We start from the raw sequence: 72,089 nt of genomic DNA on the forward strand, positions 1-72,089 counted from the left end.
ATAAGAATGATGCTTATTCTTGTCTGAAAATGTGTGAAATTATGGTTTAGTTCACTGTTGCATTTAAACCACTTCTAGTCCAATATGACAAGTGGCTTCTCATTGGAATCTGGCATAACTATTTAGAGAAGAAATTGGACTTGCTGCTAGTAGATATTATTATCACTGTATTAAAACTGGGTGCTTGAACTAAGAATGGCTTTGAAATGCAAGTTTGCCCTTCTTATGTAAATCAGGCCTGGGAGTGCTCATCTGTTTTTCCTCAGCACATACAAAGCTTCTCTACAAGGTCCAAGGAGCATTCATAGTCACCAGCTGTCTTGGCAACAAGAATTCCTGTAGAAGCCAATATAATGTATTCCGGCTTTGTCTGGAATTATTTTTTTAAATTTTTTTTTGCTTTTTGTTTTTTAAGTAGGAAAACAAAGCTAAACATAGAGGTAGACAATTAAGCTAATAGGACATGTAATTTGCTATGAAATATCCTTGAATATAATGAAATAATGTTTGATCTATATCCACTTTTATTAGAAACATATGATGAGATTTAAATTTTTACTATATAATAATGTTTGGTTAATATTTTTCTGCTACAGTAAGATTGAAATAGTAAAAAAGAAACTATATAACATATTCTTACACACAAGAATATATGGAGAGAGCATTGATAAAAATAAGGCTTAGAAATATACAAAATAAAACCAAATAATACTAACATACATAAAAACTTATTTTTCTGTCATGTGATGTAGCATGAACATGGCAGTCCACGTATAGTATGTCAATTTTGTCATCATTTTTGGCACCTTAATTTTTTACTTTAATCTGTCAAAGATGCCTGTAGCAACTTTGATCTTTACAACCCTGATTTTAGCAGCTGGAAAAGGAAAGATCTGATACCACACAAATCAGACCTCTTTAAAAACTTCCAAGAAGCCCCATCTATTGGCTACCACTGAGAGTTGTAGACTCTCACTTTCATTCTCACTTCCTGCTCCTTCACTAGCCTTTCTATTGTTTTCTTATGAATTACTACCATATATAATTCAGTTTTTCTGTTGTTAGTGAGAATGGGTATAGACAAATAACAATCTCAGCTACACATATTTACTTAATCAATATTCTAAATATTATAAGCATTCTGCTAAAAATTAGTGAATTAGCTGTTTGAAATTAAGAAAAATATAAGTGTATGAAGGCTTCATATTGACTCTATTAGGACTGACTTTGGGTGTTCATCATACGTCTTGTGGAGGGAACTGTTATTAACTGTTTTTTTCCCTACCAAGATGGTCACATTTTGTCATGACTACATTTAGAGACTTTTACCTGAGTCCTGTGACAGTTGTGTCCTATAAAGTGATTTTCTTAGTTTGTAGTTTTAAAATTATTCCTTATTTAAGTTAGCATTTATATTAACAGGTTTTACTCTGGAGTTTTTGTACACATGTCTTTATACTTTGATCTTCCTCATCTTTCCCATCTCCCTCCCATACTCCCTTCTCCCACTCCCCTCCCCTCTCTGGAGCTGTTCATCCCCCAAACAGTTCCCATGCTTTCATGTCACACGTATTCCATTACTCTCTTTTTTACTCCATCCCTAACGCCTTTCAGATACCTTTAAATTGATTGTCTCTTCACTGTAGTGATTATTTTATATTGCTTTGTAGGGACTTTTTAATTTCATGTGATCTCATTGCTTTTTTTTTTTTAATTTGGGGGATTATTTTCAGTGCTTTTGCAGTCTTTTTCAGAATGTTTTCTTCTAGAAGTTTCAAGGATTCAGGTCTTTGATTCATTTTCTTCCCATTGAATTTTTGTGCAAGATAAGAGATAAGGGATCAAATTTTAATCTTATCAGGACATCATCACTATCTTTTTTTTTTTTTTTTTAATTTTTTTGCTTAGATTTTATTTATTTATTTATTTATTTAGTTAGTTAGTTAGTTAATTTTGTTTTTTTTTTTTTTTTTTTTTTTCTGTTTGGATAAGACTGCACAGGGCCCTGTAAGCCACAATACAGATTATGAATTTTATCTTTTTTTTTTTTTTTGGTTTTTTTATTATTATTATTATTATTATTTTACAACACCATTCAGTTCAACATAATAGCCACAGAATCCCCTGTTCTCCCCCTCTCGCCCACCCCTCCCCCCAGCCCACCCCCCATTCCCACCTCCTCCAGATCAAGGTCTCCCCCGAGGACCGGGGTTGACCTGGTAGACTCAGTCCAGGCAGGTCCATTCCCCCCTCCCAGACCGAGCCAAGTGTCCCTGCATAAGTCCCAGGATTCAAACAGCCAACTCATGCAACGAGCCCAGGACCTGGCACCAATGCACAGCTGCCTCCCAAACAGATCAAGCCAACTGACTGTCTCACCCGTTCAGGTGGCCTGATCCAGTTGGGGGCCCCTCAGCCTTTGGTTCATAGATCCTGTGCTTCCATTCATTTGGTTATTTATCCCGGTGCTTTATCCAACCTTGGCTTCAACAATTCTCGCTCATATAAATCCTCTTCATACTCACTAATTAGACTCCCAGTGCTCCACCAGGGGCCCAGCCGTGGATGTCTGCCTTCAGATTCCTCAGTCCTTGGATGGGGTTTATGGCATCACTATTTGGGTGTCTGGCCATTCCATCACCAGAGTAGGTCAGTTCCTGCCGTCTCGCGACCATTGCCAGCAGTCTTTTGAGGGGGTATCTTTGTGGATCTCCGTGGGCCTCCCTAGCTCTCTGCTTCCTCCCCTTCTCACCTTCCCATGTGGTCTTCATTTACCATGGTCTCCTATTCCTTGTTCTCCCTCTCTTTTCTTGATCCAGCTAGGATCTCCCACTCTTTCCCTCGACTGTCGCCCTTCATTGTTCCCACTCATGACCAGGCTATTCATGTAGATCTTGTCCATTTCTCCGTGTCTTTTTTGGGGTCCCGTTTTCCAGGTAGCCTCACTGGTGATGTGAGTAGCAGTCTAGTCATCCTTGTTCCACATCTAGCATCTTCCTATGAGTGAGTACATACCATATTTGTCTTTCTGAGTCTGGGTTACCTCACTCAGGATGATTTTTTCTAGATCCATCCATTTGCCTGCAAACCGTGTGATGTCGTTGTTTTTCTCTGCTGAGTAGTATTCCATTGTGTATATGTGCCACAATTTATTTATCCATTCTTCAGTTGAAGGGCATCTAGGTTGTTTCCAGGTTTTGGCTATTACAAACAATGCTGATATGAACATAGCTGAGCAAGTGCTCTTGTGGTATGATTGAGCATTTCTTGGGTATATGCCCAGGAGTGGTATAGCTGGATCTTGGGGGAGATTGATTCCCAATTTTCTAAGAAAGCGCCATATTGATTTCCAAAGTGGTTGTACAAGCTTGCATTCCCACCAGCAGTGGAGGAGAGTTCCCCTAGTTCCACATCCTCTCCAGCATAAAGTGTCTTCAGTGTTTTTGATCTTAGCCACTCTGACAGGCGTAAGGTGGTATCTCAGAGTTGTCTTGATTTGCATTTCCCTGATGATTAGGGAAGTTGAGCAATTCCTTAAATGTCTTTCAGCCATTTGGGATTCCTCTGTTGAGAATTCTCTGTTTAGTTCTAAAGCCCATTTCTCAATTGGACTGTTGGTCCTTTTGATGTCTAATTTCTTGAGTTCCTTATATATTCTGGATATCAGTCCTCTGTCAGATGTGGGGTTGGTGAAGATCTTTTCCCATTCTGTAGGCTGTCGCTTTGCCTTGTTGACCGTATCCTTTGCTCTACAAAAGCTTCTCAGTTTCAAGAGGTCCCATTGATTGATTGTTTGTCTCAGTGTCTGCGCTACTGGTGTTATATTTAGGAAGTGATCTCCTATGCCAAGGCGTTCAAGACTATTTCCTACTTTTTCTTCTAGCAGGTTCAGAGTAGCTGGATTTATGTTGAGGTCTTTGATCCACTTGGACTTAAGTTTTGTGCACGGTGACAGATATGGATCTATTTGCAGCCTTCTACACGCTGATATCCAGTTATGCCAGCACCATTTGTTGAAGATGCTTTCTTTTTTCCATTGTACACTTTTGGCTTCTTTGTCAAAAATTATATGTCCATAGGTGTGTGGGTTAATGTCAGGGTCTTCAATTCGATTCCATTGGTCCACATGTCGGTTTTTATGCCAATACCAGGCTGTTTTTATTACTGTAGCTCTATAGTAGAGCTTGAAGTCGGGGATTGTGATGCCTCCAGAAGTTGTTTTATTGTACAGGTTTCTTTTAGCTATCCTGGGTTTTTTGTTTTTCCATATGAAGTTGAGTATTGTTCTTTCCAGATCTGTGAAGAATTGTGTTGGTATTTTGATGGGGATTGCATTGAATCTGTAAATTGCTTTTGGTAAGATTGCCATTTTTACTATGTTAACCCTGCCTATCCATGAGCATGGAAGATCTTTCCATTTTCTGAGATCTTCTTCAATTTCTTTTTTCAGGGACTTAAAGTTCTTGTCATATAGGTCCTTCACTTGCTTGGTTAGTGTTACCCCAAGGTATTTTATGTCATTTTTGGCTATTGTGAAGGGTGATGTATCTCTAATTGCCTTCTCAGCTTCTTTGTCCATTGTATATAGGAGGGCTACTGATTTTTTTGAGTTGATTTTGTATCCTGCTATGTTGCTGAAGGTGTTTATAAGCTTTATCAATTCCTGGGTGGAATCTTTGGGGTCACTCAAGTATACTATCATGTCGTCTGCAAATAGGGAAAGCTTGACTTCTTCCTTTCCAATTTGAATCCCCTTAATCTCCTTATGTTGTCTTATTGCTCTGGCTAGAACTTCAAGTACTATATTTTATAAGTATGGGGAGAGTGGACAGCCTTGTCTCGTTCCTGATTTTAGTGGAATTGCTTTGAGTTTCTCTCCATTTAATTTGATGTTGGCTGTTGGTTTGCTATATATTGCCTTTATTATGTTTAGGTATGTTCCCTGTATTCCTGATCGCTCCAAGACTTTTATCATGAAGGGGTGTTGGATTTTGTCAAATGCCTTTTCTGCATCTAGTGAGATGATCATGTGGTTTTTTTCTTTGAGTTTGTTTATATGGTGTATTACATTAATGGACTTTCGTATGTTGAACCACCCTTGCATCCCTGGGATGAAGCCTACTTGATCATGGTGGATAATCGTTCTGATGTGTTCTTGGAGTCTGTTTGCCAGTATTTTATTGAGTATTTTTGCATCAATGTTCATGAGGGAGATCGGTCTGTAGTTCTCTTTCTTTGTTGCATCCTTGTTTGGTTTAGGAATCAGGGTAATTGTAGCCTCATAGAAGGAGTTTGGTAATGTTCCTTCTGTTTCTATTATGTGGAACAATTTAGAGAGTATTGGTATTAACTCTTCTTTGAAGATCTGGTAGAATTCTGCGCTGAAACCATCTGGTCCTGGGCTTTTTTTGGTTGGGAGACCTTTAATGACTGTTTCTATTTCCTTAGGGGTTATTGGACTATTTAAATAGTTTATCTGGTCTTGATTAAACTTAGGTATGTGGTATCTATCCAGAAAAATGTCCATTTCTTTTAGGTTTTCCAGTTTTGTGGAGTAGAGGTTTTTGAAATATGACCTTATAATTCTCTGGATTTCCTCAATGTCTGTTGTTATGTCCCCCTTTTCATTTCTGATTTTGTTGATTTGGATTCTCTCTCTCTGTCTTTTGGTTAGTTTGGATAAGGGCTTGTCTATCTTGTTGATTTTCTCAAAGAACCAACTCTTTGTTTCATTAATTTTTTGTATTATTCTCTTAGTTTCTAATTTATTAATTTCACCTCTCACTTTGATAATTTCCTGGCGTCTATTCTTCCTGGGAGACTTTGCTTCTTCTTGTTCTAGAGCTTTCAGATGTGCTGTTAATTCACTAGTGTGCGATTTCTCCAACTTCTTTATGTGGGCATTTAGTGCTATGAATTTCCCTCTTAGCACTGCTTTCATAGTGTCCCATAAGTTTGGGTATGTGGTGTCTTCATTTTCATTGATCTCTAGGAAGTCTTTAATTTCTTTCTTTATTTCTTCCTTAACCCATTGGTGATTCAGTTGAGCATTATTCAGTTTCCATGAGGTTGTAGGTTTTCTGTAGTTTTTGTTGTTGTTGAAATCTAGCTTTAAACCATGGTGATCTGATAGAACACAGGAGGTTATTCTGATTGTTTTGTATCTGTTGAGATTTGCTTTGTGGCCAAGTATGTGGTCGATTTTAGAGAAAGTTCCATGGGGTGCTGAGAAGAAAGTATATTCTTTCTTGTTAGGATGGAATGTTCTGTAGATATCTATTAGGTCCAATTGGGTCATGACATCAGTTAAGTCCTTTATTTCTCTGTTAAGTTTCGATTTGGGAGATCTGTCCAGTGGTGAAAGTGGGGTGTTGAGATCTCCCACTATTAATGTGTGGGGTTTTATATGTGGTTTAAGCTTTAGTAATGTTTCTTTTACATATGTGGGTGCTCTTATGTTTGGGGCATATATGTTCAGAATTGAAACTTCATCTTGGTCGATCTTTCCTGTGACGAGGATGTAATGTCCTTCTTGATCTCTTTTGATTGATTTTAGTTTGAAGTCTATTTTGTTGGATATCAGGATGGCTACCCCTGCTTGTTTCTTAAGACCATTTGATTGAAAAGTCTTTTCCCAGCCTTTTATTCTTAGGTAGTGTCTATCTTTGAATTTGAGATGTGTTTCTTGTATGCAGCAGAAGGATGGGTCCTGCTTTCGTATCCATTCTGTAAGTCTATGTCTTTTTATAGGTGAATTAAGTCCGTTGATATTAAGGGATATTAATGACCAGTGATTCTTCATCTCTGTTATTTTTGGTGGTAGTGTGTGTGTACTTCTCTTCTTTGGGGTTTACTGTTGTGGCTTTATCTATTGCCTGTGTTTTCAAGTGTGTATCTGACTTCCCTCGGTTGGAATTTTCCTTCTAGTGCTTTCTGTAGGGCTGGGTTTGTGGATAGGTATTGTTTAAATCTGGTTTTGTCTTCGAATGTCTTGTTCCTTCCGTCTATGATGATTGAAAGTTTTGCTGGGTATATTAGTCTGGGCTGACATCCATGGTCTCTTAGTGTCTGGATTACATCTGTCCAGGTCCTTCTGGCTTTCAAAGTCTCCATTGAGAAATCGGGTGTTATTCTGATGGGTTTACCTTTATAGGTCACTTGGCCTTTTTCCTTGGCTGCTCTTAATATTCTTTCTTTATTCTGTACATTTAGTTGTTTAATTATTATGTGTCGAGGGGACTTTTTTTGGGGGTCTAGTCTGTTTGGTGTTCTATAGGCTTCTTGTATCTTCATAGGCATTTCCTTCTTTAAGTTGGGAAAGTTTTCTTCTATAATTTTGTTGAATATATTTTCTGTGCCTTTGAGTTGGTATTCTTCACCTTCTTCTATCCCTATAATTCATAAGTTTGGTCTTTTTATGGTGTCCCAGATTTCTTGGACATTTTGGTTCATGACTTTGTTGGCTTTAGTGTTTCCTTCGACTGATGGAACTATTTCTTCTACTGTATCTTCAATGCCAGAAATCCTCTCTTCCATCTCTTGCATTCTGTTGGTTATACTTGCATCCGAAGTTCCTGATCTTTTACTCAGGTTTTCTATTTCCAGCATTCCCTCTGTTTGTGTCTTTTTCATTTTTTCAATTTCCCTTTTCAGATCTTGGACTGTTTCCTTTGTTTGTTTCATTGCTTTTTCATGATTTTCTTTCAGTGCTTTATTGTTTTCTTCCAGGATTTTAATGTTTTCTTCCAGGACTTTATTGTTTTCTTGGAGGGCTTTATTGTTTTCTTCTAATTTGTTTGCCCTTTCCTCTAGTTGTTTACAGCGTTCTTCCAATTTTCTTGTCTTTTCCTCTACACACGCCTCTACCTTCTTCATGAAGTTACTCATAAGGCTACTTTCTTCTGCTTCTTCCAATTTTTGGTGTTCAGGTCTAGATGTTGGAGGCGAGCTAGGTTCTGGTGATGCTGTATTGCTCTTCATTTTGCTGTATGTACTTCTGCTTTGACGTCTGCCCATCTCCTTGTGATTCCTTCTTGGTCTTATCAGTGGACTTGTTTCACAAAGATCTGACAGACTCAGGAGGACTCTCTCTCTTGTCCAAAAGGGAGTTCTCTTGTCCAACTCTTTGGTCCAGAAGGGAAGTCAGGGGCAAGCTCTGGTCCAGAATGGCAGTCGGGGACAGGCTGGGAGCTGGGGGCCGGTCTCTAAGTCTCAGGAAGTGGGTGGGGTCTTGGGCAGATGGGCGTGGGGGCAGGGCGCGGAGACTGCAGGGGCTGCCGGGGGCTTGGAAATGGGGATCCCTCCCGGTGGGGCTAGAAGGGGAGCTGCCCGGTGGTCCGAACCCGGCGCCAAGCTGGGGAGGTCCTCCCGGGGTGGCTGGTGGCCAGGGATGCGGTCCGGGTTGGACCCGGGTACTCACCTCTGGTCCAGAAGGGAAGTCTTCGGGGGCAGGCTGGGAGCTGGGGGCCGGTCTCTAAGTCTCAGGAAGTGGGTGGGGTCTTGGGCAGATGAGCGTGGGGGCAGGGCGCGGAGACTGCAGGGGCTGCCGGGGGCTTGGAAATGGGGATCCCTCCCGGTGGGGCTAGAAGGGGAGCTGCCCGGTGGCCAGAACCTGGTGCCAAGTTGGGCAGGCCTCTCAGGAGTGGTTGGTGGCCAGGGATGCGGTCCGGGTTGGACCCAGGCACTCACCTCTGGTCCAGAAGGGAAGTCGTCCATCATCACTATCTTTACTTGTTAGCATGAAATACCTAGGAAAAGCAAACCTCACTTGAGCAATTACCTCCATATATTGGCCTGTGGATATGTCTGTGGGACAGTTCATTTTTGATTTTTTTTTTTGTTGTTTTTTGGTTTCTAAGTGATATGGGAAAGCCCAGCCCACCACAGGTGGTACGTTCCTGGGCAGGTAGGTCTAAGATGTATAAGGAAACTGAGCAAGCCAAGGGAAGCAAGCCAGTAAATATTGTTTCGCTCTGGTTTCTGCTTGACTTTTTTTTTTTTTTTTTTCCGAGATGGGTTTGTCTGTGTAGTTTTGGTGCCTGTCCTGGATCTCGCTCTGTAGACCAGGCTGGCCTCGACTCACAGAGATCTGCCTGGCTCTGCCTCCCGAGTGCTGGGATTAAAGGCCTGCACCACCACTGCCCAGCCTTGGCCAATATTTTAAAGCACTAACCAGTATTTTAAAACACTAATATAAAACAAATTAGGGTAGATGTCTAGTCTTTCCAAAACAATTTGTTGATCCTTTGTCAATTTATGTTTTTTACACCTTTGTGAAAAATTAACTGATCATAGTTGTGTGGGCTTATTTATGTGTTTTCTGTTCAATGCATCTACTGTTTTTATGCAGGTACGATGATATTTTTCTTATTGTAGTTCTGTCATATAGTTTGGAAATCAGGTATTGTGATGTATTGCATTCTTCTTATTGCTTTGGCTGTTTGGGATGTTTTGTGTTTCCATATGAATTTTAGGGTTTTATTTTCTTGTCCTGTGAAGAATGTCACTGAGATTTTTATGGGAAATGTTGCTTTTTGTGATACAGTCATCTTCACAATGTTGATTCTGCCAATCCATTACCCTTGGGAGTTTTTCTATCTCCCTGTATCTTCTTGGGTGCCTGAAAGTTTTTATTGCAAAGTTCTTTCATTTCTTTAGTAATGTTTATTCCTATTTAAGTTATTTATAATTTTGAAGGTATTGTGATTGGGGGTTTTGGCCTGAATTTCTTTTTTGTCTTATTTGTTATTGGTACACAGAAAACTAACCAGTTTCTGTATGTTGATGTTGCTTGCTGCTACTTAGTTGAAAATATTTATTAGAACTAAAAGTTTTCAAGTGAAGTTAGTAGGGTCTTTTAAGTATAAGACTGTCATCTGCAAATAAGGAGACTTAGACGTCTTCCTTTCCTGTCCTGATCTCTATCATTTTTTTTGACAACTAATTCTGTTAGGTTTGGCTTGTTCTCTTTTTTTATAGGACACTGAGTTGCATAATGAGGTTGTATAAGAGCTTTCTGGTTTTTTTTATGTAAGTTCTCATAGCTATAAAATTTCCTCTTAGTGTTAGCTTAGCTATATTCTAGAGGTTTTGTGCTTTAATTTTCATAGGATTCTGGAAATTTATTTTGTTTTTATTTTCCTAGTTTCTTCAATAATTTACTAGTCATTCAAAAGTATACAGTTCAATCTCCAACTAGATGTGTAGTTTCTATAGGTTCTTTTGCTATTGATTTCAAGTTTTATTATCTCATGACCACATAATATCCAAGAAATAATTTAGATCTTTTTGTATTAGTTAAGGCTTGTGACTTACAAACTGGTTCATTTGAGGAAAGATTGCATGGGGAAAAAATGTGTATGTTATTTCTGTTGGGTGTTCTGTAGGTCCATTTGATCTATGATATATTTCCACTTTGAAATATTTTTCTGTGTGTCTCTCTGTCTCTGTCTCTGTTTCCCTCTGCTATGCCCTCTCCCTTTTATGACTCCCAGGATGACTTCAAAATCATTATGCACCCATAAATCCTCTTGTTTACACCTCCCAAGTGTTAGTATTCCAGGCATATGCCACCATGTCAGTAGTCAATCAGCTTCAAAATTTTGTGATGTTGTTGTTTAAATGTCAAGGATCTTTCAGACCTTTTGTCATTAGCAGTTGTCTCATGAAATTAAGAATAGCAACATTTTGTAATTGGTATATCTTCTTGATAACCTTTCATTTATTTATAAAGAGAGACTCTATCTTCTAACTTGTTTTGATTTGAAGTCTGTTTTATCAGATACTAGAAAATAGGTACGCCAATTTGTCTTTTTTTGAAACATAGAATCATATGTTTTGTAAAAAGTTACACAGAAGTGTGCTCTACCTAGTTTATGTTTATTCTGAGTTTGTCAGTTATTTAATATATACATAAAAATTCATGTCTGCATAAACACACATATTTGCTGTCTTGGACTTGACAATCAGTGCCATAGAGCCTTCCATATACTTTGTTGGTTAAATTTTCTCTTAAGCATTTCCTTGTGCAAAGATTGATACTGAAAGAATTTGGAAAACAAATTTAAATGATTTTGTCATTTCAGATAGTAAATATGTAAAGATTTCTGCAAGACTCAGGGCAAATGCATAAAGATATCTTTCAGCCTGGGCTACGAGAAAGCCCTGTCTTAAAATATCCAAGGAAGAAGGGGAAGGAAGATGGAGAGCAGGAGGAGGAGGAAAGGGAAGATAGGGAGAATGAGGAGGAGGAGCAGCATGACAGCATGGGCGTAGGGAGGTCATGCTTCAGTGTTTATTGTAGCATATCATCCCCAGGCACTGGCCGCTACCATATCAAGTGTAGACTGGCACAAGTCATTGACCACAATACTATCAACTTCTTTTTATTGGTAATTTCTTTGAATTTATTATTAACAAGCATTTAAATGGCACTTCTCACCCCCAGTCCCCATCAATCCCCATCTCTGCTGAGGATGATAAAAGACTTTGCAGTTGAGTTAGTATTTGTTTCTTCCCAAATGTGCATCAGTGTAGATGTAGATTGTACAAGAACCTACATGTATCTGAGCTCTTAAGTACTGCCTGTACTTGCGTAAGCCACGTGAGCAGTACCCAGGAATGTGGCAACCAACAAAAATGAACATGAATAATAATTATTGTCCTAATAACAGCCAATTCTTATTGAGTGCTTACTGTGTGCCAGGCCTGCACATTTTAAAATTGTTGTAAGAACAGGAAAGCACCCAGCACCGAGGTACCATTGTTGCTTAGTTCTTATAACTGCTGTGGTACGAGCAGTCTTTTTTTTTTTAATTAAGAAAAACTTTTCATTCATTTTACACACCAATCAAAGATCCCCCTCTTTCCTCTTCCTGCCTCCCCAGCCTCCCCCTCCCAAATCCCCCACTCCCACCACACACACACACACACAAAAGGCAAGGCCTCCCATGAGGAGGCACATCCAGTAGAGGCAAGTCCAAGCCCTTCCCCCTGCCTCAAGACTGCACAAGGTGTCCCATCGTAGGTAGTAGACTCCAACAAGCCTGTTCATGCACCAGGGATGGATTCTGATCCTACCACCAGGGGGCCCCCCAAGCAGATCAAGCTACACAATCATGTCACCATGCAGAGGGTCTAGTCCAGTCCCATGCAAGCTTCACAGTCATTGATCCAACTTACATGAGTTCCCATTAGTTTGTCTTCGTTGTCTCTGCAAGTTTCCCCATCATGATAGTGATACACTTGCTCATAGAATCCCTCTTCTCTCTTTGAGTGGACTCCTTGAGCTCTGCCTGGTGTTTGGCTGTGGATCTCTTCATCTGCTTCCATCAGTCATTGGAGAAAAGCTCTGTGATGACAGCTATGGTATTCACCAGTCTGATCACTGGGGCAAGCCAGTTCAGTTCAGGCACCCTCTGTACTATTTCTAGTAGTCCAAGCTGGGGTCATTCTTGGGGATTCCTGGCAACTTCCCTAGCACTGGGTTTCTCTCTATCCCCATGATATCTCCCTCTCTCATGGTATCTTTTTGTTTCCCACTCCATCCCTGTTCCAGCTTGACCATCCCATCCCTTTATGTTTTCATCCCCTATCCCCTACCCTCCATTACCCACTCCTCATCTACAGTTTATTCATTGTGGATCTCACCTATTTCTCCTTCCCAGGGCAATCCATCCATCCCTCTTTGGGTCTTCCTTATTAGCTAGCTTCTCTAGATTTGTGGGTTGTTGTCTGATGATCCTTTGCTTTACATCTAGTATCCACTTATGAGTGGAAACATAACATCTTTGTCCTCCTGAGTCTGGGTTACCTCTCTCAGGATGATACTTTCTAGTTCCATTCATTTACTTGCAAATTTCATGATGTTATTGTTTTTCTCTGTTGAGTAGCACTCCATTGTGTATATGTACCACATTTTCTTTATCCATTCTTCAGTTGAGGGGCATCTAGGTTGTTTCCAGTTTCTGGCTATTATGAATAATGCTGCTATGAACATAGCTGAGCATGTGTCCTTGTGCTATGATTGAGCATTCCTTGGGTATATGCCCAAGAGTGGTATAGCTGGGTCTCGAGGTAGACTGATTCCCAATTTTCTGAGAAACTGCCATACTGTTTTCCAAAGTGGCTGTACAAGTTTGCACTCCCACCACAGTGGAGGAGTGTTCCCCTTGCTCCACATCCTCACCAATATAAGCTGTCTGCACTGCTTTTGATCTTAGCCATTCTGACAGGTGTAAGATGGTATCTCAGAGTCATTTTGATTTGCATTTCCCTGATGACTAAGGATGTTGAGCAATTCCTTAAATGTCTTTCGACCACTTGAATTCTTCCTTTGAGAATTCTCTGTTAACTCTTTAGCCCATTTTTAATTGGATTGTTCATTATTTTGATGTCTAGTTTCTTGAGTTCTTTATATATTTTGGAGATCTGCCCTCTGTCAGATGTGGGGCTGGTAAAAATATTTTCCCATTCTGTAGGCTGTATTTTTGTCTTATTTACTGTGTCCTTTGCCTTATAGAAGCTTCTCAGTTTCAGGAGGTTTCATTTATTAATTGTTGCTCTGAGTGTCTGTGCTACTGGTGTTATATTTAGGAAATGGTCTCCTGTGCCAATGCGTTCAAAACTATTTCCTACTTTCTCTTCTATCAGGTTCAGTGTAACTGGTTTTATATTGAGGTCTTTGATCCACTTGTACTTGAGTTTTGTCTGTGGTGATAGATGTAGATCTATTTGCAATCTTCTATATGTTGATATCAAGTTATGCCAGCACCATTTGTTGAAGATGCTTTCTTTTTTTTCCACCAATTTGTCTTAATGGTCATGAATTCTTTTAATCTGTTTGTCTTTTTAAAAAGTCTTATTTTGGCATCAACATTAAGAGAGAGGTTTGCTATATATTGTATTCTTGGTTACGAGCTACTTACTTCTAGGACTTGAGATATAGTTCTGTGCTTTTCTGAATTTTAAGGGTGCTGATGGGGTATTTAATGTTAGATTTTGTAGGTTAGTTGGAAAGTTTCCTTACAGCTTTATTATATTTTTGGCATTTGACTATGGTAAATTTTGTAAAGTTTCTTCTCTGCTCATATCTATTTGGGTTTCTAAATCCTTTTTATTTCTATTTATTTATTATTTATTCTTTGTGTCTTTTACATCATGACTCCCAATCCTGCCCATCTCCCTCCCCCCCAAAAAAAATAAAACAAAATTTGAGAGAATAAATGGGGTGGGGAAGAAGGAAAAAAATGGAAGGAGAAAATATGCCTGGACTGTGTCACACCTTTTTTTTTTTTTAATTTGGATATCTATTTCTTTTCTCTAGATTTAGAAAATTTTGTGCTAAAACTCATCTAATAAATTCATAATGCTTTTAGTTTTATCTCAGTTCCTCCTATCCCACAGAATTCTTTGATCTTGGCTCTTGATTGTACAAAAGAATTCTTGAACATTGTGGTTATAGACATTTATTTTAATTTTGCTTAATGATGTTTAAGTATACTATTTCCTTGACTGTATCCTGTATATGTCATATGCTTTCTTCTCCTTGGTTGTCTTTTGGAAATATTTTTTGGTTTTGTTTTTTTGAGACAGGGTTTCTCTGTGTAGTTTTGGTGCCTGTCTTGGATCTTGCTCTGTAGACCAGGCTGGCCTCAAACTCATAGAGATCCACTTGGCTCTGCTTCCTGTGTGCTGGGATTAAAGGCGTACTCTGCCACTGCCCAGCTTGGAAATGTTTTTTTATTGTTTTTTTCTTTTCTTCCAGGTTCATTGAAATTTTCATTTTTGAATTTTCTACTTGTGTTTTTTCAAAATCTTTATATTCTTGCTGAATTTTGTCCTTTCCATTTGTTTAGATTTTTCTCCTAATTAGTATTACTGATTGTATCATTCATTTTGAAAATTTTTTTCTTGTTTGGCTTACTTTTCTCTATATAGCCTGAATTGAAATCATTTGCTTGTGTCTATCCTCATTGAAATCACTGATAATGTTTATTAATGAACTTTGAAATTTTCATTCAGTTTTTAGGTATATGAGTATCTTGGATGTCAGTAGTTGAAGAAATATGTTCTTTTGTTACAGACACATTACCTCATTTTTCATAGTTTATGTGTTTCCTAATATGATAGGCTTTGACTCTGTTTTCCAATTTTATTTGGTATGTCTGCTTTTGAGGTTTCAATTCCTAGTACCACTCATCATGGAAACAACAGACTGTTTTAACTGGAATAACATAATACTGCAGAAAATATATAAGCACTCTTAAAGTTAGTTAAAGCTTACTAATATTTCCAATGGCCACAAACTGGAAAATGGAAAAACTTATATAAAATAATAGTGAAGTTGAAAACTTTCAGATAAATGTGGTAAATGGTAAAATAATTAAATAAATGAAGGATATAGAGATAGAGTAATAACACAAGAGAAGTAAGGTTAAATAAATAAAAAGGAAAAGGAAGAGTGGAGAAGAGTGTTGGAAGGGAACAAGAAAAGAACAATAAATTAGGAAGAAGAAAACATTACTCAAAATGAGAAACTTAAAAAAATTATGTATATATCAGAAGGAAAATAAAAATAAAAACTAGCATAAAATATTAATAAAAATATACTAGACAAAAGGGGCCAACACAAGGAGAGGAGAGGAAAATATAAAAGAAAAAAAGGAAAAAGAACCACAGAATTATGACAATGTATATAAACAAAATTAGATGAAATATTCTTCTTAAAATATGAAAGAGTAAAAACACTGCCGGAAATATATAATAAAAAGAAAAAAAAAGTACCCCACAGGTGAAAACAGATCAAGTGGTAAAGTAGCTTCTGTCTATATGCAGGGCAGACTTGAACTTGGGGGATTTATCTTTCCTACTGTTTATACTCTTGCTAATTCTCGAGTAGAAAATGTGTCTGATTTCTGCTAGGCTGTCTTCACTTTGGAAGCTTTCTTTCTTTGTTATATAAGGAGCCTTTGCTGGCCACACTCAGTCTTTCAGTCTATGAGCTGGGCAGATTTATATACCTTGAGATGGCCAATGTTCTAGTTTGTCTCCAAATTGTGTTAGGCATGTGAAAAGCAACCATACAACTGAGATTTGTACCAATGTAGGACCTGTCTTCATTAGTCACACTGCTGGAGGGATTCTTGGTATCCAGGAGACCTCTGGAACTTCAGTGACATCAGGTTCTATAGCTTTGACTAGCTGATTGGGCTTCTAGATATTGACATACTTACTGAGTTCAGCATGAATGTTATTCAACTGCAAGGTTATTCTCAGTTCTATGACATTTACTCCTAGCAGTGGGGAAGTGAAGTTACTTCTCCTGTTGCTGGAGAGCTTTTCCCGCAGTCCCACAATCCAAGTATAAATAATCACTCAGATGCTTATATTATTTATAAACTGTATGGCCATGGCAGGCTTCTTGCTAACTGTTCTTATATCTTAAATTAACCCATTTCTATAAATCTGTACCTTGCCACATGGCTCGTGGCTTACCGGCGTCTTTACACATTGCTTGTCCTGGCCGTGGATGCAGTGTCCCCCCCCCCCCTTCTTCCTGTTTCCCCAATTCTCCTCTCTCCTTGTCCCACCTATACTTCCTGTCTGGTCACTGGCCAAGAGTGTTTTATTTATATAGAGCGATATCCACAGCATCTCCGAGGCACTTCATTTGCTGAGCCAAATTTCCTGAAGTCTGAATTACTTTGGCCTTTTGCCTTTTGCTTTTTGGTCCTCCATAACTGCTTCACAAGGCTGTCTCTTGTCCTAGGCCTATGACAGATTAAATTCAAATTTCCTGCTTCTCCCCCTCAGTTCCTATGACTCTAAGATAGCTCAGTTTTAAGCAATAGTTTCTCTTTAAATATAGTGCCCAGCCATATACCCAAAGGATGCTTAATCATACCACAAGGACACTTCCTCAACTATGTTCCTAGCAGCATTATTTGTAATAGCCAGAACCAGGAAACAACCTAGATGCCTCTCAACTGTGGAATGGATAAGGAAAATGTGGTACATTTACCCAATGGATTATTACTCAGTTGTTAAAAATGCGACATCATGAAATTTGTAGGCAAATGGATAGAACTAGAAAAAAATCATCCTGAGTGAGGTAACTCAGAAGGAGAAAGACAAACATGGTATGTAGTTATCCATAAATGGATATTAGCTGTAACATAAAGAATAACAATGCTCCAATTCACAGACCCAAAGTGATTAGGTAATAAGGAGGATTTATGGTAGAGGCAGGTGATCCCCAGATCTTCCTGGGGAGGGGAAAAGATTTCATGAGTGGACTAAGCACAAATGGGATGGGAACATGAGCAATCAGGTCGCAGGGTGGAGGGGGAGAGCCATGAAAGAGACTACTGGAAAGGGGGAGGGGGATCAGGTAAAAATTAGGCTCAAGGGAATCTCCAAGGACGACCCCAGCTAAGACTCCAGCAATAGCAAATACATAGTCTTAACTGGTCATCTCCTGTGGCCAGGCGAGATTTCAAGTGGAGGGAGTGGGAAACCAACTCAGCCATATAACCTTCTACCCACAGTCCATCCTGCATATGGGGTGTTCTGGGATTGGTGCCTAGCCCAATTGTCATCAGAAAGGCTTCATCCAGCAACTGGTGGAAACAGATGAAGACCCACCACCAAACATTAGGTGGAGTTCAAGAAATTGCAGAAGAGGAAGAGAAAGGATTGTAGGAGCCAGAGGGATCACACACATCAGAAGAAAAACCACAGAATCAACTAACCTGGGCTCATAGAGGCTCACAGAGACTGAACCAACAACCAGAGAGCCCGCATGGACTGAACTAAGCTCTCTGCACGTGTTACAGTTGTGCTGCTTGTGGAACTCCTAACAGCAGGAACAGGGGCTGTCTCTGAATCTTTTACTGACTTTCGGGACTCTACTTCTCATGCTGGGTTGCCTTGCTCAGCCTTAACACATGGGGAGGTGCTTAGTCTTACTGCAACTTGATATGTCATGTTTTGTTGATACTCGTGGGAGACCTGCCCTTTCCTAAACAGAAATGGAGAAGTGGATTGGGTGATGGAAAGAAACAGAGGATGTGTGTGTGGTGAGGAGGGGACTGGGAGGAGAGTGGGGAGGGGAAACTGCAGCTAGCACGTAAAATAAATAGATAAATTTAAAAAAAGAAGATGATGCTCAGTCTATCTTTTTTCTTTTTAAGAAATCTTCTTGCTTTTGCTTAGCATAGAGAATATTAGGTTTCATTAAGGAATTTTCAAATACACTCTAGTTTTTTTGATTTTCCTTTTCCCCTCTTCTGTGTTCCACTATCCATCCCTTTGTGTCCTGTTTCCAATAGCTCCCCCATTTTTATATTGCATATATGCAGTGGCCCTTTCTTTCTCAGCATCCTTAATGCTTTTCTTTGTGTATTCTTATGCCCTTTTTTCCACTTTCATGACATGTACTCCATAAGTATAACAAAGTACTAAATATGCATATTGTATATGAACATTAAAACTAAGATTTGCATATGAAAACAGTATGTGATATATCTTTTTGTTGAGTCTTGCTTACCTAGCTTACTTATAATAAAGTAGTTTCCATACCATCCATTTTCTTGTAAATGCCTGATTTTCATTTTTCCCTACAACTGAATAAAATTCCACTGTGTGTATATTGCATGTATTCTTTTTAACGGTATTTTTATCCTTTGAGAATTTCATGCAATATATTTTGAATATATTCATCCCACCCTTCTTCCCCTCCTCCCATAATCATCCTCTTCATTCTTCCCCCTTTACCACCCAAGTTTGAGATTTCCTTTTTTCTCTCTTTCCCCATTGAATTCACTTTGTATTGTCCAGCTAGTCACTGGTGTGTGGTTAACCTACAAGGAGTTACATCATTAAAGAAAGCTGAGTCTCTTTCTCCTACCAGCTATCGAATTTCAATAGCTCCTCACCTTGTAGTGAGATTTAGTGCCAACTCTGCTTCCCCAATCCTCAGAATTTGCTTTAGCTTGGGTTTGTGGAGGTCTTGTGAATACATTTCCAGTCACTGTGAGTTCACATGCAGCTGCCCTGTTATGTCCAGAAAACAGTTTCCTTTTTGTTATCTACTACCTCTGGCTCTTTTTTTATATTTTAATCTTTTCATACACCATATCTTGATCATATTCTTTCCCCTTCTCCAGCTTCTTCCTGATCCTTCCCATTTCCCTACTCACCCAACTTCATGTTCTTTCTCTCTCAAAACAAGCAAATAAAACAAAAAAAATCAAAACAACATACCAATAGGGAAATAAAAGGAGTCCATTTGTGTTGGCCAAGTACTACTGGCCTGCCCTGGAATATAGGTGATATACCCAGTGACACACCATTGGAGAAAACGAATTCTACCTTTTCCAGCAGGAATTAGTTCTTGGTTCAGGGTGGAGCTTTGTGTCCACCTTTCTCAGTGATGTGCTTTGTCCAGTTTGAACCTGTGCAAGTCTTGTATATGCTGTCACACTCAGTGAGTTCATGTGTACCAACTTTGTGAATTTTATCTGGAAGAATCTGTTTCCTTGATGTCACCCACTACTTCTTGCTCTTACAATCTTTTTGTGACATCTTCTATGAGGATATCTGAACCTCGAGGGGAGGAGGAGTCTGTCCCATTTATGATGGAACATGTTTCAGTGTCTTGTTCTCTACATGTGAACCAATCCTGGATCTCTGTGTTAATTGCCATCTACTGAAAGGCAATTAACTTCTCTAATGGGGTTGAGAGATGACCTAATATTTGGATATAGCAATAAGTCATTATATACTCATCTGCTGATAAGTAATAGGCATTTAGCTAATTCCATTTCTTTGCTATTGTAAATACTGAAGCTATACAAATGGAAGTGCAAATCTCTCTTCTTTTTTTTACTGGCTTACACAGGGGCATTTTTTAAATTCACTATCTCCTTCTGCTTTCTCAGAGTCTACATTGATTCCTGTCCTTTTGTGACCCAACTAGAGATTGTGGTCATCTAAGTGTGAACATGGACTTTGAGTGCAAAGTCAGGTTGCTGAGTGTCCCTCTTTAATGATTCACTATTTATACATATTCAGAAATTCATAAGGGCAGGACCAAGGATAAAAAATGGCTATAAATTAAAATTCTGCAAATGTCTGAGTTTAGACATGCTCAGGGAAATTATTGGCTAGACTTATGACTTCTGTTTTTTTTTTTATTTTTCATGGAGGGGGATCATGCCTCAGAAGGTTTTATCAGGTTATTAGATTGTTGTTTGGATTTCACAAGAAGAATATAAAACTATTGGGTTAATAGTCTACTAAACATTAAAAATAAAATTAATTTTTTAAGACCCACAAAAAGCTATCTTCTGACTTTCTGAATTGATTTTTAGAATACTGGCTTTAAACACCACTACATAAATCAGGAGAAAGAACATAGAATAAACATTGTTTGCATCTTTGTGGATGCTCCTGTCATTGGCAATTAGAACTCATCTCTTACAAGAGTACATGGTTGCAAGCTGGTAAGCAGTAGAAAAAGAAGGAATCAATAAAAAATTCATTTTCTCAAAGCTCACCTTCAAAATATATGTGGCATAATTTGTATCCATTTCTTCAAAGGATTCTGGAGCATACTTAATATGTTCTCCTGGAATATGAGATGCTGTTTCTGAATGACAGATTCTTTCCAAGAATCAAATGGAATGAGGCTACATGGTACATATCTGGCTTTAACAAATTGTGAAACACACATTGTCTTTAGTAACAGAGATGAGTAAGTCATTCATCCCATTGAGTTACGTGATTCCTTCCTTGCTAGCTTTTGTGATGGTGTGGTAGCTTTTGGACAGTAAGGCAAAAAACAAAACAAAAGACAACAAAATCCCATAGTGTTTCAGGGAGGATATTGTCATTAAAATTCGCCGGGCGGTGGTGGCGCACGCCTTTAATCCCAGCACTCGGGAGGCAGAGCCAGGCGGATCTCTGTGAGTTCGAGGCCAGCCTGGGCTACCAAGTGAGCTCCAGGAAAGGCGCAAAGCTACACAGAGAAACCCTGTCTCGAAAAACCAAAAAAAAAAAACAAAAAAAAAAAACTGGATGTTATGCCATCATGGATATGCGTGTAGATAACATTTTCACTTCTGAGTTCAACTCAACTCTGTTGCGATAACTCCCAGAGATGCAGACATTTTTGATGCTGAAGATTGTTCTAGTCATCGACTATGTAAATGTTGTGCCCTATATTTATGTAATGTACAACTCATAAAACTCCATGTAGTGATTCCTTTGACAATATTCTACAAGTCTCCTGAAATGCAAAATAACTATGGGAATTAGAGCTCTCTAAATTGCTGTAATTCTAATTATTAGCCATGTTTTTCTCACATGAAATGTTGTGAGAAGAATTAATGTCCAGAGATGGTAATTATTTTCATTTTTTAGTTTTGTTGAATTTTTATATACAGAATAGTAGGAATAGGAAATGAAACACTGAAAAGAATGATCTATAAAGATTTAAAGTATTTTCTTTTTCTCCATGTAGTTTATCTAGTATTTCTAATGATTTTTGCAGACAAGGTTGCAAATGCCAAATCATTTGAAGTATTAGCTGGGAGAAACAGGTGAGATTCACTGAAAAGTAGGTTAATATCATATTAATATGGTCTCTGAAGCCAGGCATAATGTTGTGCCTTTAATCCAAACATTCAGGAGGCAGATGTAAGTGGATCTCTGTGAGGTCATTGCCAGCCTGGTCTTACAAAGACATTTTCAGGCCAGCTAGGGGTACATAGCAAGACCTTGTTAAAAAATTAGAATTGTTTCTGAATTGACATATGTTGAAAAAGATGCTGAGGGACAAAAAAGTTACCAAAAACAATGTGAATGTATGATTTTCGTTAATATTTTAATGGTATGCATTTGTCATCAGCAATATTTCAGTGATTTCATTCAATATAAAAACATAATAATTTTTATAAGTCATTAGTACCTAGTACAATATATTTTCAGCATAAACACTGAAATTTTTATTTTTAAATAAGAAATGAGAACTTATACACCCACATACCAGGATTCTGTTGAGCATGTTATATTGCTAAAGGAATAGTGCAATTATCCTTCTTTCATATTATTTTACCCTGGCATCTTGATATATTTCTGATATTATGGTTTTGTAAATTTACGAAAAATATAATTCAACTTGATAATATTATGGGCAATAACACTCTTTCATTTGCCCATCTATCATTTTCAATAAATCTATAGAATAGAATTTGAAGTGTGAATTTTAATTCACAATACTCATTATATTACTAATTGTTCTAGAAATTCAGGTCTTGGTTATCATGTTTTATTTTACAATGGCTCCATTGAGATTTTTTCTTAAGGCACAAGAAACCCATTTATTCATTAGATTATATGTCTTAGAGTCAAAAATTCTCTTTGTTCTATATACAGTGCGGGAAAAGATCTGCAGAGATACCTTCTTGCTCAGTGCATTTTGGGCATCCAGAAGAGGGAAAGGTCAAGTGGAACAAACATGCTGCTCATGGTTTAGTAGGCTGAGGGACATGTGCAAGTTATCCAGGGATTTCCTTTCATCTTCTTTTCCTAAGCTCTTTCTCACCGTTTTACTGAAACTGAAGTAATTGTTCATTACTATTTGCCATATTCTATATAGATCTCTGCTGAGATCACCACACATAGAATAGAAAAGGCTCTACCAAAACTAGTCAGGCAGACTCCCACTGTGGAGGCCGAGGTGTCATTTCCTGTGACTAAAAGGTCACTGCTCTTCTTATTTATTCTGGCCCAGCAGGCTGCTCTGCAGGTCACCTGGCAAATGCAGTTTTCCCTCTTAGATCCAGTCTCAGTATACTCATAAATGACACTCTAAAAATGGTGTGTCACACATAATTGCCTGTGTCAGTTGCCAATTGATTTTGTGGGTGACTAGTCAGCTTCTTTGATTGGGGTGTAGAGTAAATGCTATCAAGGTTACTGCCTGATTTCTCCTCTGTGGTTATATATTGGATAGTGATCAAGCTTGGGTTGTCAGATTCAAGGACAAGAATGTGATACAGTATGGCAGGAAAATACAATTATCTATGTTTTTTTTTTTTTTTTTGTTAAACCAAGTGCGCAGAACATTGCAATAGAGAATCTTCAAAGAGAGAGCTGAAATCCAATACAATATATATTTCCAGCACTTGGCTGATTTTGTTTTAGGAATAACCAAAGGAAGCATGATGAAAGTCAGTAGGACGGCCTTCTAGAGGTTCCAGGCTATGAGTATGATTGGCAAAACAATGATAGGAGAAGATATCCAGTTATAATAAATAGGATACCAATATGAAAACTTGATATCTAAAGTGAATCAAAACTTCCAGACCTTATCCTGGTATTATAGTTGAACTTGTGCTGCTTTAATACTTTTTATACCTAAGACTTTGGAAAGGCCTCAATAGCTTTCATGTGATCATTAGTGAGTGATGGAACTTTTGGGGAATTAGATAGATCCTATAAGACCTGGAACAATAGAGTTGCAAATAAGTGTTTTTAAGGCATAGAGAAAGGCAAGATGGATACACATGTAGCCTTCAGGGATTTACAAAGGTGAATTCACTATAGATCATTTAAAGTTCTTGATTAAACCAAGAGTGCTGGAACTTACCCTAGAATTTCTTGTTTAGTTGTCTGACACTGGGCAGTTTGTACTTCTAATACAATCACAAATGATGTAGATTACCCGCATGTTCCATTACTCACATGTTGTGAATTGCTGTAGTAGATTGATACCATTTCCTCATTAGTGGAACAAGAGAAGAGTTGCTACTAGATTCTACTGAAAAGCAGATTCACTCATGTGTTTTTATCTCTTTCTAACTAAATGGCCCATAGAATAATAGTAAATGAATAAACCTAAAATACAGAAGATATTTTCAAATTTCTCAAAGAAATATTCATAGGCCATCAATAAAAGAGAAGGTAGAAAGTAGAAAGTATAGAAGGTAGAAGAAACTTTTATTTCAAATTTCACAGATGAATGTTTTAACAGGTACATGCATTACCTTTTGAAAATTAAAAATAAATAAAAGCCCAAATTCCTTGACCCTTGAAAGGTGCTGTAGCTTTAACATAACATGTGTGATGAACACATTTTTATTATCAATGTTTCCATTAAGGGATTTTTGGCTGAAATATCTGCCCTTCTAGAATGATAATCTTAAGATTTATGTTACAGAATTAGTTTTTCATATCAGCAACAACAGACGTTTTCCCAGGTATATTAACCCCAGATGCTCAGAAGTAGAGAAAATTATGAGTCAAGAGAGGTACTTTCTTTTTATCCCCTACTAAATGGGCTAAGGATTTAGTGTAATTTTGAGAACTCAAAAAATAGAAATATAGATGTTAAAATATTCCAATATTGAGTGCTAGCACTTAAAGGTCACTTGTAAGTCAATTAACTTGATTTAAAAAAAATATAATAGATAAGGGAATTCATCAAATCAAGAGGAAATTGTGCATATTCTGATAGATGAAGCATATTACTCAGGAACTAGCATGGCTTTATAATAAATAGCATTGTCAGATATGATTTTATTCTGTTTCAGGAATGTATTTGATAAATGATAGGTAATTATTACTGTAGTTGATTGAAGGATAGATCATAGATATGGAGGTTACTAATTGGCCATAAACTGGCACTCATTTTTCCGAAGATTATATCTCAGACTCATCAATAAACCACTATCCTCAACCTCTAGAGAAACTGAAATTCATTACTAGAAAGTTTGGGATTGAATAGCTTGATTCCTTGTTTGTGATAGAGTGAAGAATGTTCCATAAGAGAACAAGTTAAAACAATCTGAGCACAGAATGAGGATAAGCAAGAACCTTAAAGTTCATAGTTTTATTCATTGAACAACTCAGTTATAATCAGCTCTGACCAGTTTAACTTATTTATACAATGAATGGATGACTAAACACTTGACAGTGGCACACATAGGGAGAAATATCAGAATTTAAAGGGAAGCTTGTATATTGAAGAAACAGCAAGAAAATGATGGTGAATGGTGAAGGAAGGCATAAAATAGGCATAGAATAAGTAGAGCAGGGGATAGGTGTCCAGATGCAAGAAAAAGAAGGATATGGTACCTGGATTCTACAAGTCAGAAATGAACCACATACAAGGAGGTTAGCATCCCACTCACTGTGTGCTTAGTTGAGTGTCATGCTGGGAAGATGGTAGGTAGATAAACTGCCTGGCTGACAAGTATGAAGACCTGAGTTTGGATCCCCTGAACTTACATAAAAAGGTAGGTATTACAGCATAGTCTATGCCCCTGGTGTTGCTAGGATAGAGAGAAACATATCCCTAGGTTTTGCTGGCAAGCTAGTCTTGCCAAAGAGATACAGTGACATGCCCTGTCTCAAGCGGTAATATGGAGAGCGTTAGAGAATACATGTGAGTTGACCTCTCACCTGCCGGCACACACACAGAGAGAGAGAGAGAGAGAGAGAGAGAGAGAGAGAGAGAGAGAGAGAGAGAGAGAGAGAGAGAGAGAGAGAGAACTTAGTATTCTTTAGAAAAGGTAAGACTTGTGAGGAGAAGATAAAAAAGTGAACTTCATTAGGATAAATGGAACAAAGCCTGAAGATGATTGAAAAATTCTCTTCAGGAATAATATGGAATGTTCCATGGATCATGGACCTCTTTTCTTACTGAGAACAAATAGGAAGAAATAGCTATGGTTTAGGAAGATGCCCCTATTGTTAGTGCTGGTATATAATAGACTATAATTGGGCCTCTTCTGATATTTGAATGATAAGGCAGACAATATTCTTTACCACAATGAATTCAGACAAGATGGCTCAGTGAAAAAAGTCAATTATTGCCAAAGCCTGAAGACTCAAGTTTGACCCTTGGGAGCTTTTGGAGGTATGTGATGGTGTGTACTTTTCATTCATTTTGGCACTCTTATATAGGATGAGATGTGAAGCAGATGGGAGACTTGCCTGGAATCTCATAGGCAGCTATCCTGTAGTATTCAACATGGCAGAAATAGCAAGAGACTTTCTGCCTTTAAAAAATAAGGTATATGGTCTGGAGACATGGATCAGCAGTTAAGAGTGCTTACTGCTCTTCCAGAGAACCCAGCACCCCCAGTAGGCAAATCACAACCACATATGTTTTGAGATCCAGGAAATCTAACACTCTTTCTGCCGTCTGTTGGCCACTTCACTCATATGCACATTCCCCCACCCCCCACAGACAAACATGCATACAAATACTTAAAATGAAATCTTAAAAATATAAGGTCAAAGGAGAGAAACCACCTCCTGAAAGTTGTCCATTGACTTCCATATGTGCAATGTGTCCCACATGCTCCCAATACTCTGACATGAACACACATAAGAATAAGAACAAGGATAAAAGGAAAAAAAATAAGAGCATTAACAGAAATGAGTATTTTCATATGACTGTGAAGGCAGGTGGGAACTTAAATTCCTACCCAGAACAATTGGAGAACAAAATTTCCTTCTTAGTTATTTTGTTCTGTTCAAATCTCGAGTTGCTCAGATGAGGACTAATCAGATTAAAAATGTTCTCTAGTTACTCAAATACCACACTAAGACAGGCTAATAACTGAAAATAGCACTTGAGATTTGTACTAGGAAATATTGGAAATAATTGAATCAAAATCAACACAGTAATTCTTCATAAAATATCTTTGAAATATAAAGATAATGGCAGCTGCATATAATGATGTCACAAAAATAGATCAAATTATTTTCTGGCTCAGCATAAGGATTTTGAAGTTATATAAAGGAACAGACTAGTACAAATAGCAAGTCAATAACCTAAAAAATGAATAACAGAGAATGTTATAAAATCAATCATGACATTAAGTGTGAATAAGAAAAGTCAGCAGCTGTATTAAATACAAAATCAAAATAAGTCATAAAAGATTAACTTGAATTTACAAACAAAAATAGTTGGGTCATCTAATGTCTATCAACACAGAATGAGACTCAGAGTTGTTATTTTGGTATTAGGGAAAGTAAAATTTCAAAGCAAATTGACTATTACAGTCAAAGATAAATTTAGTCATCACAATCAAATCACTTAATTCATAGCAGCCATGGTGCCACAAGCATCCACACAAAGCATCTACTCATATATGGAACAATGTTTCTTATCAGAGTGTGTCTGCTCACATTTCACTTTGTATTGTCAGGTTTTTTAGCTTCACACAAATACCCACAAATTCACCTCACCATGGTATTACTTCTTTAGTATAATCCCTTTTTATCTTATCTCAGGAAATATTGGTCTTTCTGCTTACACCCAGAGCAACACAAACTAAGGAAAAAATTCATGCACTAGAATTATGTGATTCAATAATGTACAAAGAAAAGAAACAAACTTTATCTTTGGGAGAACAATATATTTTCTTAAGTCTACATAAAAATTTTATAACAAATACTCACATATGTAGACATTATACTGGCATTTTAAGAGTAGTAAATATCTTTAAAGTCGTAGAATAGTGTAGCTACATGGAAAAAAGATATACTCTGAATAATTTCTGGATCAGTGAGAAAATTTAATATGGTAGTAGCAATAAAAAATGAAAATGCAAACATCAAATTAAAGTTTCAGCCAAAATGTTAAATAAATTGTGTTTCTTTCTAAATATGCTTAGCAACAGAAAATAAGAAATATTACAAAGGAACCATTTTGGCCTATGCCAGTGAAATAAAAACAGTGACACAAATGGGAAACTTTGGAGAGAAGGAGATGATGAACTCAGTTTGTAACATACTAAGCTCCATGAGCCAGTTGGATATCCATTTTGCAGATGTCTAGTGGGGAATTAATTCACTCATTTATACACGAGCTATTTTTTGAAAGCTATTTTGTGTCAGACATTGAATACAAAATAGTCTTTATCTTCAAAAATATTATTATGTAATGTGGGAAGGAAACAATGGAAAAGCATAAACAATGCAGTACTAAAAATGCCACTGTGTTATACAGGTCTCCAGCTTGTGGTGGTGAATAGTGAGATCAACTTGTAGAACAGCGTAGGGGCAATGGGAATTTATTTGGCTTTAGGAATGGCCTTGACATCTGTTAATCATTAGTCTAATGTGTAGTGGCTGCAGAAACTGTGGTAAATAAGTCTATTAGAAACACCCAAATTAGACAATCTGTGGTGAACAAGAGGAGATTTTACAATTGAGTTGTTTATCTTGATATTAGCAGATCTCCAGCTATTGGCTTATGGATTGGGATAGGATATGACATTGGGTAGGGGTGACTGTCACTGCTAGGAAAATATCTGAATTTCTGAATTGGATTAATCCAAGTCAGACTCTGGGAAGAGTAGTTAAACAATAAGTTAATTTATAAAATAATGTATATTATATGGAAGTGATGTAATCTATAATGATTTCATAGATTTTATATACATACAATTTGCACCTGGTTGTTGTCTATAGATATGAATGTAATGAATTTGATTGTATTATTTTTATATTTCTATGATTCAAATTTTATTTACATTTTAGTCAGTTGTGTCAATGAAGTATAAGTTTTATCTATTTTGTCATGAATTACCTAGTTAATATGTTAGGGAAGCATAAGCAGAAAGTTATGTTCTTTAAAAAAAAATTCCTTTTATATATATACCTTTAGCACGTCTATTTTCTGCACTGTCTTTAGCCAGTATTTCTGTCATGATTAATGAGGGTTGTTTCAAATGTCAGCTCCTGAAAAATCTCTCTTTTAAAAGCAATAACCGTATACTCCATAGTCACTTCTTAGTTATAAATGCAATTTCTGTATATTTGGATTTCAGCCAAATTAATAGATTTTTTGGTATCTGTTTAGTAAAATTATGGGATTCTTTACATTGAATATGTGACAAACTATAAAGAGAAAATAATGAATGACTGGGTTCATTAATGGTTTTATTCAGTTAAGTGTTTGGTGACATTTGTTGGCAACCTTGATGGAAATACAGCAGTGAATAAAACAGACAGACTCCTTATTCTCATCAAGCATAATTATCACTGAGATAATGGCTAAAATGGAAAGCAACATTAATCTATAACATATTCTTGATGCTAAAATTATGTTTAAGAATTTGAATACATGCCACAGAAAAAGGGATTATCCTTTCTTGGGGATTATAAGACATTTTATGGATAGCATAATATAATGAATTGGTTTTGCTTTTTACCAGATGTCGTTATATGGACAAAATTTACTCCCTGGCTATGAAGCCATTCTACATTTCTTCTAAGAATTTTTCCCTCCTTTTTCCCCCCTTTAACCTGATTGTATTGCACATTGTAAGGAGCTCTCTAGTTTATGAATTACTGAACTAAGGGGAAAATGGAAGGGAAGACCTAGACCTTTTGGTTATCTAGCTAATAAGATTCAAAAATGGGAGGTCTTGCACTAGTAGATTTTTTGGGCTAGTTGTTAACCACTCCCACTTCTCAATACTATCACCCTAAATGTGTTAACCAATTGACAGACAATTGGGAAGCTGCTGCTCAGAGATTCAGGGCATTGTAAATGTAAATACGTTATTTGTTGAGGTTTCTTTTTTATATTCGTTGCTAATCATAAGCAAATTACATGGAAGGAGTTACCTGGTATGGGTAAGTGCCAACCTTTAAGATCGTTTCATGAATACAGATTTAGAAATTTAACACTGACATATGAAAGACATTCTGAAAATGCACTGAACTTTAAACTTATTTTGGTATTTAAACTTATTTGGTATTTGTAATTCAGTACATATGGAATTTATTATAGGATATAATAAAGCACCATGGGAGAATTTAAAAAAAACATGTATAATTAAGATGATACATATAACTATAGGGGAGGTGGCAATTCATAAGCTGTTTTATGGATAGCATAATCTAATGGCATCATAGAATAAGTTTTAAATCAGACATTTATACTTTTTCACTCATAGTGGCTGATATGCTACTAATATGATTAATAATACTAATAAAAACTTAAAAACTACAAAATGGAATTGTAGCAGATGGCCCCAGTGGATTTAACAACTATTAAAGTTTAAGAAGCATTCTAAATAGGCAGTTATGAGAACTGAATAATGCTGAATGGAAGAGTTCTGAAACAGAGTCTTCTCAATATACTTACCTTGTTATGTGGTTCTTGTCATGGCGATTTGCATCAGTGTAAGTTTTGGTAGTTTATTTTATTTTTGTGAATCATTTAAGTTTATTTATAAAGTGAAATTTTTCTGCTGTATCTATCACAATGAGGCATTGACATAGGAGATAATATGATATGCTTACATCATATGTGTACCTTGTCATATGCATCTACAGTTATAAGATTTAAATATGTAAAAGTTGAAAGTAACTGAATCATGGGAGAAAAGATGCAAATTTAATCTATCTGACCATGAAAGCTGAAAATAATGGTGGATATTCATTAACATAACCTCAACACAAACTCCAAACCATACACTGCACTAAATCCAACATATGCTGAAATAAATTTCAGTGGGAATAAAGAATTAATATGAAAGGATATGAAATATGAGGTAATGACATATTATATTTCCATGATATTTTGGGAGGAAATGTATCAATTAATATTGAAGAAATTTGGACTTTAGTTATGAATCAACTTAAACGTGTCAATTTAGTTTTTGCCATTCAAATGTAATATAGCAAATACTAAAGATTTCATTAAATTCTCTATTAATATGTTAATAAATTGATAAGAATATCCAGTTTACCTATGAAGAAATCTTCCCATGAGAAAAGTTCTGCTTCATTTCTTTTTGTAATGCACATTGAAATAATTTGTGAATATTACTTATATGCATAAAATGCACAATAACGAAAGAAAATTGCTGATATAGCTAATGTTAGTGAAAGACTGAAAAATATCCTGTTTTTTTAAATTTATTTTTTAAATCACACTCATGATATTCATTACTTATACTCATGATATTAATCACATTTGTGGTTATTTATGGATTACATTTGCAGTATTCTTTCAAATATATATATATATATATATATATATATATATATATATATATATATATATATATTTTAAATGTCGAATGTCATTTCTTGAAGGGGGTAGGAGGTCTTAAATACAGGCTTACAGCACAATGGGAGGACCCAGGAGGGCAGAAGTTCGCTACTGATGTTTTACAATCTTGCATCTAAGCTGTTAATGCCCATTATTCAGGATACACAGACAAGGAACTTCCCTTAAGCATTCAGGAGGGTGGAACCTGGCAGGGAATTAGTATTGGGAGGATATCAAGGTCAAGGTCCGCAAGCAAGGCAACAGTTACCCAAAACGGGGGCCAGGGACCTGCAGGTCCCTCTTTTATTAAAAAATGAGTTTCTGACTTGGGTTGCGTGGGACGTCAGCAGGTCACCTTACCTATCATGGAGACGCCTGCCCAGGCCACACAGGTGCTCTGTCTTAGGTTGGTGAGTGCCCCCCAGGAATTACCCATCTCTGAATACTCAATATCATACTGGCTCAATCGTGTGTGAGCTGCATGGTTATTTGCTGCCAAATATCTCAAAGTGGCACTGGGCTTACAATCTGTGTGTTCGATACAGAAAAGACCAACAGAGGTCCTATCTCACCCATAGCCAGTAGGCTAAAGGCAACTGAGCCATTCCCTACCTTAACGAGCCATACTGTACATTGGAGTCCTTGTAAGATAGTATCCCAAAACAACTGGAACTTGAGTTTATAAATTTATAATTTTCAAAGCCAATCAAGATGTATATAACTACTGAATTAAATTTATCATGCCCAATAGAATGAAAGATTAACTAACTGTGGTAGCTACTTTTGTTGCCAGGGTCTCCACTGTGCTAGCTGTAGTAAGCAATTATGAAATGGTAATCCCAGAAACAGTAGCAGTGGTGTGCACCATTGTTATAATAGCAACAGCGGCAGCAATGTCAAATTCTCTTCTGGATTGTGTGGACATCCACTGGCATGGATACAACTCCAGGAACACGAACCACCAAAGCCTGTTTTTTTTTTTTTTTTTTTTTTTTTTTTTTTTTTTTTTTTTTTTTTTTTTTTTTTTTTTTATCCCAGCATGACTTTAGCTGGCAGTTCTTCTGGGGAATCCAATCTCATGGCTACAGTTCCTAGGCTTACATTAATGGTTGCCAAAGCTGGCCATATTGGGCTCTCAATCTCCATTGGCATCAGAAGGGTAGATTTTTTTTTCATGAAGACCCATTAGGTCTCTGTCATGTTGGGCTTCAGCAGCAGCCACAGGGCACATTCAGTGCTCAGGAATCCAAAGAGAAACCTCATTGTCCTGAGGAAAGATATAAACCAAACTCCAGGGCCACACCAACACTAGATTGGGTCTCCTCCATGTGCTAGTAGAAAGATCCTTCCATTGCTCCAGAGGGTGATTTGCAACAGGAGACCTCCAGTGCTTATCTGCATCGGATCCTCCAGCAGAATCCACAGCCTCTGCGGGCCACCGCTGCCGAGCCTACCTGCCTCTGCGGGCCACCACCAGGCCTGTCTTTCCTGTTTTTAAATGATAGTTATGTGTGCAGTTCCCAATATCTTTATTTGGGAGGGTGGTTAGGAAGTTACTTAAGGATAAATGATATAAAAATTAATTAGTTCATGAACATTTTTACCTTTTACACTGTAGAAAGTCACAATATGTCTTGTGAATGATGATGTCTGAGCATTGACTAAATATAGTGGGCATTAATACCTATAGATCACATTGATTTTTTTACTTGCAGTAGCACTTAGCAGTGCATTACAAAACTCATGAGACTTTGACCTGGTGTATATACTATGGAGAACATATTCAAATGAAAAAAATACATCAAAAATAAATTATATGAATGTTTTCTAAGGCTCTTTAAATCTATGATGCTTCCAATCAGAGATGGTGTACAAATATTAAAATTACAGGCATACAGAGAATATTGATCCATAGAAATATGTATGCCAACTAAGACAAAATAGTTAAAATGGTATGAACCTTCGTTAAAAATGAGTGAAAATAGGCTATATATGTAAGAGGAGAATTTTTTAAAGTTATGGAAATAAAATACAATACACATAAGAAATTTTCTGTTAAGTCATTTGTTTTCATAAAAATGCATCTTACCAGATAGCTCCAGGGAAGCAAGACTACTTCATTTCATATATCCATACAGATACTTATTTATTTGATCTTAAAAATCTCTGTTTCGGGGGGCTGGAGAGATGGCTCAGAGGTTAAGAGCACTGACTGCTCCTCCAGAGGTCCTGAGTTCAGTTCCCAGCAACCACATGGTGACTCACAACCATCTGTAATGGGATCTGGTGCCCTCTTTTGGCCTGCAGTCATACATGCTGTATACATAATAAATAAATAAATCTTTAAAAAAAAATCTCTGTTTCGCCGGGCGGTGGTGGTGCACGCCTTTAATCCCAGCACTCGGGAGGCAGAGCCAAGTGGATCTCTGTGAGTTCGAGGCCAGCCTGGGCTACCAAGTTAGTTCCAGGAAAGGCACAAAGCTACACAGAGAAATCCTGTCTCAAAAAAACCAAAAACCAAAAAAAAAAAAAAAAAAAAAAATCTCCTCTGTTTCTCTGGAGTCTGGAGAACAGCTAGTCAATTTAGAAACTAATAGAGAAGCAAATTTCAAAACTTAAATGTGTTGCAAAATGCTATGTTCTGCTAATAAAATTTAAATTTGTATTTTCTTTTACTTCAGACTCAGGAGAAATCTGAAATAATTTTGGATTAAATAAAATTGAGCTTTATTTTTTTCCTCCATGTAGTTAAGACTAAAATGTCTCTAAACTTAATATTTAGGTCTGAGGTAAATGATAGAATTTCTCACCCCCCATCACCTCACACTTTGCAGTTTAACTATCATGAATTAGAGTCTAATATAGTCTTGAGATTCACCAGCAGTGATCATTTCTATGTCTGAAATACCTTCTGTCAAAGATAATTTGATTGGAGTAACTCTAACAAATGCTGATAATAAATATGCAAATTAATAAGATGTGATGATTTATCCAGAAGGCTGTTATTTAAGGGGGTCAATGGTCTACAGGTAGTTGAAAATAAAATGAATCACTTGCTCATATCATGGGAGTGTGGTGTGGGACAGAGAAAAACCAATATTTTTATTCAAAACAGGTTGATTATAAATGTAATCTCTTTCTAAAAAAGAAAAGGGGATATGATATAGATATATAGGATATAGAGATGATAAGAAAAAGGGTAGATTAATGAACCTACTTTTAAAGAACAACAACTTGTTTAAAATGTTTTACATTGGTATAGATTTTAGTTTATGTATAAAATGTTTTACATTGGTATAAAGTTTAGTGTATTGATACAAACTTAAAGTTAATTTTGTTATCTTGTATATATATTTCTATTCTTGTTTGAGGTATTATGTTTATGTAACTCATTTAAAATTGTAATGGATAATTAATAAATAGATTAATAATTAGTCATCTATAATAATCATATTTAGCCATGTTAGATAATCTTCTAGGTATACATAGATATATTTCAGATAGATAGGGAGTCTTCAAACACTTCAAAGACCTACAGAATATGGCATTTAAAATGTTTTAAAAATTTAGACGTTCTGGACAGTGAGACATGTCTGCTCCTGGTAGCACTGGATTTACTTCGGAGAGGAGGATGGGCATCGAAGACACTCCATATGGAGTTTATCTTCACCTTGGCAAAGATAGCCATTTGGGCAAGAAACTGTTCTTGCCTGGACTGCTTGATCGACTGGACATTCAAGACCCATGGAAGTATGACCACGGAACTTTGCTTGACAAGATGGTCCTTCAGGTTCCTGCTTCGCAGAGAAAACTGCCAGACATTCTACAGGACACTGAAAAAAATGACAGAGAGACTGTAGGCCTGTGAACTAAAGACAGATGCCCCAACTTTACAAAGGAACATTAGATGACTGTCCAGGCTGTCAGCTGTCTCTGTCTACCCTGTAAGACTCCCAAAAGTTGCTTACATCCTTCTCCCATTTCTCAGGTAATATTATATCCTTCTGAGGTCTTTGATGTGGTTAAAGACTAGATAGTTGTAATTTCCTCAGTTATGATAAAATATAAGTTAGATATAAAACCTTAAACTCACAAATATAAGATAGATAGGACATCTTCTTTAATATTGTAACTGCAATTCTTGCTCGATAATTGTTTTGTTATATGTAATTTTACCATGTTAAAGTTAAAACCTTCATTTTTAAAAAAAGAAGAAAAGGGGAAGTGCTGTGGATATTGCTCTATATAAATAAAGCACTGATGGCCAGTGACCAGACAGGAAGTATAGGCAGGACAAGGAGAGAAGAGAATTGGGGAAACAGGAAGAAGGAGAGGGAGACACTGCAGCCACCGCCAGGATAAGCAACATGTAAAGACGCTGGTAAGCCACAAGCGATGTGGCAAGGTATAGATTTATAGAAATGGGTTAATTTAAGATATAGTAACAGGATTGTAGGACTGTGGGGCTTGGTGGAACCTGGAGAGAAGCCCTCCAGCAACAGGAGTGCATTTCAAAAGTAAGATTTTAACAGTACTAATGTTTAGAAAAAGATATTCTTTTCATGTATATATATATATATATATATATATATATATAATTTTAGAATTTTCCATACAATATATTTTGATAATATGCTTTCTTTTCTCTCATCTCCTCCCAGATCCTCTCTACCTCCCTACTCACCAGTTTTCATGAAAGATGCTCATGGATGATATATTGTGGTGTTCAGTAGACAATGTTCATTTTGCTTCCAAGGTACACATACATACTCATGTATACATATGTATATATTTGTTTACAAATACACACTTCAGATAGAGTACCAGGGAATATCAAAAGTCCTACTAGGATGGAAATTAAGTGGCCTGTTTTATTTGAATTGAAGCATTCTCATGGGCAACTCCATATTGGGGTATATGGCCTCCTGAAATTTCCTGTCTGAGTTAAGTAGCTTGAACCATGTGCTGCTATTTTTGCCCATCAGATGGTAAAATTCTATCATAAATGAGGGGCTTTTTGAATATTGTACGTTTTAGATATTATATGCATATTATGAATAAAAACACATAGTTTCCCTTTAAAAACCTTGAAATATTATTAAATACTACCAACCACTGAGTTGAAATATATTTTAAAAATTACTATTTAGTTTAGCTCAGTTTTTACATGTAAGAATTTTGCAGTGCTCATCTTTTTTCTATAAACTGGAAAATTCATTCAACAGCTAAAGGCAATAGCTTGCATGTCACTTTTGATAAACTATTTCCCACTTCCTAATTGCCTACTTAGTATCTTGTTGAATGAATAAATTGAAATTTTACACCATGAAAAGGACATTATGAAAAGATTATAAAAAAACACATGCATTGTATATCACATGTATGACATATATGACATAATATATACATATTGCAATGAATATGTTATGCATCATGTGTTATATATTGTATGTGATGCATAATGTGTATAGCCAGATGATATATAACACAATGTGGTTATATGTAATATACAGTATATATGGTGTACTTTATAAATGTCATAACATATATGATGTACAGTATATGTAATATGCATGTGTATATAGTATATAGTTATGATACATTGAATATCACATATGGTGATGTTGTATATATTTTTCCAGTCTATCTGTTGTCATAGTGGCACAATTTACATATTATAATTCATCTTAAGAAGTTAACATGGCATTCATTCTCATCTATGTATATAGATGTGAAGGACTGTCTGATGTAAAGAAGGACAAATGATCCACATTGAGTGAAGAATTATATTTACTTCATTGATGATAGCACAAGAAACACGTGTTTTGCTCTTGAATTCTTTAACATTATTTACCTCCTGCAGTTTTAATCCTGGTTAAATTATGACTATGACAACACTGTAGGAGATGTCTTTGTTTTTGTGACTCTACAAAAAATGATAGTGACTATAGTATATTAGTTAATGTGATGTCAACCATTGGGAGAAAAATTACAAATCTCAGTTCTTCGACATAATAAAATATGGATAACTCATTAGCATGCAGTTTTAGTCTCTCAGGTGATGGGGATGCCTGGACTCTTTCTGTCTTGTGATTCTATTCTCTTTTCTATTCTCCATGCTTTGCTTTCAAGATAACATATCAAAGATGACTGGACATGGAGTGTCACATGTAGGATGGCTTTTGTGTACCAAGCTTAGATATAGCATATATCTCTCATAATATTTTATTGGAAGTTGATGACCAAGCCAACCTGCAAGGAAATACAATGAATCTGAATGTCTAGGTAGAAGGATAACTAGATGTGGTGAGCTCTAGGACAGCGTAGCACATTTCCATTTGAAGCCAGGGATGAATCACAAAGTTTACCTTTGCACAGAAAAGCTCAAATTGGGTCCAGAATTCTGGCATAGTCACATTACTCCAGCTACTTAGTGAAGTGTGATTGCATGACAAAGATTAAGGTTCAAGAGATGCTGGAAAGTAGAATAAGAGACAATCAGAATCATTCAGAGCTGTTCATACAAGTAGCATAAGGTGATCTGTAAAAATGCTTCACAATGATTTGTCTAGATATCAATGCAAATCAATAGGCTCCAAACATCATGTTCACTATAATAACACTCATGGAACTGCCCATTCCACTAAAGTTATCCATATCTAAAATTCTACCAAATATCTGAAATATAATTTTAAATAGCAGTGTGTCATTCCGGCAATACAATGATAAAGACGATAGGTGTGCTACAGTCAAGTAGACAAATGAACATAGGGTTGCCTGTTCAATAATAATGTGGAAGTTTGGATACATGCAGTTAAAAATACAAAACAGTTCTAAACTCAAGAGTTGAGATCTCTGATCATTTACTATATCTTGGCAAACAAAGCACCCAAGATACTATGTGGCTCAGGGCTATATTAATCCATGCATGAGCTCCCCCTGCCATACTGAGATAACCCTGAGCAAAAAGGAACAAAATCATTCCTAAACCAGAGGAAGACTCTGCATAGAAGAAACTGAAGAAAGACTATACAGTGGAATAATTATTGTAAAATAGATGCATATTAAAAGGGAAGGAAAAAAAAACTGTTTGGAAAGTCAAGTCTGGTTTCCAGAAAATACAAATTTATTGAAATGTATCATAAGATCTTCCTATCTCAACAAAATACTTGAGGAAAAGTTTCTGCCCAACTTGGCTCAGAAAGCTAATGGTTTGCTAAATGATACTGAGTCAGGGCTTCTTTAATACAATGGAAGCTTTTAGCTTCCTGCCTCAATATCATGACCTTCTAAGACCCTTCAAAAATTTAACATATTGTAGTTAAGGTATTTTTGATTGACTATTATCTGTTTCTTTCTTTTTATCATCTTGTAAACATGGTTACTTAGTTTACTGCAGCTATTAAGGCCCTGATAGAAATACAAAGGCATTTTGTATTTGGGTGATGCTAAACGAAGGGAAATTGCTTTATAGGCAATTGGCCAGGACTTTCAGTTTGATTAATATCTCCCATTATTGTTGTGAAGCAGTCATTACATACAGGCCTGATTTAATGGGATTTCACTTTCTAGAAGAATGACCATATAATGCCCATGTTCAACATGGAACTAGATCATCATGCAACATCAAAGCATCTTTGACCATGTTTACTTCCAGTACTAGGAGCTTATTTTAGCTTCTCAGTACACACCTGACTCTCCCACACATAAAATAGTCAGAGTACAAGTTCTGTAGGACTTGCAGTCTTGGAAGAAATCACAGCAGAGATTACACTCTTAGATGAACTAATTGTGAGATCCTCATTGGAGTTCCTGAATTCTGAGGAACATGTGAATAGCAAGAAATGCCTACAGAAATGGGGAGAATAGGGATGGAAGGAGAGGGGATTGGGCTCTTTTCTTCCAGAATATTATTAAGAAATGGCCACTTCTTCAGAAATTGGCCAAAGGGGGAAAAAAGAAAAACAAAAACAAAATTACCCCCATCCTGCTATGACACATACAAAACAAACAAACAAACAAACAAACAAAACACCAAGAAGAAAGCGGTGATCTTAACCATTTTAATTAGTTAACAGAGTTAAACAGAATAAACCAAGAAATCAGTATTATAAGAAATCCTTTTGAAACAAGCACTTATAAGCTTTTTTTGCCAAAATGCATTGCATCGTCAAGGTGATGAGATGCAGTACCACAATTGGATCTGCACCACCCAACACTAAGAAGAAACTAAAATGAAACACGAGTGAAATCTTTAGATTGTACTTAAATCAGAGAGCCAATACCCTGCAAAGACAGTAGGCTAGTATTCCAAAGAGGTGTCTTACATCTTATCTTTAACCAGCAAATGATATAAGGGAGGTAAAAAAGGCAATTAATTATTGCAAAGTTTAGCCTTGCCTCCTGGTTATATGGTCAGCCTTGCTATAGACATTCATAGTTTGGATGTTTTTTTTCCTTATTATCTCTGCTGTCTGTGTAGCATGAATCATTCCATTTTCCCCATTACCATCTTTTTGTGTAGCAGGAGGTAGGTTTAAATACATCAAGGCTTCTGTGTTTTGTACTTTTCTTGAGCTCTCGCTTTGGATGATATCTATAGTGAAGGTTAACTTGGAACAAACTATTGGAAATGTGTAGAATGCTTTACAAAAAAATGAAGTAGAAATGTGTGCTGGAGTTTTAAAGTACAAAGTGCCCCTGTGTCAAGATGAAAACCTTTTTTGTCAACTGGACAACAACTATACAAAATTAAGCAGTCTTGTCCTAGAGTGGGTCCCACCCATCATTGTCCTATCATTTTTCTGAGTTGTAGTCTGTCCAGGCAGGTGGTCCAATAGCTTGTTAAATGTTAATCTGGTAATTGCTGATGGTGCAGCCTCACTTTTTTCGGGTATGGTCCTCACGGGGTAGAGGAGTAACTAACTTGCCAGTTTTTGTTTTTCTTGGAATCCAAGGTGACTAAAGAGGAAAGGTTAAGTATGATAATTTATTTTTGTTCCTTAAAGGCCCACATGATAGGCTTTCACCTTGCTCTTAGTTACCTTGTGTGCTCAATTGAGAAATCAATGGTTCTCAGCAAAAAGAGCTTCTAAGTGCTGTTTAAACTAGAGAATTCCTAGACTTCATTTCCAGATATGTGATGCTTTGAATAAAGAAAAGAATTAGGGCAGTTTTGTATTGTCAACAGCTACCTTGATTTATTTTAGTTATTTAATTTTTTTTCATTTTATATACCAACTGCTCTACCCCTCCCTCTCCTCCTCCTTTTCCACTCTACCTCTCCTTTATTGCACCCTCCATTCATTCCTCATTGGGGGAAAGGCCTCCCTAGGGTAGTCAATTCTAGCTGGCATATCAAGTGGGGGCAGAACTAAGCCCCTCCCTCCTGCATCAAGGCTGAGTAATGTATCCCACCATAGGGAATGGGCTCTAAAAAGCCAGTTCAGTTCAAGTACCTGTATAGGTCCTGTTCCCATTGCCAGGGGACCCACAAACAGATCATTATAGGACCAAGGGAGGTCAAGATCATGATGGGAAAAACCACAGAGAGAGCTGACCTGATTAGTGGGAGCTCATGGACTCTGGACTGACAGCTGGGGAGTCTTCATGGGACTGAACTAGGCCCTCTGAATGTGGGTGACAGTTATGTGGCTACCTGGATTTATTTGTTCTACCTTGACAAGCACATATTCAGAAGGCCATTCACGAACAAATTTTTTTCAAACGAATGCATTCATTTCTAAGCACACCCATTAAGCTTTTTAAAGCAATTGAGAATGATTTCTAAAGAGGTATTGATATTTGATAAGTACCTATTGCTGTGGATGATTGATTGATAAATAAAATGCTGATTGGCCAGTAGCCAGGCAGGAAGTATAGGCGGGACAAGGAGAGAAGAGAATTCTGGGAAGTGGAAGGCTGAGGCAGAGAGACCCTGCCAGCCACCATGATGAGTAGCAGATGTTAAGATACCAGTAAGCCATGAGTCACATGGCAACTTATAGATTAATAGAAGTGGGTTAGTTTAAGATATAAGAACAGTTAACAAAAAACCTGCCACGGCCATACACTTTATAAGTAATATAAGTCTCTGTGTGTCTACTTGGGTCTGAGTGGCTGTGGGACTGGTGGGTGAGAGAGATTTGTCCTGACCGTGGGCCAGGCAGGACCAGAAAAACTATAGCTACAACCTATAAACATTTAAATTTGTCAATAACATTGATAACTTGTTATGTGGCATGTCCTGGAAATGGGATAAGCTAATATATAAGGGAGAGAAAAAAATTGCTTGCAGGTAGATGTTTTGCAAAGAGTGTTTGTTCCTGACACCGAATTTTGAATGTTTTGATCCTATAAGTTTTAGATCTACACAGAGAAACCCATTTTAAATAAGAAGCATGTTGCTAGAATATTTTAAATTAATTTTAGTCTCTGACATGCTACAAATTAGCAAATTATGTCTGCCTGGTTATTTTTCCTAGATCTTTTATGAGATGTTATTTATTTGCAAAGGAGGGAGGTGAAACTGTTGTTGGTATGTAAAATAAATGGAAAAAAAATTAATGAAGAAAGAAAAATTAAATTGCGGTCTGTGGTGATACTGTGTTCCCTAAAATATTGTGCACCCTAATAAACTTATCTGTGGTCAGAGAAGAGAATAGCCATTAGATTGACATAGAGGCCATAAAATGGTGGCATACACACCTTTAATCCTAGCATTCTGGAGGCAGAGATCTATCTGGATCTCTGTGAGTTCAAAGCCATACTGGAAAGAGCCAGGCATGTTGACTCACACCTTTAATCCCAGAAAGTGATGGCAGGAATCAGAAAGGTATATAAGGTGTAAAAACCAGGAACTAGAGTCAGTTCAGCGGAGATCCATTTGGATGAGGACTCAGAGGCTTCCAGTATGAGGGAACAGGATCAGCTGAGGAATTGGCAAGGTGAGGAAGATGTGGCTTGTTCTGCTCCTCTGATCACCCCAATACTTGATTCTGGGTTTGTTTTTATTAATAAGAACTTTTAAGATTTGTGCTACAGTGGTCCAGTTACCTATATATTTCTAAGTCTAGAATGTTACAAATCTAGGTATTTGCAAGTTTTGTGCAGATGATATCATATGCTATCAAATAGAGTAATCCTAAGACAATACTTAGAAAACGCCACAGTTTTCTTACTGCCAGCAGTGAAATGCTTAATCAGAATTTTCTGTGTGCTGTTCTGACTCCCTCAGGTGCATACTGTATTTCAGCTGAAAAGAGATTAGATTAACTATTGTTAAAATTCTTTACAAGGATGTGGAGTTGGTTCAAGGCTTGATTTACAATCTGGTCTCCTTGGCATCAAAATAATGAATGACAGAATGGAAAAAAAGGTGACTTAAAAACCGTGTTCATACTCTAATTAGAGATATAATGTTTTCTTCATATGGGAAAGAAAACTGCCTGTGATAATGACACCATAAGTGTCCAGTTCCTTCAACCTCAAATGCCACAAAGTTGCCCCTTATTTGAAAACAGTAAGTGTTTTTTACCATTATTTTTAAAGAAAATTTGGGGATCAAGGATGGATATAGGATATGACTGAAAAGAAAACCCATATGATTAGGGAAATTATATGAGTAGAGAGTGTGTTTTAGTGCTTATTTCTTTTCTATTGCTCAGGAACATAGCATGAAACAGGTGACCAACTATAAAGAGTTATTGAAAAGATTTCTTTTTTGTTTTCTTTTTATGAAAACTATTAATTATAATTGAATTGGCAAGGTTAAGGGAATCGACAAATGATAGGAAAGTACTTGGCATTGGCACCATCAAAAAGCCATTACCACCTCTTGGTCTAAAAGGAAAGAGGGTGAAGCTGGTATTAGAACTAAGTGAGAACTATAAGAATGCCTAAGGGCCTCTATAATAGCATCTAGAGTCCCAGATACATAAGTTCAGAGAGTAAATAGGAGAATAAACTCTCCAAATTTTCTCTACATTTGTCTGATATGCTGTTGATGCTTTTAACTAGCCAGAGGGCAAGGAAGCCTTTCTGAGGCAATTCATCAAGGTCAGCATCTTTGTATAGCAAGTCTTTTTGAACCTTACTCTCCTGCCTCAAACTTTCAAATAATTTTCAGTTTAATTCAGAGTAAAATCTAAAGCATAGTGACTATATGAGCACACAGCATAAATAAATGCCATTTAAATACAATATAAATAGTTACATACAGCACTGAAGAGATAGCTTAGTAAGGAAACGGTTTGCCTTAGAAACCTGAGAACCAAAGATTTATCTCCAGCACCCATATAAAACATTTAGGGTTGGTAATGCAAGCTTGCAATATCTGGTCTAGGGTGGGTAGAAGCATGTGATGTGAGCCATTTGAACTTGCTGGTTACCCAGTCAAGTGGAAAGGGTGAGCTCCAAATCCTAGTGAGAGACCTTGTCTCAAAAAAGAAAGTGATGCTGGTGTGAGATTGTCCATAGATGAAAGTCAATTGCTACTCAGGGTGATTATCCCAGTTCAATCAGTCAGACTCACATGGTGGCAAAAAGTGACTCCTGAAAATTGTCTTCTGACTTCCACATGTGCACTGTGGTGTGTGGGTGCTCTCCTCCCACAAATAAATACAAGAAACCCATTTATTCATTAAATTATATGTACACATATTAACAATACCAAATGGACTCAGTAGGTTATATAGACATTTGACAATAACGATTTTAAAAAGAGGCCATTAATTTGCACTGGTTCCATGGGAGGAGTTTTATAGGAGGAAGGAATGGTGCAGATACAGTTCGCATGTGCGAGGTTCTCAAAGAAAATTATAAATTATAAAAAATCCAAAATAAATGGCTTTTGGAGAATTACACCCATTGTTGACCTCTTTGCATCCACATATGGCCACGTATAAGCATATGTACCTGTACACACAGACATGTACACACACATATTTATCCCAAAACTACAATGTCTAATTGTGTATGCGGTAAAAATTCAGGTAGACTATTGAGACAATAGTAGCAAAAAATTGTATGGAAACACTCAATACATTTTAGATTCATGATACATTAGAAGAGTTAGTATCCTTGGTAAATTATCCAGAATGATTACAGAATAAATATATAGACTTTAATTTACAAACAGTGGAAAAGAAAAAAATGAATAACGAAAGCATCTTAGCAACTTAAAGAGGAAATGTGGCAAAGGAGGTAAGCAAGAAATAGAAAATCAGGAAAAATAGTAAGGAAAATATGAAAGCTTAGCACTTAAATATGTATGTATGTGTGTATTATAACATGCTATTGGATAGACTGATATTTCCAAACAGAAAACAACTGAAATAATTTTAATGATCAGCATTTAGCTAAATATTGGCAAAGTCATATATACAAAACCCATGAATGCTGAAAATAAAATGTTCATGTTATAATAGTGCTTTGTTACTAACTATATTTAAGTAACAATTCTTTGATATTTTAGCAATAATATTAAAAATGTACTCTAAACTGAAGAAAGTACATTGACTTCTTAGGAAACACGTGATAATTTGTCCCTATATTTAATTATTAAAGCTACTACCAAACCAGACAGTGGTGGCACATGCCTTTAATCCCAATACTCGGGAGGCAGAGTCAGGCAGATCTCTGTGAGTTCAAGGCCAGCTTGGTCTACAGAATGAGAATCAGGACACAGATACACATAGAAATCCTGTCTCAAAAAAACAAAAAAATGTATTAATAAATTTCACTGAATTGAGGTTACATAGATGATTCTCTTGTCACACTGTATTTAAGTTGAAATATATCTTAAAACACATTTATTTATGTTTCAGGGAAGCAATCAAAGTACAAATAAGAATAAAATTATAATCAAAATAATATATATCCAAATTTAAGTCACATATCTAGAGCAATAGAGACATATTTATAACCTAATAATATATATAGTGGGAGAATACAAGCTGAAATAGATGAGTTAACATCTAACATGTTAGCAAGAAACAAAGCCAAAGTAATGGAAGACAAAAATAAACATTAAAGTGCATTTATTAAATTAGAAATGTAAATAGTATTCAAATTCATACACTTTGGTACCAGAAAAAATAGAAATATATTGTTTTTTTTTACTCACAACAGTAAAGAAATGGAGTGCAAAATTAAGCAATAAATAGGAAAAACAAATGCCAAAATGTTATAAGTGGAAATTTTATTACAAAAATATTACCATAAGGAGTAAAGAAACATACCTAAGGACTATGAAAGAAAGGAAAATTACAGGGAAACCTTACTCACAAATATGGATGTAAAAGGTTTAACCATTTTACTAGCAATAAAACCAATGAATTTGATCCTAGAGATCACATGGTAGAAGGAGAAAATTAACTCTTGCATCTCTTCTTCTGACCTCCATGTACACACAGCCACTCCCTCCCATCACCCAACAAATTAAAGAAATAATGAAATATAAAAGCACTTTAAAAAGATAAACAGATAAAGTCAATTCTGAAGGAGCATAAAATAAATTCAATAAAACTGAACAATTTTTTATGAAAATCAACTCTGAGCCAAATAGACGTGAAAGGTAGTTTTATAACCTGAAGAAACAAATTCAAAAACAGAAGGGCTTAATCATGAAGGATTTTCAGCCAAGACTTCCCACTCTCAGGACTCCTATGGAACATAATAGGACAGTTACCCAGACCTTTTAAGACAACTGAAGCCGAAGCAGTTATAAAGGTAATAATGAAGAAGCAAAACTACCATTCTCAAATGATGAGACTTTCTACTTACAAAAGAATATAGAAGAACCTATAGGCATATTATTGAAATTAATAAGAATGCTTATCAATATTAAAATCCTATATAGCTGGCCAGGTTTGGCCTTCATAAAGAAAACTGAAGTTACTTCTGTGCTCTGAGGAGCTGCTGAAAATACGGCAACTTTCCTTTAAGACCTCAGGAAAAGGTTCCACGGCTGTCATAACAATTTTCAGCATTGTTCTTTTGGTTATTGTGATATGTACATATTTGTGGTGTACAGCATGCTAATTTGATAGTGCTTACAATGTATAATCAAATCACTGAGGTTGACATTTTCATCCTAAATATTTTAAAGGTTTTGTTAGCACATAATTTTACATGTATATATATATATATATATATATATATGAACTGACTAGACTGTGTCATTTCAGTACCTGTGGTTATAGGAAAGGTTTTAGTAGAGCCTTTCAACTTTTCATTTTTCTCTTTTTTTAAATATTGAAAAATACATGTTTCTTTTTTCATACAATATATTCTGTCATGGCTTCCCCATCCCAACTTTTCCCATATTCTCCCTACCCACCCACATCCACACCTTTTCTTGCTCTCATTAGAAAACAAACAAGCGCTGCCCCCGAAGACTTCCCTTCTGGACCAGAGCTCCCAGCCTGCCCCGGACAACTTCCCTTCTGGACCAGAGAGTTGGACAAGAGAACTCCCTTTTGGACAAGAGAGAGAGTCCTCCTGAGTCTGTCAGATCTTTGTGAAACAAGTCCACTGATAAGACCAAGAAGGAATCACAAGGAGATGGGCAGACGTCAAAGCAGAAGTACATACAGCAAAATGAAGAGCAATACAGCATCACCAGAACCTAGCTCGCCTCCAACATCTAGATCTGAACACCAAAAATTGGAAGAAACAGAAGAAAGTAGCCTTATGAGTAACTTCATGAAGAAGGTAGAGGCGTGTGTAGAGGAAAAGACAAGAAAATTGGAAGAACGCTGTAAACAACTAGAGGAAAGGGCAAACAAATTAGAAGAAAACAATAAAGCCCTCCAAGAAAACAATAAAGTCCTGGAAGAAAACATTAAAATCCTGGAAGAAAACAATAAAGCACTGAAAGAAAATCATGAAAAAGCAATGAAACAAACAAAGGAAACAGTCCAAGATCTGAAAAGGGAAATTGAAAAAATGAAAAAGACACAAACAGAGGGAATGCTGGAAATAGAAAACCTGAGTAAAAGATCAGGAACTTCGGATGCAAGTATAACCAACAGAATGCAAGAGATGGAAGAGAGGATTTCTGGCATTGAAGATACAGTAGAAGAAATAGTTCCATCAGTCGAAGGAAACACTAAAGCCAACAAAGTCATGAACCAAAATGTCCAAGAAATCTGGGACACCATAAAAAGACCAAACTTACGAATTATAGGGATAGAAGAAGGTGAAGAATACCAACTCAAAGGCACAGAAAATATATTCAACAAAATTATAGAAGAAAACTTTCCCAACTTAAAGAAGGAAATGCCTATGAAGATACAAGAAGCCTATAGAACACCAAACAGACTAGACCCCCCAAAAAAGTCCCCTCGACACATAATAATTAAACAACTAAATGTACAGAATAAAGAAAGAATATTAAGAGCAGCCAAGGAAAAAGGCCAAGTGACCTATAAAGGTAAACCCATCAGAATAACACCCGATTTCTCAATGGAGACTTTGAAAGCCAGAAGGACCTGGACAGATGTAATCCAGACACTAAGAGACCATGGATGTCAGCCCAGACTAATATACCCAGCAAAACTTTCAATCATCATAGACGGAAGGAACAAGACATTCGAAGACAAAACCAGATTTAAACAATACCTATCCACAAACCCAGCCCTACAGAAAGCACTAGAAGGAAAATTCCAACCGAGGGAAGTCAGATACACACTTGAAAACACAGGCAATAGATAAAGCCACAACAGTAAACCCCAAAGAAGAGAAGTACACACACACTACCACCAAAAATAACAGAGATGAAGAATCACTGGTCATTAATATCCCTTAATATCAACGGACTTAATTCACCTATAAAAAGACATAGACTTACAGAATGGATACGAAAGCAGGACCCATCCTTCTGCTGCATACAAGAAACACATCTCAAATTCAAAGATAGACACTACCTAAGAATAAAAGGCTGGGAAAAGACTTTTCAATCAAATGGTCTTAAGAAACAAGCAGGGGTAGCCATCCTGATATCCAACAAAATAGACTTCAAACTAAAATCAATCAAAAGAGATCAAGAAGGACATTACATCCTCGTCACAGGAAAGATCGACCAAGATGAAGTTTCAATTCTGAACATATATGCCCCAAACATAAGAGCACCCACATATGTAAAAGAAACATTACTAAAGCTTAAACCACATATAAAACCCCACACATTAATAGTGGGAGATCTCAACACCCCACTTTCACCACTGGACAGATCTCCCAAATCGAAACTTAACAGAGAAATAAAGGACTTAACTGATGTCATGACCCAATTGGACCTAATAGATATCTACAGAACATTCCATCCTAACAAGAAAGAATATACTTTCTTCTCAGCACCCCATGGAACTTTCTCTAAAATCGACCACATACTTGGCCACAAAGCAAATCTCAACAGATACAAAACAATCAGAATAACCTCCTGTGTTCTATCAGATCACCATGGTTTAAAGCTAGATTTCAACAACAACAAAAACTACAGAAAACCTACAACCTCATGGAAACTGAATAATGCTCAACTGAATCACCAATGGGTTAAGGAAGAAATAAAGAAAGAAATTAAAGACTTCCTAGAGATCAATGAAAATGAAGACACCACATACCCAAACTTATGGGACACTATGAAAGCAGTGCTAAGAGGGAAATTCATAGCACTAAATGCCCACATAAAGAAGTTGGAGAAATCGCACACTAGTGAATTAACAGCACATCTGAAAGCTCTAGAACAAGAAGAAGCAAAGTCTCCCAGGAAGAATAGACGCCAGGAAATTATCAAAGTGAGAGGTGAAATTAATAAATTAGAAACTAAGAGAATAATACAAAAAATTAATGAAACAAAGAGTTGGTTCTTTGAGAAAATCAACAAGATAGACAAGCCCTTATCCAAACTAACCAAAAGACAGAGAGAGAGAATCCAAATCAACAAAATCAGAAATGAAAAGGGGGACATAACAACAGACATTGAGGAAATCCAGAGAATTATAAGGTCATATTTCAAAAACCTCTACTCCACAAAACTGGAAAACCTAAAAGAAATGGACATTTTTCTGGATAGATACCACATACCTAAGTTTAATCAAGACCAGATAAACTATTTAAATAGTCCAATAACCCCTAAGGAAATAGAAACAGTCATTAAAGGTCTCCCAACCAAAAAAAGCCCAGGACCAGATGGTTTCAGCGCAGAATTCTACCAGATCTTCAAAGAAGAGTTAATACCAATACTCTCTAAATTGTTCCACATAATAGAAACAGAAGGAACATTACCAAACTCCTTCTATGAGGCTACAATTACCCTGATTCCTAAACCAAACAAGGATGCAAGAAAGAAAGAGAACTACAGACCGATCTCCCTCATGAACATTGATGCAAAAATACTCAATAAAATACTGGCAAACAGACTCCAAGAACACATCAGAACGATTATCCACCATGATCAAGTAGGCTTCATCCCAGGGATGCAAGGGTGGTTCAACATACGAAAGTCCATTAATGTAATACACCATATAAACAAACTCAAAGAAAAAAACCACATGATCATCTCACTAGATGCAGAAAAGGCATTTGACAAAATCCAACACCCCTTCATGATAAAAGTCTTGGAGCGATCAGGAATACAGGGAACATACCTAAACATAATAAAGGCAATATATAGCAAACCAACAGCCAACATCAAATTAAATGGAGAGAAACTCAAAGCAATTCCACTAAAATCAGGAACGAGACAAGGCTGTCCACTCTCCCCATACTTATAAAATATAGTACTTGAAGTTCTAGCCAGAGCAATAAGACAACATAAGGAGATTAAGGGGATTCAAATTGGAAAGGAAGAAGTCAAGCTTTCCCTATTTGCAGACGACATGATAGTATACTTGAGTGACCCCAAAGATTCCACCCAGGAATTGATAAAGCTTATAAACACCTTCAGCAACATAGCAGGATACAAAATCAACTCAAAAAAATCAGTAGCCCTCCTATATACAATGGACAAAGAAGCTGAGAAGGCAATTAGAGATACATCACCCTTCACAATAGCCAAAAATGACATAAAATACCTTGGGGTAACACTAACCAAGCAAGTGAAGGACCTATATGACAAGAACTTTAAGTCCCTGAAAAAAGAAATTGAAGAAGATCTCAGAAAATGGAAAGATCTCCCATGCTCATGGATAGGCAGGGTTAACATAGTAAAAATGGCAATCTTACCAAAAGCAATTTACAGATTCAATGCAATCCCCATCAAAATACCAACACAATTCTTCACAGATCTGGAAAGAACAATACTCAACTTCATATGGAAAAACAAAAAACCCAGGATAGCTAAAAGAAACCTGTACAATAAAACAACTTCTGGAGGCATCACAATCCCCGACTTCAAGCTCTACTATAGAGCTACAGTAATAAAAACAGCCTGGTATTGGCATAAAAACCGACATGTGGACCAATGGAATCGAATTGAAGACCCTGACATTAACCCACACACCTATGGACATATAATTTTTGACAAAGAAGCCAAAAGTGTACAATGGAAAAAAGAAAGCATCTTCAACAAATGGTGCTGGCATAACTGGATATCAGCGTGTAGAAGGCTGCAAATAGATCCATATCTGTCACCGTGCACAAAACTTAAGTCCAAGTGGACCAAAGACCTCAACATAAATCCAGCTACTCTGAACCTGCTAGAAGAAAAAGTAGGAAATAGTCTTGAACGCCTTGGCATAGGAGATCACTTCCTAAATATAACACCAGTAGCGCAGACACTGAGACAAACAATCAATCAATGGGACCTCTTGAAACTGAGAAGCTTTTGTAGAGCAAAGGATACGGTCAACAAGGCAAAGCGACAGCCTACAGAATGGGAAAAGATCTTCACCAACCCCACATCTGACAGAGGACTGATATCCAGAATATATAAGGAACTCAAGAAATTAGACATCAAAAGGACCAACAGTCCAATTGAGAAATGGGCTTTAGAACTAAACAGAGAATTCTCAACAGAGGAATCCCAAATGGCTGAAAGACATTTAAGGAATTGCTCAACTTCCCTAATCATCAGGGAAATGCAAATCAAGACAACTCTGAGATACCACCTTACGCCTGTCAGAGTGGCTAAGATCAAAAACACTGAAGACACTTTATGCTGGAGAGGATGTGGAACTAGGGGAACTCTCCTCCACTGCTGGTGGGAATGCAAGCTTGTACAACCACTTTGGAAATCAATATGGCGCTTTCTTAGAAAATTGGGAATCAATCTCCCCCAAGATCCAGCTATACCACTCCTGGGCATATACCCAAGAAATGCTCAATCATACCACAAGAGCACTTGCTCAGCTATGTTCATATCAGCATTGTTTGTAATAGCCAAAACCTGGAAACAACCTAGATGCCCTTCAACTGAAGAATGGATAAATAAATTGTGGCACATATACACAATGGAATACTACTCAGCAGAGAAAAACAACGACATCACACGGTTTGCAGGCAAATGGATGGATCTAGAAAAAATCATCCTGAGTGAGGTAACCCAGACTCAGAAAGACAAATATGGTATGTACTCACTCATAGGAAGATGCTAGATGTGGAACAAGGATGACTAGACTGCTACTCACATCACCAGTGAGGCTACCTGGAAAACGGGACCCCAAAAAAGACACGGAGAAATGGACAAGATCTACATGAATAGCCTGGTCATGAGTGGGAACAATGAAGGGCGACAGTCGAGGGAAAGAGTGGGAGATCCTAGCTGGATCAAGAAAAGAGAGGGAGAACAAGGAATAGGAGACCATGGTAAATGAAGACCACATGGGAAGGTGAGAAGGGGAGGAAGCAGAGAGCTAGGGAGGCCCACGGAGATCCACAAAGATACCCCCTCAAAAGACTGCTGGCAATGGTCGCGAGACGGCAGGAACTGACCTACTCTGGTGATGGAATGGCCAGACACCCAAATAGTGATGCCATAAACCCCATCCAAGGACTGAGGAATCTGAAGGCAGACATCCACGGCTGGGCCCCTGGTGGAGCACTGGGAGTCTAATTAGTGAGTATGAAGAGGATTTATATGAGCGAGAATTGTTGAAGCCAAGGTTGGATAAAGCACCGGGATAAATAACCAAATGAATGGAAGCACAGGATCTATGAACCAAAGGCTGAGGGGCCCCCAACTGGATCAGGCCACCTGAACGGGTGAGACAGTCAGTTGGCTTGATCTGTTTGGGAGGCAGCTGTGCATTGGTGCCAGGTCCTGGGCTCGTTGCATGAGTTGGCTGTTTGAATCCTGGGACTTATGCAGGGACACTTGGCTCGGTCTGGGAGGGGGGAATGGACCTGCCTGGACTGAGTCTACCAGGTCAACCCCGGTCCTCGGGGGAGACCTTGATCTGGAGGAGGTGGGAATGGGGGGTGGGCTGGGGGGAGGGGTGGGCGAGAGGGGGAGAACAGGGGATTCTGTGGCTATTATGTTGAACTGAATGGTGTTGTAAAATAATAATAATAATAATAAAAAAAACCCAAAAACAAAACAAAACAAAAAAAAAAAAAAAAAAGAAAACAAACAAGCATCAAGAAAGAAAGAAGGAAGGAAGGAAGGAAGGAAGGAAAGAAAGAAAGAAAGAAAGAAAGAAAGAAAGAAAGAAAGAAAGAAAGAAAGAAAGAAAGAAAGAAAGGAAAGAAAAGAAAGCTAAAATAAAATAAAAACAAACCAGAATAAGATGAAAAAACGAAAGATAAAAAGGCCAAAGAAACATCAGAAGAAACACATACAGATGTGCGCGCGCACACACACACACACACACACACACACACACACACACACACACACTTTCGCACAAAGAAATCCCATACAAACTCACACATGGAAAACCATAAAATATACATGAAAAACCTATAGGTTGGGTAAGAAAATAATTGTAAGTCAAAAACCGCTAGAATTGCCATTGAGTTCATTTTGATTTGGCCATATACTAAGGGCACAGGCCTCCTTTAAGTGTGATTTATATACCCAGTGAGACTTCATCGTTTTAAACTAGGGGCTCCTTTGCAAGTGGTGTTCAATTAGAGATAGCTTCTGGATTTAAGGATGTGATCTTCCCTGTCTTCCCCTCTCAGCATTAAGAGACCCTATCAGGCTTAGATCTGTGCTTGCCCTGGGCATGCTGCCACAGTCTCCATGAGTTCATAAATGCATGTTTCTCATACTTTTTTCCCCATCTTTGGAGAACTCTCTAGATCTGTATACCATTTTTAATTGGATCATTTGATTTCTTTATGTTGAGAATTTTTTAGTTCTTTATAGATTTTAAGATATTGACCCTTCATTGGATATGTAGTTGTAAATATCTTTTCCCATTATGTACCCTGCCACTTTGTGCAAATGATAGTGTACTTTGTCATATAGAAGCTTTTCAATTCATGAGGTTCCATTTATTAATTGTTGGTCTTAGTGTCTGTGCTATCAGAAAGCTGTGTGCCAATGAGTTCTAGACTATTCCCTACTTTTTCTTCCATCAGACTTAGTATATCTGACCTTATGTTGAAGTCCTTGATCATCTGAAGTTAAGTTTTGTGAAGGGTGAAAAGTGTATCTATTTTCATTCTTTGCATGCAACCATCTATTTTTGACTAGCACCATTTGTTAAAGATACTATTTTTGTCCAATGAGTATTTCTGACTTACTTATCAAAAATTAGGTATCCATATGTATGTGGACTTCTGTGTCTTCAATTCAAGTCCACTGATCAATGTGTCTGTTTTTGTGCCAGTACCATACTGTCTTTATTGCTACAGCTCTGTAGTTGATACCAGGGATGATGATGCCTTTAGCAGTTCTTTTAGTATTTAGGATTGTTTTAGCTACCCAGGACTTTTTGAATTTCCAAATTAAGTTGAAAATTGTTCTTTCAATTTATAGGAAGAATTTTGTTGAAATTTGTAGAGGAATGTATAGGATCTGTAGGTTGCTTTTGGTAGGATGGCCATTTTCACTATGTTAACTATACAGATCCATTAGCATGGGAGATCTTTCCATCTTCTGATATCCTCTTCAATTTCTTACTTCAAAGACTTGAAGTTTTTGTCATCCAAGTCTTTCACTTACTTGCTTAAGGCTATTGTGAAAGGTGTTGTTTTCTTGCTTTCTTTCTCAATTACTTTGTCATTTGTGTATAGAAAGGCTACTGATTTTTGTGCATTAATGTTGTATCCTGCTGCTTTGATGAAAGTGTTTAACAGCTATAAATGTTTCCTGGTGTGGTTTATAGAGTCATTTGTTTATATAATCATATCACTTGCAAATAAAGGTAATTTGGCTTCTTCTTTTCCTATTTGTATCTTCTTGATCTCCTTCAGTTGTTTTATTGCTCTAAGACTTCAAGTACTGTATTGAATAAGTATTAAGAAAGGAGACATCCTTGCCTTGTTCCTGATTTTGGTGGAAATGCTTTGAGAAGCTGTTTAGGTTGATGTAGGCTGTGGGCTTCCTATAAATTGCCTTTATTATGTTGAAGTATGTCCCGGTACCCATTGTCTCTCCAACACTTTTATATTGAAGAAGTGTTGGATTTTTGTCAAAGTGCTATTTTAGATCTAATGAGATTATCATATGTTTTCTATCTTTTGGCCTGTTTTTTTTTTAAACATGAATTGCATTTATTTGATTTACAAATGTTGAATGATCCCTGCATTTCTGGGATAAAGACTACTTCATCATAGTGAATGATTTTTTGATGTGTTCCTGAATTCAGTTTGCAAATATTGAGAATTTTTGCATTCATATTCATAAGAAAATTGGCCTTTAACTTTTTTGTTTGTTTACCTTTACATGGTTTAGATATCAGGGTAATTGTGGCTTCATGGAAAAAATTAGGCAATGTTCCTTCTTCCTTTCTTTCTTTTGTGGAATAATTTGAGGAATATTGACATTAACTCTTCTTTGAAAGTCTGGTAGATTTCTGTGCTAAAACCATCTGGCCCTGGCCTTTTGTTTTCTTCCCTTCTTTCTTTTTTTCTTTTCTTTCTTTCTTTAACTAGGGTCTATAGGCCGATTTAAATTGATTACCTGATCATGGTTTAACCTTTTCAGGTATTATATGTCAAGAATTTATCTTTATTCATTTGTTTTAGGCTTTCCAATTTGGTGTAGCACAAATTTTTAAGTATGTTCTTATGATTTTCTGGAATTCCTAGGTATCAGTTGTTATGTTCCACTTTGGTCTTTAATTTTATTAACCTGAATCTTCTCTCTGTCTTTTATTTAATTTGGTGAAGGGTTTATCAATCTTATTGATATTCTCAAAGAACAAGCTCTTTGTTTTATTGATTCTTTGTACTGGTTTATTTTTTTTTTGTTTCTATTTTATTGATTGTAACCTCAAATTTGATTATTTCTATCATCTACTCTCTTTCATATTATTTCTTCTTTTTGACCTAGACCTTACAGGTGTGCCATTAAGTTAATAATATGAGATCTCTCCAAGTTTTTTTATGTATGCACTTAGTGCTATGAACTTGCCTCTTTGAACTACCTTCATTGTGTCCCATGGGTTTAGGTATGTTCTGTTTTCATTTTCAGTCAATTCTAAAAAGTTCTTAATTTCTTTTTTGATATCTGTCTTGACTGATTTTTCATTCAGTAGTAGGTTGTTCAGTTTCTTGCTAGTTTGTAAGGTTCTTGATGTTTCTGTTGTTGAAAAAAGGTACTACCACCTGCTAGAGTGTAGATAAGAATTATGGGTTAACTTAAGTTGTAAGAGCTAGTTAGTAACAAGCTTAAGCTATCAGCTGAACAATTATAATTAATAGTAGGTCTCCATGTCAGTTATTGGGGAGCTGGTTGTCCCAGTGAAAAACCCTGTCTACATACTATTAATTAAACTTACGCTTTAAAAATTTCATGCATATAATGCATTCTGATTACTATTGCCTCCAATCCTATACTTTATCTCTTCTTATCCGTGTCAACCTTACCTCACACTACAAGACTCTTGACCTTAATTCCTACCTTTTAATGTACTTTCTGATCTCAATAGAGTTTAATCAGATCTATCTGTGTGATCATGTGTTTAGAGCTATCCATTGGACCTTGACAGCTTTACCAGTGGGTGAGACTCAAAACAATGATTGCCCTCTCTTAGAATCCATCAACATTCAACAATCATCAACAGTTCAAATTTGGCCCTGTGAGCTGCTCCCCCATGCATAACAAATTATTTTCAGGGACAATTTTGCACAGGCAACCATAGCTGCTTTGAGTTCATGATTGCAATTTTTGTGTCATGCATGCCCCAAATCTATGGTTCTGGGAACATTGTAGAAGAGCGGGTAAAAAGAATGTAGGAACTATCTGGAAGACAGAATAAAGGGTTGTGAAATAACTTATTTTCAGAACCTGGAGCAGCCTTATTAGGATACTTGGATCCAACTACTCCTTTCTTTTTCCCTCCCTCCCTCCCTCCCTCCCTCCCTCCCTCTCTCCCTCTCTTCCTTCCTTTCTGTCTCTTTTTGTTATCCCAATTAAGTCACTGATACAAGATAGTTTGAATTTATTATACAAACTAGTGCTATTGTTTCAATTTTTCTTTTAGGGGTGAAAGCCTTAGAGATCATGGAAATAGGGAAAGCCTCCAGCCAAACTTACCTCACCAACTCTGCGACTTCCTTCCAAAAAACCCAACTTCCTGTCTACCCAGGCTTATATGCCTTGATTTTCTGCCCTCTCATTGGCTTTCCCAGCCCAGCTACTTCATTTCTTCTTACCACACAGCTCTGTCATTGTCTGTCTGTCTGTACAGACCTCCAGATCTCTATGGTTGGTACTGGGATTAAAGGCATGTGTCACCACACTATTCCCTAGTGTGGCCTTGAACACACAGAGATCCTGCCTGCTAAAGGATTAAGGGCGTGTACTGCCTGACTTCTATGTTTACTTAAAATGGCTGGCCTTTCCCCCTGATCTCCAGGCAAGCTTTATTTATTAACACACAAATAAAATATCATCACATTTCAGCACAAATAAAATATCACCACGCAAATTCACATTTTAATACATTAACACTTTGCATATTTGTGTCACCATAAAGGACCTCATATTAGACATCACTCACTTGTGCTTCAGAATTTGTCCCAAGGAAATAAAAAAGTTAAATTGTTGGTAATATGGAGAAATTGGTAAAATAATTTTAGAGTGTGGGGAATGAAACTAGTGCAGATAGGACAAGGCTGAAGAGAGGGATTTGGGGGATTAAATGAACTAATGTTTAAATGTAGTTTGTCTCTCCCAGATCTTATATTGAGGATTACTATTCCAGTGCAGCAGTGATGCACAGTGAACTCTAGTAAAAGAGTTTGTGATTCAGGATTTTCAAAGAGTCTCAGAGGCCCGTATATCCTTGGATTTGGTCCTCAGCTTATTAATACTGCAATATGATAGAAACTACCACCTAAGGGGCTTTGGAAGATAGGAAGTTACTGAGAATGTATCTTCAGAGGTGAGTGTAGGGTGCCAACTCTTTTTTTCTCTTTGCTTCCTGGCTGCTATAAGGTAAGCAGCTTCTTTTTCCCAGTGTTTGCAGCATGATATGCTGCCTCGGCATAGTCTCTAAAGCACCTGGGACCAAAGCAGCAGACACTGAAACTTTGAAAACTAAGTAAAAGTAACATTTTCTGTTTAAAGTTGATTCACCTCTGGTATTTGTCAGGGTAACAGAAAGCTGACTAATGCACTCAGTATTTGTATCTTATATAGAATATTTCTCATTTCATGTTCTTTCATCTTTTGAAGTAAATTTTGAATTTCTAATAAGACTAAAAAGAAGAGGTAGACATATATTAGGTGAAAATATCAGAAGCCCTTTGATATTGTGTATAGTATAAGACCTATAGGTCATAGTGACTTCAACTTTGATATACCTTTTTAAAAAATAGTTAACTCCTTGTTATTTTAAAATTTCAAACTGAATAACTTAGCAAATATTCAACTTAAACGGCATTTTATCTTGTAGCTGTTTGAGAACTGCTCTGCAGGTAGGTAGAAAACAAATTTGAACTGGGTTGTAAAAAGTGGTTTTAGCAGGCAATTGCCTTTTGAACCTTAGCCATTGCAGCCTCCTTTCTGCATGGTATTACATTTAATTAACACAAACCAAGCTAGGAGTGTTCTGAGTTATATTTAACATAGGCTTAATTCATGTTTAATATACATACATCTAAATACACATTTACGTATTAAAAAAGCTATTAAAAAGTCACAGTTTTTATAGTACTATTTAAACCAGAAAAGAGAACTGTGGCTTTTATAAACATGAATTCAAATATGGACATATCGTTGAACAATATCCAGACTACACATTCAGTCAGTAGAATGACTGTTAATAAGATCATCACCCATAGTTAATGTTCTCACAGGAAATGCAATAACACACCTTTTCTAAAACCAGCTGCTTTAGTTTCTATGAAAGTGACACTTTGTTTTCAAAGATCAACCATCTTCCAAAGGAAAACTTTGCAATTGAAATTGCAAATTGCTCTTTGCTTTGCACTAAACAGCATTTTAATAGTAGAACAATCATTCAAATTGAAGAGTACATCCTGTAACCTTTTCCAGCCTGACTAAGGCTGAAATGAAATATGTAGTATCCCCTGGAGCAATTTTTGAGAATAGCACTGTGCTCTGCCTTGACTAGTGAATCATTAAAACACATGTGCTAACATTCCACGTTTCTTTTAACTGACTCTTGACAACTAATAGCAACCTACTTATAAATTAAGTTGAAATTTATTCCTTGAAAAAATTTACTTCCAACTGGTCAGGCTTTAGGCATTATCCTTTGTGCCTAACTCCATTGACATGTGTTTCTTAATCTATAGAAGATTTATATTTATATTGCTCTTTCCAATTTCCTGGGGTTTTTTTGATGTTGTTTGCTTATTTGTTTTACTGTGTGCCATCTAAATGCTAAGGATTTGAAATTTTGAGTTATATGTATTCAAAGAGAATATAGATGCTGAATGTCTTAATTACTAATTTTTCAAATATCCCTCTTTTGCCAGTTTCATAAATGAACAGATAATTAAAATGACATAGATTTCAATATCCTGGTTTAGAAGAAAACTAATTGACAATACTTTTTACTTTCCAGAAACTTACCATATGACATAGAATATAGACAAACCAAAGTGGACTGGAAAAAGTACAGGCAGACTCAACTATACACAAAGAAGTAGAGGTGACTGAGGACTGCTCAGAGCAGAAGAAATAGTCTTCTGCAGTGAAGAATACTCCAACTCGAATACCAAATGCTCAGCCCTAAAAACACACATCTGAATAACATTATACATAGTAAGTAAGTGTATATATATATATATATATATATATATATATTTGAGTGCAAAAACAATTAACAAACAAAAAGAGGTCATGAATTTGCAAGAAAGCAGGTAGAGGCACATGGGAGGGAGATAGGAAGGAAAAGGGAGAAATGTAATTAATTTATAATCAGTTTTTTTAGGTTAAAAATATATGTACTATTGTGGGGGTATCTTTGTGGATCTCCGTGGGCCTCCCTAGCTCTCTGCTTCCTCCCCTTCTCATGTGGTCTTCATTTACCATGGTCTCCTATTCCTTGTTCTCCTCACTTTTCTTGATCCAGCTAGGATCTCCCACTCTCTTTCCCTCGACCGTTGCCCTTCATTGTTCCCACTCATGACCAGGCTGTTCATGTAGATCTCATCCATTTCTCCGTGTCTTTTCAATGGTCGAGAGACGGCAGGAACTGACCTACTCTGGTGATGGGATGGCCAGACACCCTGTTAGTTGTGCCATAAACCCCATCCAAGGAAGGTCTGAGGAATCTGGATGCAGACATCCACGGCTGGGCCCCTGGTGGAGCACTGGGAGTCTAATTAGTGAGAAAGAAGAGGGTTTATATGAGCGAGAATTGTTGAAGCCAAGGTTGGATAAAGCACAGGGACAAATAACCAAATGAATGGAAGCACAGGATCTATGAACCAAAGGCTGAGGGGCCCCCAACTGGATCAGGCCCCCTGAACGGGTGAGACAGTCATTTGGCTTGATCTGTTTGGGAGGCAGCTGTGTGTTGGTGCTGGGTCCTGGGCTCATTGCATGAGTTGGCTGTTTGAATCCTGGGACCTATGCAGGGACGCTTGGCTCGGTCTGGGAGGGGGGGATTGGACCTGGCTGTACTGAGTCTACCAGGTCGATCCCGGTCCTCGGGGGAGACCTTGATCTGGAGGAGGTGGGAATGGGGGGTGGGGTGGGGGGAGGGGGAGGGGGCGAGAGTGGGAGAACAGGGGAATCTGTGGCTATTATGTGGAACTGAATGATGTTGTAAAATAAATTTACTAAAAAAAATATATATGTACTAAATTTCAGTATTTATAAGTGTTATGGTGAATGTTGCCATTTTGACAGTATATAGAATTTGCTATGAGATGGGCCTCAGAGTCTACCTATGGGAGATTATCTTCATTATGTTAATTGAGGTGTAAATATCCACACATTGTGGCTAGCACCATTTCCTGCCTGGGTTCCCAGTCTATATAATAGAGAAAGGAAACTGAGCAGTAGCATACATTGTACATTTCTCTACTTCCTGACTATGGCTGCCATGTGACCATCTACATCAAGTTCCTGTAGCCTTTATTTCTCCTTCATAGTGGACTGCACCCTTGAAGTTCATGTCAGAATAACACTTTTGGTCACTTTACTTGTTTTTTAAGAGTATTTTATCAAAGCAACAGGAAATAGAACTGTAAGTATTAAAAAAAAAACACGTCTCAAAGCATTTATAGAAAAAAAATAGACTTTTGAGTTAATGAAATGACATGAATATCATACTCATGGACTCTAGTATAACTTCAGGAAAATGATCTGATGACATCAATGCTATAAAACAGTGAAATAAAGCCTGCTACCAAGGACAGTAAAGTGCACTGGACTTCTTGGTTGCAATTAGTAATCTTATGTTGTCTCTATAAGCTATTGTTATTTTGACCCTGTAATTCTCAGTGTCCAAATGTTGAATTTCTCCTCCCTTTCATTTTCACTGAACTATTAAAATATACTGGGGTGCCTTTTTTTCAAATAAATTATTACAAAAAATTTGAAGGATATTTATAAATAAAAATATAAAAGAGTATTTCTGAATGATAGAACTGTTCAGGGAAAACATGCAAACTTAAACACGGTGGAAGAAGAATATGAGGATAATAGTTGAAGAGATATGTAATATGGTGATAATTTCTAGTATGAACATAAATGGAATTAGAAAAAAAGAACTGCTTATTTAAATATTAATAATTTATTACTTTGATGTTTTATATTTTAATATTTTTGTAGCTTACTTTGTTTTATAATGGGAAATGAAGATCTTGTTTAGATAGAAGTTTTACTCAGTTTTTCTAACATTATTGTATGTCATTTTATCTTTATTATTTAGAATGCTACTTTTATCATGTTAGTTACTTTTAGTATATTTTGTGTTAGAGAACATAGCTGCTTCCTTCTGTTTCATTAATTCGTGTATATAATTCAGGAATGGTTGGATTTTCAATTAATGTGGTCTTATGTTTTAGTATTTGAGCAATCAGATCCAATCTTCTTTCCTGTTCAAAGATTTCTGGCTTTTAGTGTGAATTTATTTTCAAAGTGAACTTTAAGTCATTTTGTTAATACTCAAATGCTATATTGGGATTTTTCTTGTTATATTAACCTTCTGGACTTATATGGGGAAAATTATCATTTTGAAACTAATAGTATTGCTAGAACAGAACAAGCTATAGCTTTCTATTGATTTAGAATTAATTTGTATATTTACAAGGAGCATATAATTTCATTGATGTACATTATATATATAATATATAATATATAGAATATATATATTCTATTCCTAAGCATTGCATATGTTTTTATGTGCTGTAGAATTTAAGCTTAGTTCTGAAATATTTTACAGCTGGTTATTTTGGGGATGTGGGTAAAAGAATATTTTTAATAGCCTATAACTTGCCACCCTATTTAATCTCTTATTAGTTTTTATTGTTTTTAGATGATTCTTATAATTTCTAGAAAGATGATTATATCATTTACAAGTAGTTACAGTTTTGTCTCTTTGTAATATTTAAATCTCTTGGCATTTTGTCATGACATTTTCTAGAACTTTTAAGACAATGCTGTATAAAAATAGTTGTTAGGTCTGTATCTTTCAGAAATACTTTCATTCAGTATTCAGTATTCAGGAAGTTCATTAGGTGCCTACTATATTTCAGTCTGTAAGGTTAATGTAATTCCACTAAAAATTTGAAGAATATTTTTATATTGACAAAATGGCTCTAAAGGTCATATTAAAAAATAAATGCATGAGACGACAAGGAAACTTAACTGATTAGAATGCATACAGTCTTTGTATTCCTGCATGTATTAGCCAAAACGAAACTTAAATTCTAGTTGGGATTTGTAAACAAATAAATATAGTTTCTTATGATATGTGTTGGCCAATTATTCCAGGCATAGGACTGTCCTGGAGTGGGTGGATAAACCAGATGCCATTCTATGAAGAAAACTGATTTACTTTTCATTCCATAGTGCATATGTAGCCCATTTTTTATTATCCATTCATTAGTCGTAGGGTATTTAGGTTATTTCCATTTCCTAGCTATTGTGAATAGAGTAACAATAAATAAGGCTGAGCAAGTATCTGTGGAGTAGGATGTAGAGGCCTTTGGGTATATATCAAAGAGTGGAATAGCCTCATCTTATGGTGGGTTTATTTTCAGCTTTTTGAGAATTCTGCACACTGATTTGCATAATGGTTGTACCAGTGTGCCATTCCACCAACAGTGGTTCCCTTTTTCTCACAATCCCTTCAGTATTAGCTGTTCTTTGTTCCATTGATCTCCACCATTTTGACTGGGATAAGATGAAAGCTCAAAGCTATTTTCATTATTCCTACGAATAATGGACATTTAAAAAAAGTATTTCTTAGCCATCTTTTTTCTTCTTTTGAGAACTCTCTATTTCAGACTCAGGCCTATTTGCTGAATGAGCCATTTTTTTGACTCTTTGTGTGTTGAGTTCTTTGTATATTCTAGATATTAATCCTCTGTCAGATATATAGCAGGGTATCTTCATATGCATGTCTATATATCTGTCAATCCATATCTATCTATGTGACTATGTATGTATGTATGTACGTATCTATCTGTCTGTCTGTCTGTCTATATATCCATCTAACTCCCCATTCTGAGACTTCCTTTATTTGTTTTTTTTTGTTTTTTATTTAAAAGTTTTTTTTTCCATTTTACATACCAACCACAGTTCCCTCTCCCTCCCCTCCTCCACACTCCCCAACTTCCACCAACCCCACCCCCTATCCACTCCTCTTCCTTTTTAACTGTTTGATTATTTCTTTAACTGTGCTGAATCTTTTTAGTTTTATGAAGTCCTACTCTCAATTGTCAGCCTTAATTCTTGGGAAAATAGAGTCCTATTCAGAAAGTTCTTTCTTTTTTCTTTCTTTCTTTCTTTCTTTCTTTCTTTCTTTCTTTCTTTCTTTCTTTCTTTCTTTCTTTCTTTCTTTCTTTCTTTCTTTCTTTCTTTCTTTCTTTTCTCTTTCTTTCTTTCTTTCTTTCTTTCTTTCTTTCTTTCTTTCTTTCTTTCTTTCTTTCTTTCTTTCTTTCTTTCTTTCTTTTTTGGTTTTTCAAGACAGTGTTTCTCTGTGTAGCTTTGTGCCTTTCCTGGAACTTGCTCTGTAGCCCAGGCTGGCCTCGAACTCACAGAGATCCACCTGGCTCTGCCTCCCGAGTGCTGGGATTAAAGGCATGTGCCATCACAGCCCGGCTCACAAAGTTCTTTCTTACATCCAAATCATGTATAATACTGCCTATGTTTTCTTATAGCTGCTTCAGTGTTTCAGGTTGAAACAAGGCCTTTGATCCATTTGGGATTAAAGACAATATATACCATAGGTCTAACTACATTAATCTGCATATGGGCATCCAGATTTCCTAGCACCATTTGTTGCAGAAGTTTTCTATTCTCCAGTGTATGATTTTGGTACTTTTTATCAAATATTAAGTGGCTGAGGATACATGTATGTAAGACAAATTGCTAAACGGTCTTATTAATAAAAAAAAAACTCTGAGCCAAATATTGGGGTGAAAACTGAGAGATCAGAGGAATAGGACAAGCCACAGCCAACCTCACCTTATCAACTCTTCAGCATCCAGTGAAAGCTACTTCCTGTATACTCACTCTTACATCCTTTCTGTGCCCTGCCATCTCGCTTCCTCTCTCTACCCAGCTACATAACTTCCTCTTTCTGCCCAGCTCTATCACTTCCTGTATGTGTGTACAGACCTCAAGACCTCTATGTTTAACTAGTGCTGGGAATTAAAGGCATGTGCCACCACACCTGGCTCTGTTCCCAGTATGGCCTTGAACTCACAGAGATCCAGACAGATCTCTGCCTTCCAAATGCTAGGATTAAGGGCATGTGCTACCATTACCGGACCTCTATGTTTAATATAGTGGCTGCCTTTTTCCTCTGATCCTCAGATAAGCTTTATTGGGGTGCACAAATAAAATATCACCACATTGTTAGGATAGAAAGTGAATTAGGTACATTTCAGACTCTTAAAAAAGATAAATAATGGAATATTTTCACTGAATTTGTTAAATGCAAATGAACTAGATATTATAACTGTAGTTCTTGCTTGATAACTGTTTCTTACATATAATTTTACTATATTAAAGCTAAAACCTTCCTTTTTTGACTAGATAGAAAAGGGGAAGTGCTGGGGGTTGTCTTTCTGTACACTGTGAATATATGTTGTTCCCACTGGTTAATAAATAAACTGCTTTGGCCTATGGCAAGGCAGCTTTGAGGCAGGTGGGGAATCAAAGGAGAAGAAAGGAGGAGTTTAAGGAGACACCAACACCACCAGGAGCAGTGAAATGCTAGCATGTGGTAACTTACAGATTAATAGAAATGAGTTAAGTTATAAGAGCTAGCTAATAAGAAGCCTGCCATAGGCCATACAATTGCTAATTAATCTTTAGCCTCTGAGTGATTATTTTATAAGCAGCTACAGGACCGCGGGGCTGGGTGGGACCAGAGAAACTTCCATTTACACATGTACTCATTTTTGGTTCTTTGACATTCTCTAAATGTCTGTTTTAATTCCCATTTCATATTGCTTTAATTATGAGGGCTCTGTAATATAGCTTAAGATCTGGAATTGTAATCACTTCAGCTTTGTTCTTTTTACATAGGATTGTTTTCAGCTACCTGGTGTCTTTTCTGATTTCATATGAATTTTAGGATTATAATTTCTACTTCTGAAAAAATGAGATGGGGATTTTGATTGTAATTGCATTCAATCTGTATATAGTTTTGGTAGAATTGTCGTGTTCACAATGTTATTATACTAATCCATGAATACAGGGCATTGCTTCATTTTCTAGCATCTTTCTCTATCTCTCCCTTCTTTTCTTCAGAGATTCAATGTTTTCATTGTGGAGGTTGTTTACTTCCCTTGTTAAGTTTATCCCTAGATATTTGGTTTTCTTTAAGGTGATTGTGAATGTGAGTGTGTCCATGAACTGTAAATGTGAGTGTGTCCATGATCTCCTTCTCTTTATGTTTGTTTTTGGTGTATAGAAATGCTATTGATTTGCACAAGTTGATTCTGTATCCTGCCACACTTTTGGATTTATGATCCCTAGAAGTTCTCTGGTAGAATTTTTGGTATAGGATATGTATACTTTCATACCATCTGCAAATATAGATAGTTTGACTTTTTCTTTCCCTATTTGTGTGCCTTTAATTTCTTTCTCTTGCCTTATTGTTTTAACTATGCCATTGGCTTGGGATTCTTTTCCCTAATGTATGCCTATAATTTGAAGATTTGTTTATTTTTCATGGTGTCACATATTTCCTGTGTATTCCATTCTTTTTTAAAATTCATATTTCATGCTTATTTGGTCCAGATTAGTGGTTCTCAACTTTCCTAATGCTTCAACCCTTTAATATGGTTCATCATGTTGTGGTGACCCACAACCATAAAATTATTTTCATTACTACTTCATAACCATAGTTTTGCTACTGTTATGAATTGTAATGTAAATATCTGATATGTAGATTGTCTTAGGTAACCCATGTGAAAGAGTCCTTCAACTTCCTAAAGGGTCATGACTTACATGTTGAGAACTGGTCTAGATTCTCTACTTTGTGTTCACATCCTGAAATTTTATCTTCTGCTTGATTCATTATACTTATATGGCTTTCCTTTTTCTAGTTGGGCTATTGGGATTTTCATTTCCATCTTCATTTTAGCCTGAGTTCCCTTCAGTGCTTCTATCTCTTTATTGAATTCTATTCTCAAGTCCTGGATTGTTTTTTCACTTCCGTCATCCTTGTTTGTGTTCTCTTGGATATCATTCAGACATTTATTCTCCTTAAGCTCATTTTTCTTTGATTTCATTGAACAGGTGTTTCTTTGTGCCTTCTTTAAACTCATTGAATACTCTGATGAAATTTAGAATTGTATCTTAAAATCTGTGTCCTGGAGTTCATCTAGATAATGTCATTGCCACTCTTTCTACATGACTGGTAAGACTTGGAAAGAAGATACTGACTTGATCTTTCATATTGTTGGTATTTTTGCTTTGAGATCTCAGCATATGGACTTCTTTTGTTGGTTCTGAGTTTGTTGTCATGGAGTAGGTTGGAGAAGAAGAGTAGATGTGGAGGCAGGTTAGGTCTAGAGATTGGAACTGGCTTACATTGAATGAAGTCAGGTAGACAGTAGGAATTGGGATGGTTTACAGAATGTGCTTGCTATTCTAAGTCTGGAGTGTGGGAGTATATCTGTTTAATTGGAAGGACTCTGAGTTAGGATAAGCATATCATTTTCTACAGACTGGCGTATGACTATTGGACATGAACAACACACCATATTCAAAGAGAGAGAATACAGATGTTCTTCTAACTACCAAAGAAAATTAGCAGATAATTTAATAAAAGAAAGACAGATATTTGTCTTTTAAGAATATTCTACAGGTACTCCAAAATAAACACACAAATCTAAAGATTTAATACTAAGATTCACATATGAATTAAATCATGAAACAATGAAATATTTGTCTCCCTGAGTCTAGGTAATCTTACTCAGTATAGTGTTTATATAGTTCCATCCTTTCACCTTCAAATTTCTCTTTTTTTCTGGCTGAATAAAATTCCATTGTGATAACTAACACTAATGATGTTTCAAAAAGCCACATGGAAACTTGTAGTTATATATATATATATAATGATGAAGATGATGATTCTCCTCCCAGAAGCCTTAGGTTTACAAATAAAGAACAATTTTAGCTATAGGATGCATGCCTTTGAGTTGTTGGCCAGGATGTCAATGAAATCCTCCAAACTATTACTATTGCTCTTGGACTCCCAAGAGAACTTGGCAATAAGACCATATTGCTGAAGACACTATAGGCTTTGGTCACAGAACATGGATTATTCAAATTAGTAGTGACAAGAATGTATAACTACAAGTTTCCATGTGGCTTTTTGAAACATCATTAGTGTTAGTTATCACAATGGAATTTTATTCATCCAGAAAAAAAAGAGAAATTTGAGAGATTATAATAATCAGAGGTTGAAAAGGACCAAGCCAAAACTGTGTTCTGTACATGACAGAACTGCTGCACTCAGAACCTCACAGCAGCTATGGCTCCCCATCTAAGATAAGACAGTAAACATTCTATCATAGAGGAGTAAAGGCCTCATGAGTTCCCACCTTGAGAAGAGAATGAAACAGACTTGAAAGCATATTTTACAAATAATTTATAAATATTGGTAGCATAGTGAAATGCTTGAGACAGTGAGGCATCATCAATATATAGATCTTTAAATAGATGGTGCTGGATGTGGTCACTCAACAATTAAATGTTAAGAGTAGAGAAAAGTATTCATTGGAAGACACCATTTAGAAAGTGATATTGTAAAGAGAGAAGCAAAGGAGAATAAGAAGTGAGTGAGACAAGAAATACTACTTAAATTAGAGACTTTATTAGGAACCATGAAGTCAGTTGTAAGCAAAACATAATTTGCCTTCTAATTTCCTAAGCATTGCTATCTATGTTAGTCTGAATGTGTTTCTTTTGGCTCAGTGGATAAATATTTAATGTAGAAGCATGAGGACATGAGTTCAGATACGAGGCACCCATGTACAAATGGGCAAAGCTCAGTGCAGATCTGTAATCCCAATGCCAGATGGTGGTGGTGGAGAAAAGAGAATCTTGAGGGCTTGCTATCTAGCCAGTATAGAATAAATGACAAGCTCCAAGGTCAGTGAGTGACCTGTCTTAAAAATAAGGTGGTGAAATTATAGACAACTTGATACATGGCTTTCACATGGGCACAAACAAACATGCACACACCACATAGCACAAATTTTAAAAAAAGAAAAAAAAATAAGTAAAACATATTTAAGTATGTTTCTATATTTTTCTATTCTTTTTTATTTTTAATTAATGTGAAATAGAGAAATTTACGAGGCACATTGCAATATTTCAGTGCATAGATACTGTGTACATAGTATAATGTATACATCCATTTTATAATTATATAATGATCAAATCAGGGTAATTAGCATATGAAGTTGTAATGATGATGTTAATGCCTCTTATACTTAATTAGAAAGGTAGGAATGGCTGTTGTTTCTTGTTACAGTGTTAAACAAGTACACTCTGACTCTGATAAGATTTTATCATATTACTATTAGAGAAGCTTTTTGAAATTTATCTGGTCTCCTGTTATCCTGCTCATACATTAATAGTCATCTTGAGGTCAAACCAGTTTTACATATCTGAAATGTACTGGATTTGGTCATATTTTTTACAGTCTTGTGATGGATTGACTTTGCTATTAGTTTTTTAAAGTTATTTCCATACTTATGTATGACTCAGCCAGTTCATTTTACTGTCTTTTTAGGGATTTTGGTATTGTGATTTTACTAGCTTTATGGTGTAAATTGAAGGGCTCAATGTTTTTATTATGGGAAAGTTTAAATTAACCAAAAATTATTTTGGTGTGTAATATTTAACAAATAGTCTCTAGTTGCTTATAAAACACGTGGGCCACTATCTATTTTCCTTATGACTTATATTCAATAAACATTTTGTTTTCTTGAAATAATAATTATAGAAGAAGTCCTAAACTTGAGAGGGAATTGGGACAGAACATGGTAGAAGTAGGGGAGAAAGAAGAGTGGAATTGATGTAAATACAGTACTAATGAATGAAAAAATCTCAAAAAATAAAAAAAATTAAATAAATACCACATACACGCATGAATATTACATAAAATATTTTAAAGCCTTTGTTTTGTTATATGTTTCCTTTTGAATTTGCTGTACTTTTTTCACCTTTTTTATAGAAAGACAAGATTTTTAAGAATAAAATGGTTAATGGAGCAATATTTGACTCCATGGATATTGTGAATTCTATGTTGGCTTCTATGTGTCATTATTTGTAAACAGGTTGTCCATGCAGTCCTGGCTGTATTTTTATTGAATTTTTGTATTTCAAAATGGCTAGAATCTTTTATACTTTTTATTAATGTTTTATAGGTAGCTATGATATCTATGATATCATATGATTTTATATGATAGCTAATTTTTATACAATATATTTTGATCATGCCCCCTTCAACATCTCCCATGTCCTTCCATCCTCCCTATCCTACCAACTTCTTGTTATTTCTCTCTTTCAAATGAAAAAGAAAATTGAAACAAACAAACAAAAACAAGTAAGACAAAAATACTCAAACACCGCAAAATAAAGCCAAAGCCTACCCCCCAAAAACAAAAACAAGCAAACAACAACAACAAAAAAAACAGTGGAACTCATTATTTTGGTATTTTAAAACATGGTTTTGATATGTATACCATGCTGGTCCTGCATGTGTATCTTGTTCAAGCTGGCATCATGCTTGTGATTTTCCCTTCTCAGCTTTTCTAGTGCTGGAACTTCAAGCTTGGAATACCATGCCTATGCTCTACAGTGGATTTGTTACAATTCTGTTTATTTTTTTATTTTTAAATAATACTACAAACATTTTGAAGAAAAAAAGAAAGTTCTTTGTTATAGATCATAGAATTTTTGACAGTGATAGTTTAAGATGTTTTAAAATTACTTTTAACTTAAGCTGTTTATTTTGTTTTTATTTTTTATTAACTTTTCCACTTATTTTACATATAGACTACAGTTCCCCCTCCCTCCATTCCTCTCATTCCTTCCTCCTATCTCCCTTCTACCTCCTCCCTCATCCACTCCTCTGTCTCCATTCAGAAGGGGCAGGTTTCCCATGGGAATCAACAAAGCATAGCACATCAAGTTGAGGCAGGACCAAGCTCCTCCCCACTGCATCGAGGTTGCCAGAGGCAACCCAGCTTGGGGATTGGGTTATTCATAATAGCCAGAACCGGGAAACAACCTAAATGTCCCACAGCTGAATAATGGATAAAGAAAATGAAGTACATTTACACAATGGAGTATTACTCAGCTAAAAAAAAAATAAAATGACATCATGAAATTTACAGACAAATGGATGGAACTAGAAAATATCTTCCTGAGTGAGGTAACTCAGACTCAGAAATACAAACATGGTATGTACTCCCTTATAAGTAGATAGTAGATGTAAAGCAAAGGATAACCAGACCACAATCCACAGCTCCAGAGAAGGTAGGTAACAAGGAGGACCCTAAGAGAGATACATTGATTTTCCTGGGAAGGGGAAATAGAAGAGATATGGGTAAACTGGGGGCTGGGTAAAAAGGGTTTGGTTGGGAGTATGGGAACATAAGAGGTTACGCTGGGCAGGTTGGGGGCAGGAGGAATGGAGATAATAATGAAAGAGATATCTTGGAGGGCATTTTGGATTTAGGGAGAAATCTGATGCCAGGGAAACTCCTAGGATTCCACAAGGATGACCTTGGCTTAGCAATAGTGGAGAGGATGCCTGAAATGACCTTCTCCTACAATCAGATTAGTGACTATCCTAATTGTCATCAGAGAGGATTCATGTAGTAACTCATGGAAGCAGATTCAGAGATCCACAGCCAAGCACCAGGCTGTGCTCTGGGAGTCCTGGATTGTAGGAGCCTGGGAAAGGGGTCAATGTCATGACAGGGGAACCTACAGAGACAGCTGACCTGAGATAGTGAGGGATCACCGACTCTGGACTCTGGAACCACAGCTAGGGAGCCTGCATAGGATCTACCTAGGCCCTCTGCATGTATGTGACAGTTGTATACCTTGGTCTGTTTGTGGACCTCCTAGCAGTGGGATCAGGAACTTAAGCTATTTCTAATTTATTCCTTTGTTTGATCATCCAGGGATTTGGTGGGGGGTGCGCAATTCTTCTGTTATTGATTTTAATTTTGATTTTTCCTATATTTACATAATTTTGCTTTATGTATTTTGCAACATTTTCCCCTTGGTTGACTACATATATAAACATTGTGGAGGTAGTCATAATGGAAGCACCAAGCTTAACCGCCAGGGCCTTGCCAGCTCATTGCTGGGAGCCATATTGATGTTTGTGGCCCATGTCACCACTGAGAGCCATACAGTTGTCCATGGTCTGTGCTATAGCCTGAAGCCACATTGATGTCTGTGGGCTGTGCTGCCACTGGGTGCTATACTGATCTGAGTGACATGTGCTGCCACCTAAGGCCATGGTGATTTTGGGGCCTGTGCTGCGACCAAGGGCCATGTCTGGGTCTGTGGTCCTTCTGCAGCCTGCAGCTGATGTCTGTGTTACCACCAAAGATCATGAGGATGCCCATGATCTGTGCTGCAGCCTAAATCCATGTTGCTGTGTTGGGGTCACTCACCAGAGGCCATATTTATCTGAGCAGTTTGTGCCACTGTAAGGCTGTGCTGCCACTGAAGGCCATAAAATACCCACCA

The sequence above is a fragment of the Peromyscus maniculatus genome, chromosome X (assembly GCF_049852395.1).
Source record: "Peromyscus maniculatus bairdii isolate BWxNUB_F1_BW_parent chromosome X, HU_Pman_BW_mat_3.1, whole genome shotgun sequence".
Taxonomy (NCBI): Eukaryota; Metazoa; Chordata; class Mammalia; order Rodentia; family Cricetidae; genus Peromyscus; species Peromyscus maniculatus.